This window comes from Nyctibius grandis, chromosome 7 (assembly GCF_013368605.1).
Source record: "Nyctibius grandis isolate bNycGra1 chromosome 7, bNycGra1.pri, whole genome shotgun sequence".
In the NCBI taxonomy this organism is placed as follows: Eukaryota; Metazoa; Chordata; class Aves; order Nyctibiiformes; family Nyctibiidae; genus Nyctibius; species Nyctibius grandis.
The window spans coordinates 38806498-38877272 of NC_090664.1; the positions used below are offsets into that span (position 1 = coordinate 38806498).

Here is a 70775-nt window from a genome sequence, read left to right on the forward strand (position 1 = left end):
TCTTTTTTCTCTGTAGCACATGTCTAGAAGACTGTAAACTGGATAAAGAGAGAATAGAACAATTTTGCACCGAATATCAGGTTTTTAATCCGATTTTAACATGTTTATGTTTTCTTTCTCTCCTAGGAATTTATTGAACCTAGCAAATTTTATTTTTTTTTTTTTTCCCCCCTCCAGAAAAACAAGGATGCATTGGAAATCCTGTTGGGAAGGTAGGTCTGTCAGTCAGCACAGATACATACAGCTGCTTTGAAACTGTCCTGGAAAATACCTATGCGTACTTCAGGTGATTAAAGTAAGAAATACTGTTCCATTAAAAAAAAAAAAAATTACATTTTTAACAAACTTTAGAAAACTGCTGTTGAAAATTCCTTCTTTTGGAATTCTCTTCAGAAACTTTTTTAAACTTTTCAAGAGGCCTTATAACAATCATGAAAAAGTTCTTTATTGATGGACAGCTTGAGAAAATGACGTTTTATTTTAGCGTAGGGAACTTGTAACTGTTGTGTCTTTCAGCATAGGCAGATCTCCTCTCCATATAACTGATGTGTCTTGGCGCTTGGAGTATCAGATCAAGGTAATTTTAACATATCAAGGTGTTTCTTTAGTCTGTTTCAGTGCTGAGACCTGACTTTTTTTCTGTGCTCTTTGTTTTTAATTTAGAGCAATCAACTTCATAAAACTTACCAGCCTTCCTACTTGGTGACCTTAAACATAGAGGTACTGTACTCCCAGCACCCTCAGAGGAAAAAATGCAATTTCACTGTATTTTCTTTAATAAAGCAGGCATTGGGTTTTTTTTTCTTCAGAACAGTGATTTGGGATCACACCCAGATGTTAGTTTTAGTTGCACGATGGAGCAATTACAGGTACTTCTTTCCTTCATCATTTTTCTATGCTTGGCTCCAGTTGTGGATGTAAATGTTTTAACAACTTGCCAATCAAAATGAAATCATATATACTATTATGAAAAAAAAAAAATCCAGGACTGGGAGGGTAGGGGAGAATCTTCAATAAAAATTACCCAAGTGTAGTTTTCCTGTCTTCTCAAATAAAGTTGCAAAGTAACTGATTTTAGTTGCATAGGGAGTGTTTTACATACATGCATAAATATTTTGTCTGTTTTCATAACTGTAATATATATATAGGAGGAAATACATCATTTTTCTGAATCTGATTTCCCGTGCTTTAGAGAAATTATTAAGGAAGCTGGTTCAATGATTTAAATGTGTCATGATTAAAAATAGGGAACGAACTGAAGGCTCTTCAGTGGTGTTAATGACATGTAAGAAATATACTGAAACAAACGTTGATCTTTGGTGATTTAAATGTGTAAGTGAACAATAGAGGTATTGTAATGCTTGGAAATGACCAAACTCTGAGAGAGTTGGGAAGAGGGGTTGAGGGGAGAGGAAAAGCAAGATATAAAACTTCAGGTTTACACCCCTGCTTTTTTAATGTGTGTCTCAAAAGTCTCGCTTTTCTTACTAATGAGTGTTTTTAATCGGTTTGCTGACTTAGCTAAATCTGATGTACTTTGGCTGGAGAATGGTCCTAGTACAAAATTACACTCAAAATATTTCAGTGTTTTAGAAGTGTATATAGTACTTCAAAGCCTAGAGCGACTGTCAGCATTAGCCATCGTAAGGATACCGATAAAATCTACATGTTGAGTAGTGATGTATTTTAGTAGATAGTATATGTTAAAAGGTGTTTTCCTTCAGTTCTCACTTTTCCTACTATGTTTAAAATAGGAGATATTTAATTACTTGCTGGCATTGTTCATCAGTTGCAACATTTCTTTGTGGTATAAGGTGCTGCTTTCCCTTGCCTCTCTGTATAAAAAAATATTATGTTCCTCTAGCTCACCTTTTAAAAAATATATTTATTCTAAGACAGTATTTCATCTCTTAGGATTTAGTTGGAAAACTAAAAGATGCTGCAAAAAGTCTAGAAAGAGCGTCTCAGATGTGATTGAAGGAAGGTGTCAGCCTGCTGAGCTGGAGTGCTCTCATTCCTAAGAGTGTCTTCTAAATGACAAATGTCTTTCATCTCTTGATGCAAACTGTTTTCTTTTTTTTTTTTGAAGTCCTTGGATGCGAATTAAGTGATATAACTGTTTTTTTTTATGTCCGCACTTGGTATTCCTTGCTTGTGTCATTTTTTTTTTAATTAACTCTTGTTAAATATTTGCTTAACTGTCATGTCTGCAAAGCATTCCTTCTATTTTATTTTGTATATTTTTAGAATGGTCACAGATTATTTTTCTCTGGGATCTAATAAAGTTTATTCGCTCCTGGTCTGCAGTTTTCTATGGGTGAATTAGCTGTACCTAAAAGTGAGATGCTAAGCGTTAGATCGCTCCGTGAGGCGAAATCCCTGCCTGCCGTGCCGCGGCTGCGGCGCGTTTGCTCGGTTGCCCGCCGGGCTTTGTTATTTCACTCCAACTGATCTTACAGCTTCTATAGAGACCGCTCGGTCCGGGGCGGGGGCACGAAGGACTTCGGTTTCATTTCATGGAGCCGGGCCGCCTCACGGAACTCCGGGAGTCCGCAGGGCTGCGCGGAGCCGGGTGCCGCCTCCGGCTCGACGCCGTCTCCCCCCTCGCCGTGCCGCTCCGCGCCCGCCGGCGGGCCGCTGCTCTCCTCTCTCCGCTCGCCCTGCGCCGCCCTGGCTCTGGTGGCCGCCGCGGAGCCGGCCCGCACCTGCCGGCGGGGGAGAGCGGCCCCCCGGAGGCAGCGCGGCGGCGGACGGGCCCTCACCGCGGTGCCCAGCGCGGAGCCGGGCTCTTCCCTTCCCGCTCCTCCGCGGCGTCTTGTCCTCCGCTGCGGCGGGCGCCCGCGAGGGTTTCCCCGCTTCCCTCCCGCCCGCTCGGGCGGCGGGCAGCAGCGCCCGGCGCTCCATGTCCTCCCCTCCGCGGGGCGGGGGACACGGCGGGTGTCCGCGACACCCGCTCCCGCCGCCGCTCGGGGGGCGCCGGGGCGGGCCGGGGCCGCGGACAGCCGCTCTGGGCGGGGAAAGCGTCGGCGCGGCCCCCGAGGGGACGGGTGGCCCCGACGGCGGCAGCTCCACACAGCCCCGGGCGGGCGCGACGGGGCGAGAGGCGCGTCCCGCGGCCGCGTGCGGACACGAGGCGGCGGAGGCGCGAGACCGCGGCGCGGGGCTGGCTGCGTGGCGAGACAGGGCGTGCGGATGTCGGGGGCCGCGGGTAGGAGCGCGCAACAAGTGCGCGGAGGGAGGCGAGGGCGGCGGGGGAAGGGGGACGGCGGCGTGGGGGGGCCGGCGGGTGTGCGCGCAGCGGGGCTGCGGCGTGGGGAGGATGGAGAGGGCAGCGCCGGGCGGGGCGGGGGACGCACGTCGGGGGGTGTCGGGCGGGGGGCGCGGAGCCCGGGCGGCAGCTCGGAGACGAGCGGGGCAAGGGCAGAAAAGTGGGGAACGGAGGGTCTGAGTGGGAGCGGCGTCGCGGGCGGGAGGGAGGGAGCGAGGGGAAAGAGGGATTGGGCTCTGGCGGGCGGGGGGAGGCGCGGAGCGGGAGCGGGGCCGGGGGTCGGGGCGGGCGGGCGGCGGGGAAAAGGAGGCATCGGCGGCGCGCGGGCGAGCGCGTGCAGTGCTGGGGGGAGGGGAAGCGGGGGGGCGGCGGTCAGGAGGTGGGGGGGGAGGCGGAGGGGGAGGAGGCGGCCGGGTTGCGGGATTGGGTCACGGGGAGGCTGCCGGGCCCGGCGGCAGCGCCGCTAATTCCCAGGCCGCCCTTAAGGAATGAGGCGCCCCACGTGACGCTGGCGGGGCGGGCGAACTCCGAGCCATTTTGGGGACGGTGTCAGTTTCCACTGTGTGCCTTCAGCGTTGCATTCTTCCCTCCTCCGCCCTCCTCCTCCCGCCCGCCCGCCCTCCTTCCCTCCCCGGGTCCCCGCCACCAACTATGAAATAACAACAACAATAATACTCGTAATAATAATCATCGTAATAAAAAAAAAAAAAAAAAGGAACGCGAGCGAGGCCGCGAGGCGGAGCGGGGGGCAGAGGGAGAGACAATGGGCTGGTGGAGAGAGGACCCATCCGGACCGGGGAGACTTTGCGCCCCCAGCGCCTGAGCCGGCCCGGGGCGGCGAACTCGGCGGGAGAGCGAGGGAGCGAGAAGGGCCGGTGGACGAGAGGAGAAAAACCCGGGTGTTTTGTAACTAACATGAGCGGAGCGCAGCGGCGGCGGCGGCAATAAGCTTATTGCAATTGACAGCGTCTGCAGTTCATTTCAAGATGGCCGCTTGGCTCACATTCATTTTCTGCTGAACGACTTTTAACTTTCATTGTCTTTTTTGGCCGCTCCGATCATCACCCACCGGCTCCGTTTTCCGGGTACGTATGAAGCGAGGTGTCGCCTTACCAAGGGCGGGGGGCGATGGGGGCTCGGCGGCGGTTTTCGGCCGGTTTGGGGGCTGCAAAGGGGAGCCTAGGTGTCCCCGAGCTCTCCGTATGGGAAAAGCGCTGACAGGCTGCTCCAGCCACACACACACACATACAGACACGCAGCAGCCGCAGCAGCCTGTGCACTCGCTCGCGTTACGCACCCACATTTGCAAATTTTAGTTCCTTTCTTTCTCCAGACGCCCCCTAAAACCTTTCTGTGCACATGGCCCCCGAGGAGAATATTTATATTTCCAGACCCTGCTGCCAGCCCGGCCTGAGCGCCCTTTGTTTAAAGGCAGATTTTGATTTAAACAGGGACGTTCGTGAAATCTGGAGCTGCCTGGGTCAAGTGATTTCAGTCCTCCCCGAAAGAAATGTGTCTGGGGGAGGTTAAAATGTTCAGATAACGCACCCATTTTATAGAGATAGAGCCAGCGGGGGGTGGCGATCCTCCTGGAGGGGTTGTTAGGCGTCGGAGCACCCAGCAGAAAATGTTATTAACTTAAGTTGGACAAGTACTTGTGTGAAATTGGATGGGTTGTAAGATGGCGGTTCCCAGTTGTTTCCAATGTCTCCTCTTACATTTCTGCTCTAAATGCTGAAGTTTGGGGGTTTCTGCCTGCTGGGAGAGGAAAGGGGTGGCCAGCAACGTGAAGTGACTTTTTGCGGGGTCAGGGTGGCAGTTTGGCTGCGATCTTGGGGAGCTGGGGCGTGCGGTTTGCTGGAGCCTTTGGAGCAAAGGTGATGTGTCTGTGGGACGTGGGGGTCTTTTTTTGCATTTCTTTTCTCTGATTGGTATTTTTTTTTTTCCTCCTGAGCCCGGGAAGGGTAAATTTGCATTAAATCCTTTGTCAAATCTTAAAGATGTCACGAGTGGGCTCCTCGTGCTGCTTATGGGCAGCACTGGAAGTTGCTGGTGTATGTTTTTGTAATCGTATGGCCTTGGCAGTATATAAACTCGGGATATTTCTCTGTGTTTTACTGCAAATATTTGCAAATAATCAGGTAAAAATAAGCAGAAAATCGCATTTCTGTAAAAGTGAGAGAGTCACTTTTCAGCCTCTAGAAACTTTTGATTCACTCCTCCACTCTCCAGAAAAGTCGAGGAAAACCTGGGCGTGTGTGCCCATTTGCAAGCTTGGCCATTAAAAGGATTTTTTGCGTGGTCTGAAGTAGTCAGAGCAACTTATTTTATGGGACTGTCCCAAAGACGAGGGAGATTCTGGAAATTACAGTCCAGTGAAACTACTTTGAGTGTGCAGTGCGTCCTGGAAACTGAGACAGGCTTGTGTTGCAGTTTGCCAGAGACACGAAGGCTGGACCTACCTCATCGCTTAGATGGTACAAAATTAGCATTTTAGTGTATCTTTTTAAGTAGACAGATCGTGTTCCTTCACCTAGTCCCAGGGAGGCGATTTAAGGGGTTGGGGTCCTTTTGCACTCTGTTGCCAATATTCAGGTCTTTCCTCGCTGCAGCGAGCTGGGCAGAGATATTTGAGCTCCGTGTGCCTTCTCTGAAAGAGGCACTGTCCCTCCTTTAAAAAACATATGTGGCCGTTCTTAAGCGAAAGAGTAATAACAGGCTCTGACTGATAATGGGTGAAGATGTAGAATGACGGCTGCTTTATTCCTGATGAGAGAGTTTTCCGAGAGGAGTTGGGTGCAAAGTACACAAACCTACCCGAGCGATGCTTCTGGTTTTGTATGTATGTATTTTCTGTTAGAGACCTGTCGAGCAAGGTTTGATAGCTTATTGCCTTTATAGATTTTTAATAACGTAGCTGATTCTTAGCAGGAGAATGCAGTTCTGTTTTTCTTCATTTGACATAACCCGTTTAAGGCCTCTAAATAATCGGTTGGCTGGCAGTGTTTACTTCTAGCGAGTATTATCTCCGTATATTTTACGTTTGGTTGTTCCGTGTGTCAATGTGTAAATATATATATTGTCCTGGCTAAGAGGCTGTTTGTATTGACTGTGTGAAGTGTTGGTATTCGCCGTGCTATCAGCACGAGCAGAAAAAAATCTGAAAGTCGTACCAAAATATTGGCTGGTGTAGTAAAATGTCCTGCGTCCGTGTTACATACCCGCAGGCACAGTCACTCGTGTGTGTGTGCCTGTCAGGGTGGCTTTTGGGGAGAAGTTGGGCGCCTGGTTCAGCTCGCTGGAGAACATCACTGATTTCAAAGATAGCTCATGAAAACGTGCTAACTTTGGGCAATAAATAATCTGCGTTGAGGGGTTGCTTCGACAAAACAGGTTTCACGGTTGAATTTAATCCCCCTCCATTTAGGAAGGGGCTATGCCTGCGTGAAATAAACGCGTTAATGTCTTGAAAGGTTTGTCCCAGTCTGTCAGCGCTAGGAAGGAATTCTCGGTCAGCCGACTTGCGTGACCCCGGCCACTGCTGGTTTTTTTTGGTTCAGATTTTTATGAATTATAAGGTAGTGGCTTGAACAAATAAAACACAGAACCGTGAAAGCAGCCTGTCTATGTTTAAGTACCTAAAGGGACCTCAGAGTCGCCAGCTTCAGGGCGCTGGACTCTGCAGAGAGGAGAGCAGAAGCCTGGACTCTGCTTTTTCTGGGAAAAGCAAACCCTCGGTATCAGTTTAAAAGTGAGAGAAGCGGAGGGTCAGGGACCCTGGAAGCGACATTTAAACTGCAGTACAATGCAGCGGGCGTCTTGCTTTCCTGTACGGGGCTTAGGAACAGATTTGGGGACCTGGTCCGGCTTGGTGCTTCTTGCACTTTGCTTTTTCTGTGTGCTGGCCGGCTGTGGTTTGATGCTGGGGAGTTTTATCCTGCCGCTCACTCGAGTGTTCTTCTGCAGCAGCAAGCGAAGTTTCCTGGCTAGGGTCGCTCGTTGGCGCTGTGCACACTGAGGAATATTGTACCCCTGTCCTGGGCAGTTGGCCGAAATTCAGGGCTTTAGAAATCTTGGTGTGTTGTCTATTTTTTTTTTTTTTTTTTTTCGCTGCCTAACATCGAAGTTTGCGAGTGGCGGGGGAGAAACTCGCGTCTTGAGACTTCTCCAGCTCGCACGGTGCTGCAGTGAGAGGTGGCTTGCAAGCTCTGCCTCGGGAAGAGGGGGGACCAGGGGTAGGAGCTGGCGTTCTGGGAGCACTGACACGGGGAAATGAAGAGCTTGCGTTGGAGCAACATTGTTACATTACATTTTTCAGGATCTGGTTGACAGAAAATAATTTACTCGGCAACTGACGTGGCTGACAGGGTTTTTTTCCCCCGGTGTGTACTTTCCCCTTTACGTCTTATTCCCCTCTTATTTTAAATAGTATGTGTGCATCTAACGTTGGTGCCAGCGCATCCCGATGGGGGTTTATGGGTTTCAGACTGTGAAAATGACATTTGTTTTTCACTCTTGTCGCTGCATTGTGTTGACAAGGTGTTGATTTAGCTTTAGGAATGATCTGGTCACATGGTCCTTCGCATGTTGTCACTAATGTACCGTTTAAAGTCGGTTTGGGCTCTCCCCCCCGCCGGCCCCCCCAGCCCTCGGTGTGCTTTATTGCTGAAAAGGGGGTTTGCTTTAAGGATCTGGAGACTTGCTTTCTCCCGTCCAAACACCTTACCCTGGTGCTGCAGGATCTCTTTCCACCTCTTGCAAAACTTTGCATCGTGCTCGCTTCGTCCGCGGGAGGCTTTTCAAAACGAGAGTCAAAGAGGGGGGGAAGGAAAGAAAGAGAGAGAGAGAGAGAGAGAGGAAAGAGTTGGGGGGAGGAGGAAGGAAGGAGAGAAAGGAGGAGAGGGGAGTAAGGGGGAGAGAGGATGCCGGCGGCGCGGAGCGGGAGCCGGGGCTCGGCACCCCGCCGGCGGTGCGAGGGGCTCGGTCCCCGGGAGCGCGGCGCGGCGGAGAGAGGGAGGGAGGGAGCGGAGGGGGAGAGGAGAGATCTCAGACCAGCTCCTCGCACCGAGTCGACGTGGAGAGAGGCCCCTGAGAGGATCCGAAATGGCCGAGGCTCGGGAGGAGCCTCTGGCGCTCGCCTCCGTCGGGCTGAGACCCCAAAGCCCGGCTCAGCTCCGCGCCCGGAGCCGCCCCCGTCGCCCGGGCTGCCCCGCACCGCGCCCCGGCACCCTCCGGGCTGCAGCACCCCGACCCCGCCTGGGCCGCCCCCCCACTAACCCTCCCCCCTCCCCGCCCCTCCCCTCGCAACCGGGCTCCCAGACCCCCTCGGGCTCCCTCGGCTCCTCCACCCCCTCCGCCAGCCCCCGGGCCCCGCGTCCCCACCCCCTGGCCCGGCTCGGCTCGGCCCGGCCCGCCCCCCCCCCACGCCGGCCGCCCCCCCGCCCGGCTCTCGTGTGTTCCCAGCGGTGGCAGGATGCCAAGTGTAAGTGTAAGTTGCTATAGCAACCCCCGCGGAGAGCGGAGCCGATCCGGATCGGCACCGAGCGGCAGCGGCAGCCGCCCGAACCGCCCCCCGGCGGGCCGGCCCCGCCGTCCCGGTGCCCGGCCCCGCTCCGAGGTGCGTGTCGCCCCCCCCCGTCCCTCCCCCCCGCCGCCCCTCCCCGCTCTCCGGAAATGCCAGGGCAGCCGCACCGGGAGGCGCTGGTTCCCCTTTGTGCTGCTCGCCGGCAACCCGGTGCCCGGCCGTCCCCTCCCGCAGCCCCCCGCCGCACCGCCGCCGAGCCGCCCGGGGAGCCCGAACCGGCCGGTGCCCCGTCACGCCGCGGGGAGAGCCCGTGCCCGCCGGGGAGCGGCGCGGTGGGTGCCGCGGAGCGACCGCGCCTCCGCGGGGCTGCGCGCAGGCCGGCCCGGTGCGGTGCGGGGACGCCCCGCCGGCCTCGGGACCGGCCTCCGCCCGGCCCCACGCCGCCGGCCCGCCGCCTTCCGCGCTTTATCTTCCCCCGCGCCGGGGGATGCGACTGCACGGGGGAAGGGGACGCGCCGGATCTCGGCACTGGGACGCCGCCGCGCTCGTCCCCGCTGATCGGTCCTGTGTGTCTCTGTGTGTCTTTCAGAGCCACCTCTCGCCACGCCAAAATGCCACCGAACAACCAGAATCAAAATAACCGAGCTAAACCCCCCATCTCATGTGCGTGCTTTGCGGCGGGTACTTCATTGATGCAACAACCATCATAGAGTGTCTCCACTCCTGTAAGTACGATCGGGCGCTCCGCGTTGTTCCCCCGCCGCTTTCCACCTTTCCCGGCATCCCGGGAACATACACACAAAAAACCCCTCCAAGCCCAAACCCCCCGAGGTGCTCGGGACCGCCGCCCCTCCGCCTCCCCGACGGGCTGGGAAACCGGTGGCCCGGCCGCGGTATAGTTTTTCTGGGGACGGCCCTACGGTCTTTGTTAAAGTAATAATATATGTACTCTAAGTGTCTCCTTTTCATGGTAATTGCAGCTTATTTGGGTATTTGTTTAGCTTAAGCAGCGCGCTGCTGGCAATGGATTTGCTCTAGCTTGCATAGTTTAGAAAATCGCCCCTCGATCTATGCATATCTGAGCGTCACCTACGACCATCACTAAAAGCCTTTCGTGTTTGACTTCCAGTCTGTAAGACCTGTATCGTGCGTTACTTGGAGACCAGCAAGTATTGTCCTATCTGTGATGTCCAAGTTCACAAAACTCGACCGCTTTTGAATATAAGGTAGGAGAAAGACGCAATGCGCGCCCTGCATCTCTTATTTTACTTTCTATGGGGAGACCAGCAGTAGTCGTGGCAATGTTATCTCTTCGTCTGCGATTTAAATCTGAAAGGACTTGTCAATTTACAAGCTGACTCCTGTGTATGCTCTCTCCTCGGAGTTTTGTCATTGATTGAAATTGAAGATTTCTCTGGATGCGAGACCGAAAGTTTTTGTTGGTCTTTTTTTTTTTTTTTTGCATACGCTAGCCCCTGATGCAATGCCTCTTCCCTCTCTCCCATTCTTGTGTCTACTATCCCGACAGTTTTTACCTCCACTTTCTGTTTCTCCCAGACATGCTTCACTCCTGCCATAGCTCCTAGACATGAAAACTCCTGCTGAAACTTTCCAAGCTAAGAGGCAAAAGCCAGTAAAGCATGCCTCTCCTTTCAGAAATATTTTTCTTGTCAGTGTTACTTTTTGCTCTCTTTATTTTCTAGGGAGAACATGTAGTTTTTAAGGCCTTCCTTCAGTCCAAGAGAATTATTTTTCAGCTGTGGCAGCACAGATGAGTTTTATTTTATAGCGGTATTTAGAGCAGTGTTAGTTTGATCACAAGGTCTTGTAAGTTAACTTTTTTATGACTAGCCTCACACTTTGATGCCTCATTGTTGTGAAAGAGCATAAACGAGGAGCTGCCGCTTGGGATTAAAATATCACTTCATATGCTTAATTTTATGTTTTGGGGTTGTTCTTTTTTCAGGTCAGATAAAACTCTCCAAGATATTGTATACAAGCTAGTACCAGGCCTTTTCAAAAGTAAGTAGTTATGTCGGGTTTTTTTCTTAAGAGCAGAAAAACAAACCCAGAGCTGCTATCCTAGATCAATACCAGGGGTTACAGGGTAAATACTAAAAGAAAAATATGTGCTTTTCCATCTAGATGAAATGAAAAGAAGAAGGGATTTTTATGCTGCTCATCCGTCGGCTGATGGTAAAAGCTTCTCGTTCGCAACTTTAATAAGTGTAGCATTGACCTAGATGCTTTGCTGTTCCTTTTAACTTACAAATTATGTATTACCGTGACAGAATTTTAAGAAGTAATTCAGCATAGTAAAAGTTTATTGTTTGAACAGTTAGGTAGCTTTAATTCATAATCTTACTATGGAGATTTTTTTTTCTTGTTACTGAGAATTGCCATTCTTCCTGATTTGAATTTCAAAATGTAAATTATTGTGGAAATTTCTGCGCAGCTGCCAATGGCTCTAATGAAGGACAGGGGAGAAGTGGCTGACGAAGACAAAAGAATTATAAACAGACGACGAGATAATAAGCTTATCCATTGAATTCTTTGACCAGAATAGGCAAGTTCCAGAATGGCAATATTTATGTTTACCTGTCCAATAGCAGCTGTATTTATTATTTGTTGTAACTGTTTCCTTTCTTCTCACAGACTGGAACGAAAAGGAAATAAGGAGAAAGAAAAATCAAAGGAAGAGGTAAATAACTTTTCCTTACTCTAGAGGAAGCGTAACGCACACAAACGTCTTTGGGGCAGGTTTGTAGCTGAAAGAAATACATAGACGTGTATGTAGAATGAAAGAAACACGCCTCCTGTTATGGTGCTAGGTACAGAAGAGGTAAAACATCTTCATACACCTGTATATGTAAGCAGCATTTTAAAATAAAAAATACATGCAGGGTTACTTTTAAAGTAGAATCTGATCTTCTGTTAGACTTGGCACTAAATTATTTAGTAATTAATTTTAAAAATCAATATGTAATACATATATATTCTAAAAAGATATTTACTGTGAGATAAAAATCTTTATGTATAAAATTAGGTGCATGTTTTATTACTCTCTCTGGAACTGTAATTTACCACTTATTTCTGTTGTTCCTTCTAAGGCAGCAAAAATTGTTACTTTATAGTTCATAATGTAATAAAGTGCATTTTTTTTAATGACATAAAGTGTTAGAATACAGCTTTGGTGGGAGTAATTGCTTGTTCTCAGTAGACTGATTCTCTTTACTATGCCATCAGGTGAATGACAAAAGATATTTACGCTGCCCAGCAGCAATGACAGTGATGCATCTAAGAAAGTTTCCTGCGGAGTAAAATGGATATACCCAACACTTTCCAGGTACCGACAGGGAAAGAGTGATTTTTTAACATCAGTCTTGCTATTCTAAGCCTGCTAATGCTGGTTAGCACTCATTTTTGTCATTACAAGCCAGTCCCAGCAAGTGCTAACTACCAAGTATTTCTGGTGCATGCAATACCTTGATGTGGTTATGAACATTATTTTAAAAATATCTATCTGGAAAGTTTGGTGACACTCTGTAATTTTTTTAATGCTATAAATATGGAGGTATCACGAAATTGCTCCTTAGTGTATTTAAAACATATCTAATAGATATGAAAATCCCCTAATCCCTGCTGTGTTCGGTGTAGCATTTTTTCAGTTTTCTGACCTATATGGCAGTGGGACTCCTTCCACCTCAGAGCAAATGTAGGTTAGGGGTAAATGCCTGGATGCTCCTTAATGCAAGGATTCCTATCTTGAACAGATCGATGTGATGTATGAAGAGGAACCTCTGAAGGACTACTACACCCTCATGGACATTGCCTATATCTATACTTGGAGGCGGGTGAGTACCTCCAGCATGCCTCCTCCTGGGGGGGTGCGGGTCGTGGCTCGGGGAGGGCGCTTACCAGGGTCTCCCCTTTGCCTTGCAGAACGGGCCTCTCCCCCTGAAATACCGGGTCCGACCTACTTGCAAGAGGATGAGATCAGTCACCAGAGGGAAGGCTTGAATAATAGTGGGGAGCTGGAAAGTGACTCTGGGAGGCGACAAGGCGAGCAGCCCGGCGGGGGGCATCCCCTCCACCTCCTCCTGTTTGCCCAGCCCCAGCACGCCGGTCCAATCTCCTCACCCCCAGTTCCCCCACATCTCCAGCACCATGAACGGCACCAGCAGCAGCCCCAGCAGTAACCACCAGTCCTCCTTTACCAACAGAGCACGGAAAACGTCGATAAATGGCTCCTCGGCCACTTCATCTGGTTGATGCGCCAAGCAGGCTACCGCCCCCCAACCCCGCCCCTCCTTTATATAGATATCTTCATGCCATTACAGCTTTATAGATGCTAATCCATGTGGACTATCGTCCAAATTGCTTTCTTTTGTAGTGACACTGAACTTGGCTATAAAAGGCTGACTAGGTGACATTCAGGATGGACGTTAATGGAAACGCAAGATTGAAATGTAAATTGTTTTCAGAGGACTGGGAAGCAAACAAAGTTACACCTTCACCTGTTCTGAGTGATGCAGAGTTGTTTCCGTCCTGTCATCTGCACTCGGGGAGTCTCCAGAAGGAGAAGATACAAATCCCGGGAAGTAGTTTGTTAATCCAGACTAACTCCTCCATTGCGTTCTCTTCGATTGTTATTGTTCTTATGCTGTTTTGTGAACCTGTAGAAAGCAAGTGCTTTTTCATCTTGAAATTCAACAAACGGAAAGAATATGCATAGAATAATGCATATATGTAGCCATGTCACTGTGAATAACAATTTTTGCGTATTAGCCATTTTGATTCTTATGTTGCATCTTTTACTTCTCTGTTGCTGCGCAGAACCGATCAAAAGAAAAGTAAACTTCAGTTTTACAATCTGTATGCCTAAAAGCGGGGTATTACCATTTTATTTACTGACTTGTTTAAATGATCGCCTTTTGTAAGAATCAGATGGCATTATGCTTATTGTACAATGCCATATTGGTATATGACATAACAGGAAACAGTATTGTATGATATATTTATAAATACTATAAAGAAAATATTGTGTTTCATGCACTCATGATATGGTTGTTAAATTTCTAAACTGGTTCGACCCTTGCAGATGCCGCCTGTTTGAGCTTTGTTCATACTGCAAGAAACACTTTGCGTGTGAGAGCTACAGTATTGGGAAAGCACATTCAAGTCTCTGATAACCTGGAGGCAATTGGCAATCTTAAAAGGATTTTACTGGCTTTGTCTTTTTTTTTCAAGTGATATATTTTTACTTTACAAAATGTTGAAGTGGTGCAGTGAAGAAAAAAAAAGAAAAAAAAGTTAAGGGACATGGAAGTCTTTGACCTGTTTGATTATCTTTTTATTATTTGGTGTGGTGGGACTGTGTTTTTAAAAGCACATGGAATCATTACAGAAGCCATAAACTATTTGGTAGAAATTTTAAGGAACCAGCAAGTCGCTGGATGAAGGCATTTTATCTAAATTTGTTTTAATATATATGTATATGGTACAGTACTAACTTCATGAAAATTTAACAGGTACTTTAATATTTCCAATAAATTGTGGAGAATGCCTCCTCTTTAATGGCCTGCAAATAGGTGCATTTTATTAGAGGCTTCTAAGGGTATTATTTTTTTCAGTAGAAGGAACTTTTTCACCATAAAATATGAACAGCCCAGAACAGTTTTCAGTTTGTGCTTTGCTTTGGTCGAACTTTGTGTGTGTTCATCACCCATCAGTTATACATTTGTGAGGGTGTTTATTCTATATGGATATTGTTTCATGTTTGTACGGGAAAATTGTAGTTAAACATTTCATTGTCTCCAGTCTGCAAAAGAAGCACAATTCTATTGCTTTGTCTTGCTTATAGTCATTAAATCATTACTTTTGCATATAAATTGCTGTTATTTGTCCTGCTTGTTTTTATAGACCAGGTGATTGCAAATCCTCCACAAGGTTATTGCTTATTGATGTATAATGTCTTGTTAAACAAGAGTTGATATTTTTTCCTGTAGTAAACATGTACAGTTCAATTTCAACAGTAAAAACTTCAATTTTATATACACGAATAACTTTCATTTATAGCTGATCAAAGAAATAAATAAATAAAAGGGATAATTAATTGAAAAATAGCAAATGACCTGTGTTGGTAATGTGGTGTTAAAGGACAGATACCTTGCTCTCATTGGAAGTTTTTCTGGGTGTATGAAAGATTTTAGTGAACAGAACAGTATAGTACTAAAATAACAACAACAAAAAAAGCCTAGAAATCGCCATGATTTGGTTTGGTTGCCTGCCTCGAAAACATTTCCTGTTCTTTATTTGACTCCGAATTATTCTTGAAAAGAAGGAAAAGGGGTATTCTCACATCCCAGGCAGCCACAGGTTTTACCTCCTCTCTGTTCAAACTCAGCCCCTGTTAAGCTTCACGGGCTGGGAAGGGAAGAGCAGGAGTTTTGTGATGGCAAGTGCCAGGTTCCGCCTGTGCTGCTCTCGATTGCTTTCTAAAGCCTCAGTGGAACTAAAGACGTTTTAATGTAAAGATCTCCCTCCATGCGACCGAGTGTCTACCTTAGCATGATTCCCTCAACTATATGAGTTAATCACACTGTACTGGCTGAATTAATTCACCCAAAGACCAGCACTGAACCTGCAGCAGAGGGCTGTACGTTAGCACACTGATCAAATTGCGCTTATTTATACTGGAAGTAGCTGATAATGACAACTTTTAGCATCAAAACGGAACTACTTTCGGTCTTTGTAGAGTGTCCGTGAAGCATAAAGCAATGAAACATGAGTCGGGTAATTCCCTTCGAGGTTTATTAAGCTCTTACAGCATTTTCAACATCTCCCAAATTGTCCTCTCCCGTCTGAAAAAGACCAAACGTTTTCAGTAGCTCTCTTGCCGAGCTGCAGAAGCCGCCGAGGATGTTTGTGCTGCCACCTGAAACTTTTGTTTTGCTGCTGGCCCTAGGCAGATGGCACTGCGATGCGTACATATTGCTAAGCACAATTGGGAGGACGATCAAAGATAGCATCTTGATGTTCTACTTGCGAAGCTGCTGTGTCAGCCTCCACGGTTTCACAATATTTTTCTTTGCAGCTACCTAGCGAACGGGTTTCCTTACAAATATACGGAAATCCTCCCTATTTGGAAAGAAATCTCAGCTCGGTGTGTGTAAGAACAATCTTTTCATTATCCGACGTTGCATTTATATGGATCGAGGGATAAAGCCGAAGTCTGCTGTTTTTTTTCTGAGCTTGTTCAATAAGCAATCCGATCAAAGGCAGAGGCAGGGACGGTCTGTGCCCGCTGGAAAATGATGTTTTTCTGTCTTGGTCCGACAAATTTTCCGCCCTTGTTTCAGCTGCCTGCAGCTCCAAGCAGCGCTGTTGTGCCCGGCCGGAATGGGAGACAGGAGCTAACGATTCGGCCCCAGGGAAAGCGAGGGAGAGGGAGCACAAAGAGCTCCACAGGCTTCTGGAGAAGACAGGCAGAAATAGGGGGAAGAAATGCAGAAACAGGGAGAAAGAGAAAGCGAAGGAGCATGACGAGCTTGCTGAGCCGAGCTGTTTGTCCCCCAGCACCGAGCATTGCTCGGAACAACTTGCGCCGCCGCCTTCCAGCAGGCCGATGCCGGCGGGCGGGCACCGCCGCGGAACTCCCGACAATCGGTAGCGTCCCGTGGGCAGGAGCGGGGAGCGCAGGGCGGCTGCCGCCGCGGCGCCGGGGGCCCGAGCAGCTCCGGAGGGAGCTACGGGGAACTCCACTCGAACACGACGTTCTCCGATTTTCGGATAATGAAGGGGGGCACCGAAACCCGAAGGCGGAGGAAAAGCAAGAGGCAGGCATCCCTCCAGCTGAAGCGATGCTTTCGGTCCTTTTCCCCCCACGGCTGCCGAGGAGGTACCGCTCTTCACCCCCTCCGCCGTCCCTCTGCCCAAGGATTGCCTCGTATCGCTGAAGATTTTCAAAACACCGCCAAAGCAAGTCTTCCCGGGGACGGTACGGGGGCGAATCCTCCTCCCTTCCACCTCCGCCATCCTTCGCCGTCGCGGCCGCGGACCGCCCGTCCCTTCGCCCCCGCTGGCAGGGAGCTGTGCTCCTGCTTTCCAAACATCACTTCTGGACTGTTCATCTCTCACCACGCAGGAACTCCTGCAGTTCCGATCTTTGCCACCAAACCGGTTCACGAGGATCGGGTTGTCTCGCCGTGCCTGGCTTCGGTTTCCAGCCCCGGCGCGGGGCGGGCGGCGGCAGCAGCGGACCCCGCCGCCAGGTACGGCAGCGGGAGGCGGGTGGCTGCGGCCCCGGCGAGCACCTTGCGCCCTCCCAATTTTAATATGGTGAAATTCTGAGACAATGTTTACTCAGAGAAGTGTTTCCTGTTTCCGCTGTTAATTTTTAACGTTCTTGCTTCTACTCTGGGTACTTGAAACGGATTTCCTTTATTTTACTACAAACAGTTTCTTTTTCATATTTTCTGCCTATCTCCTGCCAAGAGGACGCCTTGAGAAGAACCTGCTCTCCCGTCCGAAGGGCTGCGGATCTCCGTTTTCCTGACTTCAAAGTCGTTGCCCCGCTCCGAGAGCTCCAAGCCACGGTTGCTTTGTACTTTATTAATTCAAGAATTGCAAGAGGATTCTGGCAGCAAGGATTTTTTTTTTTCCAGCTCCGCTCCTTCGACTCCCGTTCCCCTGGACTCACAGAAGAGTCCCACAGGACAACCGAAAAAACTGCTAAAGCCCGGTGGGGACCGGGGCAACTTCGGTCTCGCCGTCTTTGGGAATGGGATGTTTATATTTATTTAACAGTGATGATGATGCGGGCTAAAGAAAAAAAAAAAGAAGTCGGTAACGGGTAAAGCACGAAGGACACGTATTTCCCATGGCAAACGGAGGTTTTCCCTGCCGGGGGCGGGCAGGGAGAGGGACCTCCATCTCCAATCGCTGCCGCGGAGCCGCGGGCGCGCCGGGCAGGACAGCGGCGGCGGCGAGCATCGCCTCGGGACTGCGAGGTGCCCGCGGGCCTCCCGGCCGCCTCGCCGCCGGGGCGTGCGGCCACCGCCTCCCCCGGGCCGTGGAAGGCCGGCGGGGAGCGGCGGAACGGCCGCGCTTCTCTCCGCGCCGTCTCCGCCGGCGGGTACGCGGCTCCCCGGGCTGGCGCGGAGACGCGGCGCACAACCCCGCCGGTCCCACGGAGAAGGCCTGGCCCCCGCAGGCTGCCCCCGCCGGCTGCCCCGCCACCGGCCGGGCCGGGCCGGCTCCGCGCCCCCCGCCGCCGCCCGGGCAGAGGCCATCTTGCGCCTGCGCAGCTCTTCCGCCTCGCGCCCGCGGAACTTCGCCCGCGCGCCGCCAGATTCGAACGGGGCGCGCGGGGGGCGGTGCGCGGGGACCCCCCTGGGCGCTCCGCGCTTCACCGCGCAGCGCCGCACCGCCCGGCGCCCCCGCGGAGCACGGCTCGATGGGCCTCCGCCGTCGCGGGCGGCCGCCTGCGGAATGCGGTGTCCCGCTTGGCCGCCGGGTCGGGCCGGGCCGGGCCCGGGGAAGGCGGGCAGGCCCCACAGGGCAGCACACCGGGATGCCGCCCTCCGCCGGGGCGTGGCGATGCAGCCGCAGCCTCCGCACGGCCCCGCGCCCCCGCCTGCCCTTCCGCTCCGTCCTGCCCTTAGGGTGCTCCAGCAAGCCCGGGTATTTGGGGATGTGCGCGCCGGGAAGAGGGCATCGGGACGTGACTTTTTGACATCCCCGGGCCAGCTGCGGGGCGCCGCGGTCCCGTACTCCCGTCCACCCTGCAGCAGGGACCCGGCCTCCCTCCGAGGGCGGCCGGCCCCAGCCCTCCCTAGGGCACGGCGGGGTCCCGGGGCGCCCCGGCCTCCCCCAGAGAGGGGAGGGGGCCGTGGCAGCCATTTGGCGCCTGTATTTTCATGGCACGCAGCTGAATATCGCACCTAGTCTAGAGAGACAAAGGGCTGTATGTTCCCCATCGCCAGGGAAAGGCAGATGCTTTCCCCGCTCCCCGCACCGATGCTCTCAGCGGTGCGGCGGGGGGATATTCCCCAGGGACGGGCCGGGTGAGATCTCCGCGGTGCCAGGGAGGCACTTTTCCAATAACAGAGGCACCCAGCAGCCCTTCCCCCTCCGCGCCCGCCGCCGGGCTCCGCGCCGCCCGTGTCTCTCGCACGCCGCATCCCCGATGGAGGAGACCGAGGCCGGGAGACGTCGCCCTGCATCCCGGGGCGTCCGCGGAGCGCAGAGCTCCCGGGCACCTCTGCCAGCATTGGCATTTCTCACTCCTCCCTCCACTTGTGCCGGGGATGCTCGAGACGTGACTCCTCGATGAGGCACTTTCTGATCTGTGAGACATCTTGCCAAAGATCCTGCGGCTGGTGGAGGCCTCCGAAATGGGCTGATCCTAAAAAAAGGGAAAGAAACATAAAAAATAAAAAAAAAAACACTTCACCCCAAAACAACCCCGCATACACAACCCAAAAAACTTTAATTGGGAAATGCGGGGGAAAAAAACCCAAACAAAACCAGAACAAAAAAATCCAACCCAAACCAAAAAAAAACCCCCAAAGCAAGGTGAAAACGGTGCTGGAAGTGAAGGTGTTGGCATGGCCAACGTGCAGGGGTGCTGTGTGAGTGATGCCCCTGCGAGACAGCTCTCCCTGCGCGGGGTGCGGAGCCTGCGCGCAACCTCCGCAGGTTCCCGGCGCCGGCAGCCCGTGAGCGGGAGCTGGGCTGCGCGGGGCGCGGAGCCGCGGCTCCGCCCGGCCACCGGGCGCTGCGGTGCAGACGGTCGGGACGTGTCCCATGCGGAGGGATGGGAGTTTAATTTCCAGGCTGGGTGGGCTGGTTGCGGAGGGCGAAGGGCTGCGGCTGGAGCCCCCGGGGACGCCGCGCTGCTGCTCCCCGGGCTGAGGCGCTGCCCCCCGGGCAAGCGGGCGCGCAAGGAGAGTCCTCGGGCACCGCGGAGCTGGCAGCAGGGGGGACCGGCGGCGGCAAGGCAGGCGCTCAGAGCCGAGAGGGATGCCTACAAGACACGAGCTGCCATTTTGTCCCTTTTAAATGGGTTGCCTTTCTCCTCTCCTGGAGCGCAGTGCGCGGCGGTGGCAGCAGTGTCTCCCCTCGCCCTGCCCCTCCCTCGGCCGCCTCCGGGAAGGCAGCCCGGAGCTGCACGGGAGGTCCCCTCGGGAAAGCTCCCACCAGCCCCAGCCTCCCCGGCCCTGGCGTTTTCCTTGCCACCTCCGCCCTAGGTGCTCAGGGTTTGCAGGCTGTTCAGCTGATTTGTTGCTAATAGCAACCACACGACAGCGATTTGCAGCCTTTTCTGCTGCTGGTGCCTCTCGTTACACCTTCTCCTGCAAACCGGGATATCGTCGTCTGGCTGCTGCGTGTCCCCACCCTCTAACTACAGCAGCAAGGGACAATGGTGGGGCAGGAGGACGGGGCGGCCGCGGGGGCGAGCGACGGGCTCCGCCGGGCATCGGGCAGATTTGGTTCTTCCAGATCAAGAGCGAAATACTGATCAGCCCCCACCGCAGCCGCGCAGGCTCCGCGTATTTCGCATTGTCTGGCAGCATTGTTGTGAGCTGCCAGCGCCCGCAATCCTACCGGCATGGGGGGGATGAAGCGCTGCTGGGTTTACATATGTAGATGCGGGCAGCGTTCAGCGCCAAGCCGACACACACCCTCCCCCGGAGCAACAGACACAAAGGAAGACCTCGTTCCTTTCAAGTCCCCAGAATAAATTAAGCTCCGGCTTTCAGTTTTGGAACGTCCCAAAAATTTATTTTTCTTTTTTTAATGGCACTGCACAAGCGCGGACGGTTCCGCAGGAAACCAGAGGTGTAACCATATGCACGTGGTAAAAAGAGCTCAGCCCTGCCAGCTAATATTTCCTGGTCCCATCCTGCAAGTCAATCTGAGGTGTTTTGCCTTTTTGCAGTTTATTATTCCTTATAATTTTTGTTCTCTCTTTGCCTAGTGCAATGGCGACGCACCAATCTCCATTAGCCAAATCCATACCGTTTAAATGTTTACAGTTACAAATGTCTGCTCAGAAGCCAGCGTCGTCCTCTTAGGTGAAGAAAAAGTAGTCTTCTTTCTAGCGCGTTTGAAGTGCCTCGACGTTTCTGTCTTCGCCTCACAGAACTAATTTACTCCATAGGAAATTCTCACAAATTAAACCCACTACCAAAAACCCTCGGAGGGGACCCCAGAATATTGTGAGTTGCTGGAGCCCAGAGCCAAAGCTCAGGGAAAAAGAGAGGGGACTCTCCACTGCTATGGTCCCTCTGACAGAGTTTTTGCTAAAGTCAGGTAGTGGCAAAGCCCAACTTAAATTTGAAAATTAAATTATTCAAGGATTCATATATTATATTTTAGTAGAGGCTATACATGGAGTTGCAGATCCCTCACTCAGTACGCTCTCTTCGAGAGAGCACTTCAGTTCCCTACATCCCATTCACTTCTACTAACTTTCCACGCTCAACCTCCCGGCTTTCAAAAACCCAGCTCTTTCAACTCCGATCCGCGGGAGCGAGCGAGGAGTTTGCGCGTTGCTCTGCCCACAAAACGCGTTCAGTCATGCAAGCACGGGATTAAAAAAAACAATTTCTGTAACCCTGTGAATACTTGCTCAAAGCCTTGAACAAATTGCCAGGTGCGTGGCAAGCGGAGGAGACCCCCCGGAGGCAAATCGGGCGACCCAGAGAGGGGCGAGGGGGGTGGCCGGGGAGCGACCCCGGCTCCAGCCCGGCTGTCCCGCAGCCCCGACGGGCTGTCCCGGGGGGCAGCCGGGGGGCATCCTGCAGCCGGCGGGGAAGCCGCCACACCAAGACGCGGGAAGACGTCACCTTTTAATGAGCGTCGCGCAGTTTCAAGCCGCAGAGGAGCAGCCACGAGTTGGCCAGCCGCGGTATCGCGGAGCATCAGCCGTCGAGGGGCAGCGAGCCCGGCCCTGGAGCTGCCGCCAGGCGCCCTTCCAGCCGGCGGGGACCTGCTCCGGTGCGGGGGCTGGGCCACATGTTGCCTCGCACACGCAGGGACGGGACTAAAGCGGGAAAGCCCGTGGGAAGCCCCCCGGCACCCCTCACCCCAAAAAAACCTCCAGGAGCAACTTTGCCCTTCACCGGCTTGCGGAAAATGATGCTTCCCCGCCCCGCTACGGGCGTATTTCCGAGTGAATCAAAGGCTGAGATTAAAGAACACCCACCAGAAAGCGAATGCACGTTATTAATTTGGGTAATTGTTGCCTATGCCCCGGCCTCTGGTTTATTTTTTAAGCTGATGTGTGCAGTAACGCAGTCGTTACTAATACCACCCGCCTAAGGATACAGGTTTCCTACTAATGAGCACCGGAGCATCAGGCAATGAGGTCTCACAACTACGTCATTTCCATAAATGATTTTCCGTCTTCAGTACTTCTGCGAGAACCGGTGACATTTCCGTAGACCGCATTTGCATGGTGTTTATTCCTCATTATTATTATTAAGCATGTGAACAGACTCTCAGTAACAAGCAACGAAATGTAACACCAGGTTTTGGAGGTACTCAGGATGCGTTTTGTTGTTCCATTTATCCGAACATTAGACTTAATTATATAGATAAATCAATTTATCTGTAATCGACACATCTGCTTTAAAAAAAAACCTCTGGAAGTAATTCATTACCATTTGTTTATTTTTTTAATTTAACTTAAGAACAGAAATAAGTATAAAGAAATCTGTTTAACAGCTGTTCCCTTCTCAAGTACACATGGTGATAATTTCCCAAAATATTTTCTGTGGCAAACGACCTTCTCACCAATCTGATCTAATTTGTCGCATTTATTTGTAAAGAACAGCACATTGCCTGTTTTATTTGTTTGCTTAAAGAGAGATTTTTTTCTGCATTAAATACTCCTGGAAACACGTGGCTCATTTTAGACCATGATATAGTTTACGTTAGCCCACCTTTTTTCAGTTGAACAAACCCAGAGATGATTTATTAAAATTAGGCGTCTTTCTTACACTTTTTCAAACTTTTAAAATGCGGCTGAAGTTCAGCCTTTCAACTTTAATGTATGAGACAAAACTTTATACTACCTATCAAATAATACGTTTGTATAGTAGTGTCAGTCATCTGATTTTGTACATTTAGAGTTTTGCAGAACAAAACACCAGCCTATGAAATCCCGAAGCCACTGTGCGTTAGAGGGTGGCTACAGAAAGGGGCATTTTTTTATGGAATAGTAACTCTGGTTTTCTGCTGCGGATCACAATTTCACTGGGAGCAGCCTGATCGATAGCAGAGCTGACTAGTAACTTCGTTCACAAATACCCCGCGTCTTGGGAATCGCCCTCAAAACATACTGGAGGAGATGTAGAGTCTATTTCCATTCAAATCCCGATAACCCTGATTTCATTTTGTAGTCCCACCGTTTGCATTAGTTGCTGTAAAGACCTCCAAGGCTGTGGTTACTCATAGATGCAACCATGCCTTGGCCGACAGGTTATGAAGAGAATTATCCGTAAATGGTCCTTTACAGCCGGAGGCACCAGGATGGGAAAAGTGCAAGGCAGTTATCAAGCCTTCTACCAGAATGATACGCTGTTGAAAAAAAAAAATTAAAAAAATACTGTTATGGTGCACAGGAATAACTAGTACCTGTGGTTGGCGAAGTCAGGGAGGAGCTGCCGGAGGGTCCCCCCCCAGTGCCCCTCCCTGCGCTGCTCCCCTCTGCGCGGAGAGAGACCAGCCGCTCCCCAGCCGCCTGCCTCGGAGCGGTGCAGGCAGCCCCGGCACTGCGCGGATGGCTGCGCTCGGGTTATCATTAACTCTGCGTGGGTGCGTGGGGCGAGCAAAGCCTTTCCCGCCGGCGGGGACAGCCCTCCTCCCGCGGCGCTTCCCCCGTGGCTCCCGGCAGAGGCGGTGGCTGTAGTCCACGGGCTCCCCGCTACGCGCCCGCGCTGCTGAGGCTCCGCAGCGCTCCGCGGCTGCGGGTGGGCAGGGGCTCCGCAGCCCTGCGCGGGGCGAGTCTATGCCCCGTGCGCCGCGAAAAACCCCGGCGTGGGCCGGCGCGGCGGTGTAAGGCACTAGCGGAGATCCCCGAGGAGGAACCGCAGCGGTGGTAAGAAAGAAAAAAAAAAGAAAAAATTAAAATCCAAGGACCCCCCTCTCCGAAGAATAAAGACGCAGCGGGGTGCGGTGGGGGCAGCGCCGGCAGCGCTGCGGCTGCCCTTATTTTTCTTTTTTCTTCCTTTTTATTTCTCTCCCCAGCCAGGGAGTGGAGGGGGAGTGGGAGCCGGGCAGGGGGATCTCCGCGGGAGGCTCCGGGCGGTGCGTGGGGCTCAGCCGGAGCAGCGTGTTCCGCCGGGGCGCACCGGCCGGGCGGCCGCGGCGCCTCTCCCCAATGTCAGTGGGGGCGAGCGGGGGCGGGCAGGGCCCGGCCCGGTCGCCCGCGACCCCAGCGCCAGCCCCCGCGCCCCTGCCCGCCTGCGCCGCCCTGCGCTGGACGCGGAGGGACGGCAGCGGCGGCCCGCGGGGGACCAGCCACCGCTGCGGCCCGGGCAAGTCCCTGCGCTGAGCCCGGCACCGTCCCGCGGGCGCTGCCCGTCCCCAGCGCTCCCGAGGACAAGAGCTCCCTGCACAGAGCCGAGCATATACATCTGCCTATTTTAAGTTCTTGAGTAACTTCGTGTTCATGTCCACCCATAGATACATCTCCACGCCCCTGTGTACGTCTTTGTGGCATCGATGCGGTATAGAGGCGTGAACTCCTCTATCCACAGACCTATAGGCCCGTACGCCCCCGCGCATCTCCATAGGTGCCCATACCCACACCTGTACCTATACCTATACAGTTAGCACACGTGTGCAACTTGCCGCCGTCCGTGCGCTGCCCGCCTGGGCTGTGTCTCCTCCCCGCCCGCGCACAGTCCCTCACTGGCCCAACCGCCCGTCCCCGCGGGGGGTGCGGGGCCGGGGACCGCGGAGCGGCGCGGAGGGGTGCCCGGGGCTGCGCGGGACGGCGCGCGGCGGGCGGGCGCGCGCGCTGACGTCACGGGCGGTGTTGCCGCGGCCCCGCCCCCCCGCGGCGCGGCTTCCGCCCGGTTGCCAGGGCGACGGGTACACAGTGCGGCCCTGCGCGGGCGCGCAGCCTGCCGCGCCGCCGCCATGAGCCAGCGGCAGGTTCTGCAAGGTAGGCCGGGCCGGCGGGTCGGGGCCCGGGGCCGGCGGGTCGGGGCCCGGGGCCGGCGGGTCGGCCGCTAACCCGGGGCCCCGGCGCTGCCGCCCGCAGTTTTCGAGCAGTACCAGCGCGCCCGGACGCAGTTCGTGCAGGCTGTGGCCGAGCTCGCCGCCCGGCCTCAGAACATCGAGACCCTCCAAAACGCAGGTACGCGCCACGCGAGAACCGGCGGGCCCGGGCGGTGCGCGGCCGCGGGGGCTTCCGCGCCCCGGCGCCGCTGCGCTTGACGCCTGGCGGCCGGGCCGGGGGGGCGCTGGGCCGGGCCAGACCCGCGGGGGGCTGCCAGGGCGCCGCCCTGTTTCTCTGTTCCCCCGAGCTGGCCGCTTGGTTTCCGAGGTTTTTTTTCCCCCTTAGGCTTTGGCCCGGTCCGCGGCTCCGCGGTGCGAGGACGGGCCCGCCGAGCGCTCTGCGGCGCGGTGGGGGAGTTAACGAGGCTCGTCAGCTGCAGGCGCGGGTTGCCCGGCTTGTCCGCAGGGTTATTTCTGTGTTTGTTTTGAGGTAGATGTCTCTGGCTGTGATCTCATAACTTATTTTTATTTCAGGGAAAATTTCTCAGTATAACCCACTTCTTCATTTACTTCCTCATGCTACCGACAGCTTTATGTAAAGTACAAAAACCGGAATTCCCACTGCAGCCAGCGCTGACTTGCCAAGGAAAACCTTGTTTAGAAGTAACTTTTTATACTAGCTTTACGACTAGTTCCTAAACTCTTCAATGCTTTTCACCAGCAGATTTGCTCAGTTTAGGAGGGATTGATTCGCTTTTGTTATATTGCTGTCGTGGGATGTCGTGAACCAAACTGAGCATTTTTAGAAACAGGAGCTGTGGGAGCACTTCTACCAGCTGTTGTGCTGCTGGCATCTGGCAGACCCGCTCCCCTTGGCCAGAGTTCCTGAGCTTAAAAGAGGAAAAAGAAGTGCTCAGTAACTGATTACCTGAAAGACAGTTTGAAAAAGTGCTCTAAATCGGTAGTTGGTTTACCATATGGTATTCATGAATTGATTATGTTTTGGTTGTCTTGATTTTGTTTGCAATCTAGTAAAGCTGTCAGTCTTTTCTAAGATACAATGGGAACAAACAAACAAAAAAGAAAGCCAATCATGTAAATACTTTCTGTTGTTGTATTTACAACTGTTTATTAAAATGGTTTTATTGAAAAATCTATAGCTTAAATTCTTGTTAAAGAAACGCTTTGCTTATGGGAGTGACATGTTGACACCGGGCCTTTTGTATTGCCTTGCTGTGCCTTTTGATTCCCTGCCCCCCCCACCCCCCCCCACCCCCTACCCCTTTCAGTGAGTTAATGCCACTACTTTAGTTTATACAAATTACCTCTATTTACCAAAGGGATATCTTGGTCATAGGAAAGACATAAGTCTTTCTTATTTCTAAGAAGAGGTCCCTCTGTGTCCATTTACAGTTCTGGTTTTAGCTGCTCACAGAGAGAGATCCCATTTATGCAGGCTTCTTACAGTTCAGTGTTTTTAAAAATGCAGAAAGTTTCTGTTTTAAGAAAGCGAACAAAGTGCCAAGCTAACTTTAATTACATTGTATTTCTTCTTAAAATAATTATTTGTTGTAATCTGGTTGGTAGCTTTACCTCAGAACTGATTTGTTGCTTCTGCAGAGAAATAATCAGTTCAGAGGCCTGAAACTTTCTTCTGTGCACAGCTGGCATTGGTCTGAAGGTTAATTTTACAAGGATCAGGCTCTGGGGTAGTAGCGTGGAGATGTGCATCTGTGTAGGTTATCAGCTTTCTTGGCTCATTCTGGTACTGAGCTGGTTTTCCGTAGGCTTTAGTTTTTCAGTTGCTAGAAAAGAGGGAAATGTCTGCAAATGTAGTGTTTCCTATTACAATTTGTTTGAATGGCTGAGGCCCACAAATATTTTACTGTCTTCCCCAACCTGTGCCTTTAGAAGTAATTCATATTATATAATTAAAATGATAGCTTTCAGTTTTACCTTTTCTGGATGTGCTAGATACGGGATTTAAAACCTCCTCCTAAATGGAATGTGGTTAAGTGGTTTTTAAAACCTCCCACCAAATAAAATGTGATTTGGTCCTTTTTTAAAGCAGTTAAATATTTTAAGACATAGCTCTCTAGCAGATAACTGACATACCTTTTATGGTCTTGATCTAGTGAGCTCTGGAGCAATGATTTGAGAAAGATGTCTGTCTATACATGTATCTCTGTATAAATCCATACATAAAAGGGCTGGAGGCTCGTTTCTTATTCTGGTGAAGAAAGTTAGCTATCCTTTAAGGAGATCACTGTTTTAAGAAGATGCGGAAAGTCTTTGCCTGCTGTCATTTTCCGTTAGCTTTGGGAGTTGGGGCACCTTGCAGGGTTCTTTGGTTGGACCTCCAAGTTTGTCAGGGTTTAGTCTTTTTCTGGCTGAAGCAGAAGGCAAGATTAGAGGACTTGAATTTGAACTAAATTGAGCCCTTAAAATGTACTGTAGTGTACTCTATTATTACTGGCCTCCATTTATATTCCTGGAATATCCAGAATTCAGACTGGCAGCAGTGAAAGATCAGTGCTCAGGAAATAACGCATTTGGTCCCATTTTTAGAAGTCCTTTTGATAAATACTTAGTATCTTATAAGGAAAATAAATACTAGTTTGAGACCGTGTTCTTTGTGGAGGTGCCTCTGGACACCATGCTAACTTCATGAAAGATGGAAGTGTGTTTAAAAAGTAATTGTTGACTATGCTATAAGCCCTGCTTCTGTGGTATTAAACCACGTACAAGCAGTGGTACTGTTGCAAATTAGGAGATGGCAGACTGCGGTATGGAGGGGAGCAAGCGGCCAGGATCAGAGGTGAGAGTTTCTTATGCTGGCTTGGCTGCTGAGAAACCTTAAGGTACCATTATTGTGGAGACTCCTATGTATGACCTGTAAGGAAAACTGGTGGGAATTAGCAAGATGGAAAGAAGGTTGGAGAGGGCCCAACAGGAAACCCACCTTTTCCCAGGGCATCTCTCTTCTGAGGCTTCTGTCTCTCATCAAACTCTGGAGCTGCCTTTCCCACTGAGCAGAGATCCCAAAGGCGGTTGTAAGCATGGAACTGGAATCTGGCCCTGGACTTTGACACATTTACACAGCACTGGCTCTGTCATGGTCAGGAATGTCCTGGGGGGTTAGTGCTTGGGAGCTCAACAGCTTTCTGGTGGTGAGGAAGTGCAAGGAATGATCAGAGAAATTCCTTTGTCGGAACTCATTTCTGTGTGTTTTCCAACTCTGTGGTTGGCTTTGATAAGGTTGTTCCTTATGATTAAATACTACCATGAATTGCAGGATTTGTCTTTTGAATGTTTAATTAATGGATACTTGGGAAAAAGTCTCCTCCAAAATTCCTAAACTTTTTCAATTTAGTAAATATATACTTGGAACAATGACAGACAATTAATTTATCAAATCTTGTTTCTAGAGAGCTGCTGACTAATGGGAGAAGCTACTTTGATGGTAATGGTTTTAAACATATTCTTTAATAATAAATCTATTCATTTGGCAGCTACAGCTCATGAAGCTTGGTACTGGAATGCGTTATTGAGCCTCACACACCCTCATCCTTCCAAAATTTAAAATGCTAGAAATAGACTTTTTTCAATTATAACAGCAGATGAACTTGAGCTCTCTTTCTTGCACTGAGATTTAGGCAGCTTTCTGTCATTTAGAAAAATTAGGAGAGGATCTGAACTGGTTTTAGTACATTTCTAAGAGTGGTAGTTACTGAGGGCCTAATTCTTCTTTCTTTATCTGCCTTGTGAAGTGCAGTACTCTGTAATAAATAGTCCCTTTGAAATAGTGTTTTGTTTTCATTTTTTTTTTTGTAACAGGCATTTACAATTCAGCATTAATAAATGTATCAGAATAAGACTTGAATTACTTCTAGGTATTCATTTTTATATTGTCTCTTAGTCCAGATTAAATTTTTTTTTATTTATTTATTTTGCATTAGAGCTTGTGGTAGTAGGATTGTTACTTTTAATTTGTAAGTTATTTAAGGATATCATTGGGATTAAGAAACAGTTTAGTCTAGCAACTTAGCCTTTGACTTTAAAGATATTACAAGATCAGCTCTTTAACCCCTTTCTTGCAGCTGATCACATTCTTAAGCAATGATGGCTGTGGAAATCATAGGGAAAACTGAGTCTGGAACATGGGAAAATAAATTTGAAGCTGTGTGGTCTAGCAGCCTGTGTGTTGCCATGGGACTCTGTGTTCTGGGAACCTGCACGCATGGGTTCCCTTCTTATCTCTGCTTGGGTATTTTTATCATCTCGGGCAGATAACTTCAGCTTCTGTTGCTCTGCCTTACCTACTTGCTGGCCAGTCTGCACGGTTCCAGAAGCCAAGTTCCAAAATGCCAGTGTAATAGAAGACCCTTTCCTGTCGTTCCACTCCACCAGCCCACAACCCCACACCCTGAACCCAGGTCCATGCCTTGTGTCTCCTTTCCATTCTGCCTGGTATCAAGCTGCTTCTGAGTTTCTGAGTCCTTGCAATCCAGCATACAAGCTATACTCACTCCAGGACCAAGTTCTCTCCTCCGCTGTTACCTCTGGGCATCTTCTCCTGTATCTGTTCCTTACAATACGTGTTGGCAAGAGGCTGTAGCTTGGGCGCAGGACTTGCCTGCGACTAACTAGGGCTCCATCACAAACCCTTGTTGCATGGTAGATTTTCCCCTACTTCGTGATTTGTTTTTTTTGCAGGTAAAGGATGGTGTCATGAGCATTAGTTCTCTCATGGCTCCAGAGCTATTCCACTGGCCACAGGTTATGAAAGTTGTATTCCCAAATCTTTGGAGTGGTTTTAGGAGTCTTTATTTTTGAGAAAAGGCTTTTCAAATTTGTTTCTCTCATCCCATTGCACTGAGTCTTTTTGCCTGTGCTTTTCTCAACTTCTCTTCCTAGTGTACGTATTTTAAATGTACATATTTTAAATGCAACGTTTGGACACTTGGCCCTGTGTAAGAAGGATCAGACTCTGGGAAGAGAGTTCAGGATGCAGTTCCACACTTTAAAAAATATTAAAGAACGTGCTCAGCTGTCACAGTGCTTTGTAAAAAGCCTGCTGCGAGTGTAGCATGTGTAGGGAGAACAGCTGTCGAGTCAGCTGTGCAGAAAAAGAGCTGCTCCCTTAAAGCATCTATGTTTTTGCTCTGTCTGGATCTTTCATGTGGATATGCACGGACAGATTCCAGTGCCCTCATGTAGCCAGTTTTGACATTTGGGTTTATGCACCCTCTCTCTTTTATTTATTTTTTTTTTAAATTATTTTTATTTTGAGTTAAAAGCTTTGCTGAACTTTAGTCAGAGAAGTGGGAGAGAAGTATGCAATGTGGCATGAAAGGCAGAAGGTTATCTTTGGAGTTGTAGTAGATCAAGTGAGGAGAGTGGCTTTCCATGAGGCTTGACAATGTGGTGGTGCTTGATGAAGGGAAGAAGGAGGCTGTGTATTAAGGAAAGTACCAGAGATGTGACAGAGAAGGAAAAGTAAATGTAGCTGAAGCTAACAGACTGGCTCTTTCTGTAACTCAATCAACTGAAAGCTCAACTGCTCTGGGATTCCTTCTCTTCCCAGCCTCCTGGCCTGTTTGGAGGAGATTTGCAAGTAGAAATTTCAAAGCCAGAATTTGTTGGGAACTTCTGTCTCATCGTAGTGAATGGCCATTAAAAAGAAGCAGCTCCTTGTGACCACCTTGGTTTATGTGTTTTGTGAAGGATTGAGTGGTGGCCACTAACTAGCCCTGTGAGGTGCATTTTCAGAAACTCAGTCCTCTTGGAACAGGATTAGTTCTGCTTCAGTAACGCAGAAACAGGGTCTGGAAAGTGATCAGCCAGATCAGCTTTTAAGGAGGAGAAACTTACTGCTCCTTGATCCTTCAGAAATCTCCAGCCCTGCTGTCAAACTGAATCTGCGTTATGTCCCACACCATCTGGTAATTGCTGTATGAATTGCTGTATGATTACCCAGAGTCTGTGTTACTAAACTATGTTTATGTTCCCTCTGATATTTGAAGGATTGTAGTTGTGTTGTGCATGGAATTGTCACAGTGAGGAGTCCTTTCTTGGGGTGAGTGACACTTGAGCAGTATGTACTTAAGACGTGCGTGCTGCGTTGTCTCTGGAAGAGGCCAAGTAAAGACGAGTGTGAAAGTTCTCTCTCTCACTGTTCTTCTGGGATATTTGTTTTAAGTCTCCTACTTAAAACTCGCTGCTATGCTGCTTCTAGGAAAGCGTAGTTGAAGATAGGGAATCGGGGTAAGGCAGAAATAAATTTCCATTTTATTTCCTTGTTAAATCAACTGAATTTGACATCAGGAGCCCTGAAAAATCAAGGTGATAATGATGAATGTTTGAGTGCTAATGTTAGCTCAGTGAATGTTCTTAGTATAGCATGAAAAAATGAGAAGACAACATTATATTTGACCCAAAACATAAATTAGAAGGACAGCATCTTCAAGATAAGAGTGTGTCCAGAGACAACACTAGTGTACAATGACTTGTTTCCACATTTACATTTTAAAATGGAAATAAATTTTGTTTTTAAGGAAGGAGAATAGGGTAGGAGTGGTCATCTTCAAGTGGAGAAATGGAGAGAATTTGAAATGTAGAGTGATGTTTCTCTGACTTGTGACTGTTCAATTTTGACAAGGGTTTGGTGAGGGTGGGAGGAGAGTAGAGGGATTCTACATGACTTCCAGGTGGTTTTCCCCAAGAAGTCAAAATGACCAAATGAAGACTGCTGTCTTCAGAATAGTGACTGTTTGGCTACAGAAACTTGGAATGAAAAAACTTGGAACCTGCTGAGTGGGTTTTTTTCCAGACAGACAGCAGCCAGCACTTGCTTGCTAAGAGAAAGTGCATCAGGCCTGTGCACAACAGCTCCACTTGAGAAGTGTGTATTAAGGGTGGTTCAGCTTCTAAAGTGTGTCATTCTTTGAAATAAATCTGAGTGTGAAACTGAGGGTAGAAAGGGGAATTGTTCCTTGCCCAAGGTCAGTCAAGGTTCCATGATGCGAGAGAGAATATTTGGCAATAATTCTTTGTTACCCTGTTTCTAAGTTGCTAGTGGGAACTCTTCCAAAACAAATCTAGTCCAATGGTCTAAATGCCTTATTTTGTAGTTTACTTTCTGTGTTGCTGCCTTTGAATTAGAGTTAATGAATTTGCTGCTTCTGTCACAAGAGACTTATTTAGAAGACCACCAAAGAGTTCTCCTAGAGTTTTCGGCAGCAAGACACTGCTACTCCCTGCTCTGTATAGCCCTGTTCGCTTGAGTGAATGGTAGAAGTAAAAGGAAGTTGTTGGAAGGCTCTTACCTATTTTCCTGCGTTAAGATAATGTTAAAGAAATTTGGATGTAATTCCAAATGCTGTTAGGAATCCTGGCTTGGACCTGTTTGGAGAAGAAGAGTAGACTTTGCTCTGGATGGGACAGTCAAAAGAAATGAAGAAATCAAGTAGAGGAACTCAGAAAATACATCTATCTCTGGGAGAAAGAGCTGGATTGGACAGGAAAGACTTCTCCTGTGTTAGGCACATCTGTCCTTTCCAGCACTGTCTTCAAAAGTTGTAAAAGCAAAGGTGGACATCTTGGTTTTCCTATAGATGTTTTAGTGAAGACCATGTAATCTCTGTGTAGCTGTTTTCACATTCTCAGAATTAATTGTTTATTTTTTCTAAGTGCTATAGAGAAGTACTCAGTTTGCTGAAGATGTGAAAATCATGACAATGGTGAAAACTCCTCAAGCAGTTGGTCTTGCAGAGGAGTTAGAGATGATGGATAACATCTCGATGCAGAGAAAGAAACTAATTTTAGAGAAGGTGGGAAGTAGAGGTGGAAGTTTTTAATTGTGTTCAAGGCACAGGCATAATCTAGGTCTATACACTTCTCTCAATTCTCAGTTAATTTGGTGTCAATATAAGGCTTGTACAGCAACAGGAATTGATTTTTCTTTTTCTTGTTCCTCCAAAGCTCGTCACAATAATGATTTGTTCACTGTCTTTTCTCACATTCAGACATCACTTTGGGAAAATATAGTCTCCTTGAGGATCAACAGAGTTTCTATTATTTCTAAACCTTTTCTATCCATTCACTGTTTTTTTTCCAACCCTGTTTTAGCATCTTGTGTCCTTTCTTCAAACAGTAACACCCATTTAACTTTTCATCTCTTTCCTCACCTTAATTTCACTTTTCGTCTCTTTCCTCACCTTAATTTCACTTTTCGTCTCTTTCCTCACCTTAATTTCACTTTTCATCTCTTTCCTCACCTTCAGTTTCATCAGCTAAAACAATTTGCAGTAGAATGTTTTGTGCTGACACTTAAATGTCATCACCAAGTTTTACATGGTTTGTACTACAATGAAATGAATAGTATTGGTCATGAGGAGGTGTGCTGCTTAGAAGCATTTTCAGGCTCAAGGCTTTTTAGCCTATTGTAAAAGTGAAATCTGTATCGGCTAATCTTGAAAACATAAATGATATAAATCTCATATCTGGGACAACTCAAAGCATATGCATAAGTAAACTTTCTTAAATGTGGTTTTACATTTTGTAGTGTCTAGGGACGTCATGCAGGCCAGAAACATGTCGTGTGGTTTGGATCTAGCTCATGGGTTCCTCCTGGGTAAAGTGATTCTAGTCTGTTTAAATTTCACTGGGTTTTGACATTATTACCAGAATTGAACTGTCTGCTACATCCTGCTTGAATGTCTCACCCATCAGGCTCTTGGCTTTTCTAGGGTCAGGACACTACACACTGAGGCATTCCTTTTTTCTCCTCAACCACTTCTAACAGTACCTTTTATATCAATAAAAGTTTTAAAAAAATTATTTTCTTTTTCTTGTTTATCTTTATTTAATAATCTTGTTTTCATATTATCTCAACTTAAGGGCTTCAATGTAATATCTGTATACTAAATACAAGTGTACTACTTCTACCTGTTCCTGCCTTACTGAAATACCTTCAGTGTAAATAAAGTCAGAACTTCATGAGTTCCCCTTAGGAATTTTAGCAGCTGTTTGACCATGCAACTGATGTTGGAGGGAAGGACAAGAAAATGTTCTCCCGTAGAGGGTGCAGGTGACTTGCTAAAAGGATAGCTCACTATAGATGATATATGGTGTTGGCCCCAACTCACATATTTATTTGGTTTTATCTTTTATTTGTCATATAAAGTAGTTAGTGCATTTAAAAATGAAGCATAACTTGCTAATGAGACCATACCTGCTATTTGGCAGAATTTGTAAGAAGATGTCAATTTGATGACCACATTCTGAGGTAGTGATTTCTGCAAAGTGCTAAATGATTTCACATTGATCTTGCAATACTGGAGGATCTAGCTTTTGTTTGTTGGTACACAGGAGGCCTCTTTTGGCTCCCAGTGACTTTGACAGAAGTGCGAGCAGGCCTCAGCTATACTACAGACCTGTTTCCGTAGGTTCTACATGTGCATGTTCAATTAATGCACATTACAAAGCCATTCGTGGTGCTTCTGTAATGCTATTAGACATGACAATTTCATTTCGCTTTTCTCCTTTTACTGCCTGCTCTCCTGAGATCTGTGTTATTTTGACTTGTGAACACTTTGTGAGGCTGTACCTTTCATGGCAGTGTAGCTTCTGTCTGGAGTATTGACATACCCAGAACAAATTCATTAGTGGTCAGCATGGCCTCCATGGTTAGTTGTACCCCCCCGCCCCCTCCTTTCAGAGCCATGTATAGATTATTAGGCTATCTTCTTGCTGGGAGCAGTTTGGTTTTGATTTAAATGTTCTCCGTGAGAATTACACTGCTGCTCAACTTACTTTTTTTATTTTCAGAGTACCTTTCTATACAGAAGCATGCTATGGATGTAACTTGTTACAGCCTCCATCCCTTTGGACTGTTCCTTGCTCTAAGGCCCTCAGCTTTCCCTTGTCATGGTGTGCCTCTTCAACACCTGGGTGTCATCTGCTGTTAGGCAGTGATCCCACTGTGTGGGACTTGCACCAAAAGACCTTTATTTGGTGCTTATTACCACACGAGCCCTAGGGAAGGGAAGTCTTGCTTTCTTCCACAGTCACCCACCTAAATCTTTATCTTTGTTAGCAAAAAAGTGTAGTAGAAAGAACTGAGACAGCTGATATGGAGACTTCTGACTGTAGTTCTGAGTGTTTGGTGTTCTGTTGTAGCACTTCTGCATCTTCAGAGAGCATTGCTTTCTGGCTGAGGTATAAAGCTCAGAAGTATTAATTTATGCAGCTGGCTGGTACAGGGACAGCACTTTCGAAGAATTGCAATACAAGTGATTTTCCCTTCCCAGACCTTAGAGATAATATTTTTTTATGTAACTATGTGGATCTCAGTTATATCCCTATTGAAGACTCTTAGTTTAAATGTAGGAAGAGATGCCACGTACATTGATCATCCTTGTTGCCTTTCAATGAACCTTTTTCATTTCTGCTCTAGGGGAGGGTATTAAATGTAGGATAGATTTATACAATAGCATAGTGATGGTCTCTGCTTTGGCCTGTATTCCTTTCCAAATAATCCTGAGCGCTCTGAATACTTCTGTGGATAAATTTTCTTCTCTGCTACTGAGCAATGAGCTGGTATGTCCATGGCACTGTCTATTGTAACATCGAGATCCTTCTCCTGGGTAGTAGTGATCTGTTTGGGGTCCATCACTGCATATGTGAGGTTGGGACTGGCTTCCCTGTATGTGCTCCATTTCACTTGCCATGTTGTTATCCAGTCATTCAGTCTCTAGTTGCTTATATTCTCCCTCACTGGTACTACTTTCAATAACTTTGAGTAACGAGCAAAGTCTCACCTCACTGTTCATGCTGTTCCAGATCATAGATGAATACTGAATGGCACATGTTCCAGCACGGAGGCCTGCAGAACTGCACTGTGACCTCCTCCCTCCTATTGCAAGAATAGAAAGTTTACTCCTCCCGCTTCCTATTTTTAGCCAGATATTTATCCATGTAAGGACTTTCTTAGGCTGTAACTGCTAGTGGTTCATGTCATGGCTGCTTACCTCACCTATAATTTCAAGCATGTATTGTAAGACCACCTTGGAGAATGGACTTTTCATGTTTAATTGATACACTGTGGACTCATCAGTGAAAACACATCATAAATAATAACACGATAAGAAAATCTTCAGCTCTTTTATCTAGAGTGTAGATCTTGGTCCCCAAATCTGTTATTGCTTATAATAGATGAAATGTAATTTGGTGTAATTCAACATAGAGGTTCTGCTGGCGTGCTGAATGAGTGACATGCCAAAGTCAGCTCACCAGGACCTCCGGATGGAGTTTCCCATGCATACTTTACACATGCATTTTATATATGTTTGAATATATCTCATTTTATTGTGTCTACTTTAAGATAATGTATTTTATAGATGTTTGAATATAGCTTATTTCTCCATGTGACTTTTTTTGTATTTCAGAAGTGTTTTGTACCTATGAAAAATGGGCAGAAACATTGCTATGCATCAGCAGTGCTATCCGAGTGCCGACTTCATTTCAGTGTAACACCTGGATTTTCTTCAAGTTCATATTACCTGGAATAGTAATTTAATAGGTTTCTATGAATAAATGCAAATGTTTAGAAAAATTTCTGCTTACCAAATGGGCTTTTCTCTTCCTGGTGTAACTCAGGTGTAATGTCTTTGCTGAGACCTCTTTTGCTGGATGTCGTCCCAACTATTCGACAGACTGCTGCTTTGGCTCTTGGGAGACTTGCCAATTATAACGATGACCTGGCAGAGGCAGTCGTGAAGGGAAACATTCTTCCACAGCTTGTGTGTTCATTGTCTGAGCAGAATGTAAGGCATCATTGTTTTCTTAAGTAATCATTTTTTAAACTGTTGCACAGGGAAAGGGAAATCTTTCTGTATCAGCTATCTGCTCTTATTCTAATACAGCAATAAATGTGCTGAAGTCAGAAACAGCACGTATGTTTGAACTCCTGAAATCAGTGTGCATTGTGTGCCTAAGTTTGACTTTAAATAAGCTTGACTTTAAATACCATCTTACCTTTTAGTACACTATAAAAAAAATCTATTCATGGCACTGCTATGTTTTTGAAATGTTGAGTGATGCTTTATGAAAGGTCCCTCTTCAAAAATGAGACAATTTGAAAGCTGTAGTGATAATTGACTAGGATATGTCAATAATACCAAACACTTGTAAGATACATGTAGAAAAAAGGACTTTCATAATGAAATATTTAATATCTCCAAACATAGCCGTTTGGAAATCTGTAGCATGAGAAATCAAACCACTGACACAGGAAAATACACTGAAAGGTTTTCATCTTCACGTTTGTCAGAAACAAACAAACAAAAAAGTGTAATCACAATTGCAATGCAAGTAAATCTGATGGTCTCTTTTTCTCCCTTCTTGCCATTTTTCTTCACGTTTTGCCTATGTTCTAGCTTTGATTTTCCAGTGATCCTAACCTAGATTAACAAATACTTTCAAATAAGGTTCCTAATAACTGGAAGAAGAGACAGCTAAGAGTTACGTGCATTGATATCACAGACATACTTAGATTGCAGTTTTGATTTATTAGTTTTAGGAGAAGTAGGATTTCAATGGAAATATAATTTGGAAAACTATAAATTTTCATTTTCAATCTTTTGAGGAAAACAAAAATGTAAGTACTCATTGCATATTTTTTTGCATATAGGTCATTGCCTATACAATTAATCTTAGAAAAAGCTAAAGAAAAAACCTTGATGTCAAGGTACTGATATAGTATGTAAAGAAAGTTAAGGTTTTAGTTAGACAAGTTTATAACCATTTTGGTTATTTTATTTCTATTTTTAAGGTAAGAAAGGGAACAAAACTCTTTATCCTCTCTTTTGGTTTGGAAACTATTCCCTGCTACAACTCAAAACCCTCACTAAATTAGCTTGAGTACCCTGATTTATCTCTTCCATGTTACTGCCCATGCTATCTTACATCGAGATGGCTGTAATTCAGAATCACTTGGGGCAGCAGCAAGATTAGTGTGAGGTCATGGAAAGCCTACTATGCCTTGGTGACTGAGGGCAAGTGAAGGAAACTCATTATCCAGTTCATGCAGAGTTTAGCAATGCATGCAGTTTGTTACTTCCCATAGGCAAAAAAAAAAAAACCCAACCCAGATATGTTTCCATTCTACTGGCTCTTTGTGTATCAACATCTATATTTAAGGAGCAGATTCTCTGAGCACACAGTAAATACTGATTCTGCTGTTTTATGGAGAACAGTAACAGGGTCATGTCCCAGATCAATGTTTTGTCAATTAAACTGGGCAAAATACAATTTTATAGTGTGTTCTGACTGTGCCTGTGAATACGGTTTGTTTATAAATAGATGTGTTTTGAATAATAAAAACAAAGTGTTTTTCTGTGCCAGGAGCATAATTACTTAACAGAAATAACATACCCATATTTCCACAGACACAAGCTGGTGTAAACAACTATAGCTCCATTGAGTTCAGCAAAACTTACGGTAACTTGCATTAGCTAGGGATTTGACCATTTGCCTGTACTGTTCCCCTTAACTTCTGTTCCCCCGAAATGATGTTTAATGTTTTGCTTGTAAATTATGTTTAACATACCTGCTTGTAGGCCTTAACTTAGAAGACTGGATTTTTGGCATTAAAGAATTATATCAGTACTGGTAAATTAAGGAGGGTCAGAGCACGTGTTTGAGCGCTGGAAGATGACCGTGCTCTTTAATAGTTAGCATGCTTTCTGATGTGGTTTTAGCTGATGCCAACCATCAAACTACTTGGCAGTGCCTGGACATGGTTTAAGGGATAGCGCAAGGCAGGGACAGTTTCTAGTAGTATAGATGAGGCCGTTGTGCTTTGAGGGAAGAGCAGTTTAGGTGGATGGATGTGGTATGCTGTGTGACTGCCCTTCAGGGCCAGGGAGTGGGCCGGGGTCCATTTTACTTCCTGTGAAGCCATTGCAGATACTCCTCTGTTGCCATACCTTAGTGCTTTAGATCAGACTTTCAAAGCTGTTTGGGTACCTCACAGGATGCACAAAAGCACTCACGTGGTTCTTTGTTTCTCTGGACTTGATCCAAAAGGGATGTGGGCTTTGTATTGTTTAAGTTTTTAGTACCTTGACAGTAAGAATTGAGCATTGTGAAATGTCCAGGCTCCCTGTGCAGAGCAGGGGGGAATCAAGCATCTTGGAATGAGATTAAAGCCAGTTGGCACACAGAAAGCGAGCCCTCTAGAGCTAGTCTGTCGGGCTGATCTGTCAACTGCCAGGCTGGAGAGCATACTCTGGGCACACGGTCATAGCAGTAGATTATTTGTGTCCCAATGAATCTTGCACTCATTGCTGTGCAGTGGCTTCAAGAGGGAGTTGAACTGTCCTTCTCCCAACACAGCTGTCTGTGGCCAGAGTGCTTTAACTGGGCTCTGGATTTTGAAACTGTAAGGCAGGGGAAGAAATTTAATCTTCAGCTTCCACATCCCAATGATAGCTATGATACTGAAGGAGGAGACTGCAATGTGACTTTCGGGGGGAAGACTTTGTGCTTTCAGAAGAAACCACAACCACCACTGTAGTTTCCATGGAACCCCATGACGTGCACAGCATCATACCTTATGTATATTCTCAAAACACGTACTTGGTCCAGCACTGAGGGAGATGGGTAGAACTGAGAGAAGTGCTTGGATTTTACTTGAACTTATAACAGAAGTGCCAAGCTGCTTAGGGTGTCGAAAGCGAGCTGTTTCAGGACACATGCAGGAGTAGAATTGCAGGCTGCCTGGTCAAAACCGAGGGTCAGCCAGTGCTGAGTGTTTGGTGGGATGGGTTTTCAGGATCTTAGCTGTGGGCTTAGGCAGTATTTAGGCATTTCAGGATTCAGATCCTAAACCCTTTTGTTGGATCTAGTTCTCTGTGCCTCTGTTTCCTATTTGTAAATGTAAACAATGTTTTCTCATAGAGGTATTGTGAGGGTATGTACATTAGAAATTGTGAAACCTTGCAAGCGTCACATGGATAGAATTATTTTAGGAGCTTGCCCTGCATAACCTATGTAATCTGGTTAAATATGTTAAGAGCTATTGTTTTTGCAGCTCTTATCATTCACTGCTCACTTAAACAGACTTATCTAGACTATTATCTTTTCCCCATATCCTCTTAGCCCTCTCATTTTTTCTGTTTATGCACTTACTGCAAATTTTAGATCATGAGCTGTCTCAAAGGAGGACTGTAAGGTTCATTGTGTGATGTCTGGTGGTCCTGATTTGGATCTGTGTGAGATACTGCTTCTACTAAAAAAGTCTAATTTATGCATGTTTGCACTGTATTATGCTTTGAACTACTTAATGTTAGTAAAAGCTTTTTTTTTTTTCTTTCTGATTTGTATAGCGTTTCTACAAGAAAGCAGCTGCATTTGTGCTAAGAGCAGTTGGTAAACATTCTCCACAGCTAGCTCAGGCAATAGTTCAGTGTGGAGCACTGGAAATGCTTGTGATTTGCTTGGAAGATTTTGACCCTGGAGTCAAAGAAGCTGCATCTTGGGCACTTGGGTATATTGCCCGACACAATTCAGGTAACAGGTTTCACATGTGTTATCCTTCAGCTTAATGCTATGCAGACAGTTATAATAAATTGCGTTATTGTAATGTTCATAAATAGAACAAGATGCTTTTTCTTCTCTACTGTTATAACATTTTAAATTTGGAATAAAAACCTACTCTAACTATACCAGTCTAACAGTGCTGTACCTTTGTTGGGGAACTGGCATATCTGATACCAGCAGTGCCCAGTTATGAGAGGTGCTCTAAGAGGAGATGCATTGGGCCTGTGGCCAGGAAAGGACACACTGCTTTATTCTCCTTCGTGAAGAAACTTCGGAGTCTTTATATGTTGTGTAACTGTTACTGTGGAACAAAGTTTCTTTTGCTTGACATTAGTGCTTATTTTATATACATAGTAAAATGGAGAAGCCTAGGCAGAACCAAGTTTCATTCAGCTTGCAGAAGTGCTTGCAGGATAAGCACTTGGGGTGACCTCATTAATGTTTATAAATATGTAAAGGGCAAGTGTCATGAGGATGGAGCCAGGTTCTTCTCAGTGACATCCCTTGACAGGACAAGGGGCAATGGGTGCAAGCTGGAACACAGGAGGTTCCACTTAAATATGAGGAAAAACTTCTTTACGGTGAGGGTGACCGAACACTGGAACAGGCTGCCCAGAGAGGTTGTGGAGTCTCCTTCTCTGGAGACACTCAAAACCCGCCTGGACGCGTTCCTGTGTGATATGATCTAGGTAATCCTGCTCCGGCAGGGGGATTGGACTAGATGATCTTTCGAGGTCCCTTCCAATCCCTAACATTCTGTGATTCTGTGATAAACGTGCCAAATTCATTGCACTGACCACGCTCTTCTCTGAGAGTCAGGAATAGATCCTAGGAATCCGATCTCGAGCAGTTCACTGCTGTCTCACAAGCAGTTGTATAACTCACTGGCAGTGTCATGTTCCTATTTAAAAGCTGATCCGCATGGGTGATAATTCTTTTACCAGCTATTTATATAGTTCAAGTAAAAGTTTAGAGCTATGAATCAAAGAACTGAGGGAAGAAACTGCTGGCTGGAAAGGGTGGGAGAAATGGCTTGTGTTCATACTGTTTAAAGTTAAACTTATTCTAGGATCATAACATTAACTCAGGCATTTATGTTTGTTTTTAGCTCTAAAATGTACATTGAATTTGGAAGTGATTTTCTTCTTTCGTTTTTTTAATTGATATTGAGTGTTGACTGTGGAAGGTATGGGAGGCTTTCCTGTTCCCACTTAGAGAGCGGGTTAACTTACTGGGGCAGACTCCAAAGTTGTCAGCACCTTCCTAACAGACTGCTTTTTCTGGGGAACAAATTAATTCTTGGGGCACCTCTGTGCTAAAGATCTTTTAAGTTTTGTTCACCAGGTCTGAATCCCACCCTTGGTGGAAAATATTTGTTGCTTCCATCTGAAAGATATTTGTTTAAGTGTCATTTGAAAGTGTTCCTTTGTATAAATGCATGTAGTGTAAGTGTGTGTCTGTGTTACTCTTAACATAAACTTTTCTGTAGTTTTGTTATGTCAGTAAATCAATATTGACTCATCTCAATTGCCCTTCATGCTATTCACTGCATGAATGCTGGCTGTTCTTTAGGGTGATGCAGTTCACTCTGATGGCATTGTCTGCAAAGATGGAGGTGATGTGGGGGTATTGAAGACAACAAACTCCTTGTACAAATTTTTGTTCCATGGTTATGAATTATTTATTCACTGACAGTGAATGGGTGCATGTCTCATGTCAATTTATGCCAGCAATAAGAATAGCATTTTCAGAAATTAGGTTGAAATTGCGAGTGCTACCAAGCTGCAAGCATCAGGACATAGACAGATCATTAGATGTGATCAGTTAAAAAAAAAGGCAAAACAAAACAAAAAACTGAAAAAAAATTGTTCTTCTGCTGCCCAGCTATGGCCAGTTTGGGGGATTTACCTTCCTCTGTAACACAGGAAGTCTCTAAAATGGTTACTGAAAGTAGAGGAGTTATACCGAAGAAAGATCACTCTGTGCATGGTATGTTTCTTACACTCCTACAAGCATGCCTTTGCAACAGGATATTGTGGAGATGGGATACAAAGATGGATGGACCTCTTCTTATCAACATCTGGTCTTTCCTGTTCAAGAAACTCTGGATTAGACTCACATGCTTGTGTTGACAAAATTTGGCAGTTCTGATTTTCTGTCATTGACTGTCTGTGGACACATATTGCAGCTTGAACTCTAAAAATAGTTGGGTGTGAAATGGTTTTCCCCACCCACAAAAGGTTTTTCAGTTTTAAAAATTGTTTCAGTTCCAACCTGGGACAACATTAAGATAAGATTTTTTTTTTTTTTTTTCTCTTCTGAAAAGCCTGTGGTGTAGGGAGCCTTATTTGCCCCAGCAAGAAAAATTCAATAATTAGGGCATATGTCTGGGATGTATATGGGAGATAGAATAAAGTCCTGATCTGTCTTAGGCAGGATGTGAACCTCTGTCTCCCTGAGTGCAAGCAAAGGCTCCCAGCATTCGGTGGTAACGGTTTGCAATGGGAGGATCTCTCTGCTTTTAATCAGAAATTCCATCCATAGCCTAGTAAAGCTGCTCTCTAGGAGCTACAGTGTATGTTCCCATGAAAAGACTTCCATTTTGAGAAATCAAGACGAATTTTTTTTTTTTTTTTTTCCTCTGATGAAAGCATTCTCTGGTTAGCAAGTTCCCTACTGTCTTCATACAACAATCTCTTAAAATGCAGTTCTTCTGTGAACAGATGTCTCCAGAAGGCCTGTGAGATTTTAGGTCAAGACAGATGTCTCATGAGATTTCAAGACACTAGAAGTCTTCCCAGGTCAGATTCCAAAATTTAGGAACAGCTTTTGCAGTTCTGCTCTTTCTTGAAGATACCTTTGGGCTGAATTTCAGAGGCTGATCTTACTCCAAAGTATACAGATCAGTGTGCTGTAATTTTGCCATTCGTTATTTCTACTATTTGTGTTTGAAAAGAAGTGTAAAGTGTTTCAAATACCATCAAAATACCATCAGGTCCATGAAAAGTATTTTGTAAATTTTTACTTATATCATATTCAGTTACTTCTAAAATGCAAAATTCTTATATTTCAGATATGCAAATAACTTAGCTTTCAATTTTTTGCCTACATAAAAGATGTAATTTATTAATTGTCTCTTACCTGCTTCAGCATATTGTAAATTGGTAGGAAAACAAAAATAAACACTATTTGTACTCAAGCGTATTACTGAGAGTGGAGTTATGCTCATTTGCTGTCATACAGTGGTACTCTTAGGATCATAGGACAGTTCAGCTTGAAAGGGACCTTGGGAGGTCTCTAGTCCAGCTTCCTGCTCAAAGCAGGGTCAGCTACAAGGTTAGACCAGGTTGCTCAGCTCTTCAGTGATTTGAGTCTAGCAGTAACTTTGTCTTATTCCAGGATCGAAGCTTGCCCTGTAATTAATGACCTCTGCCCTTCTCCTGATGAAAGGTTTTCCCACTGGTTCCAGTGTAATCTTAGCACTGTGGTTGTAGTGGTCTGCATAAACCAGTGATTTTGAAGTGCAGCCTTTGGACTACTTGTGGGGATTACAATCTTCCTATGTGGCCATTACATGATCACACAGTCCTCAGAAAAATACAGTATTGGTGGTTGATTTGGTCAAACCCTGTTATTTCCTGTGGATACACCTGCCACCACAGGAGGGGCTGTTTGAGAACCCTGTTCTGGACTGAAACTTGCATTTGCTTCCAAGGAAAGAAGGTTTTGCTGCTGCTCCCTTATGTGAATATGGCATTTGTTCAGAGCTGATTTTCCTTCTCTGGGGACTACCTGCATATTCAGTTTTTCACCTTCATCTTTTCTCCCTAACCTTTTTTTTTATCCATACTGTTATTGCCAACATGTTAACATTAGTATGGATTTTTTCTGGTAACACCTTAAACCAGTTTGGATGAATCCTGTAAGACCTCCCATTGATTTCAGTGGGTATTTAGTCAGATCTTATTGACTTCTCTTCATTCACTTACCACTCTTCCTGATCTCATAAACTCATGACTAGGCCTCAAACTTACTCTGAATTAATTTTTTAGTCCTTGATGAGTACTTTTGTATTGAGACAAATCAGTAAAACTCTAGTACAACTTCTCGTTGAACTGGTGACATCTTAAACTCCAAAGTCTTTCTTTATCAGTCTTTCTTCTACCTTCATGTCAGTCTGTCTTCATGTCTGCAGTATCTGCATTTGCTAAAATCTTCCTCATATAGTTCTGGACAAAAGCAACTAATATATGGTGGGTTTTGAGCCTTAGTTCTCTTTTCTCTGAGCATATGTAGAATAACATTTCCTACTTTCACTCACGTAGGGAGAAGTCCTTACTTTATGATCATGTAGTTTGGACAGGTTGCTTGAGTTGTATCCCGAACTGAAGTTCCAAGCCCAGGGTTTTTATAACTTTCTGTGGAATTAAATGAGGTTCATAATCAGTTTTTCTCTGCTGTCTTTCTCCTCTTCAGCTAATTGGTCTTGTCTTTGCCCTTATAATGCAGTCTTGGCATAGTGTTTGAAAAGTCTTTCTGTAATTTTTTTCCAGCTCTTTTAATTTCTTTGACTGAATATTTGTTTTAAAAAATTTCTTCTTGACAACTGTGTTTTCTTCTTTAACTCTTTCTCAGCCTTCATTTTTTCACCTCTGTCTGTGTTTTGTAATTGGATAGCAAAGTTTTGTGAATCCTTTGTGTACAGTCTGAATTAAAGATGTTCTACCACGTGGGAAGGTTATTGAGGCTCTTTTTGAGAAAAAAGAATTACAATTATCATAGAATCATTAATACTTAGAATAATAGTTTTGGGCTGAGTTTGCAGGGGAATGCGATGGGAAGATCTATATTTTCTTTTGTCCCTCCCTCAGCTTTCCTGTTTTTTCTGACAGTCCGTTTACTGCTTGTCTGTCTTTGACACATGGTCCAGCCCTCCATGTGGTAAGTTATTAGCCGTGAACCTTATAAACACCACTGCAAGAACAACCGTTTCATTAACCATGACCAACAGTAACCATCAGTATTTAAATGATATCAGACTTCTAACAGCAAGAGCTGATCTAAATTGAATCAGATTTAGTTTGCTCTTTTAAAATAACTTTTATGATTACTTTTGCTTGCCTGGGCATAGCTGTGACCTTAAAGTATTGCTCTTTCTCTCCCTACTTGAACTTCATGATTTCAGCTCATAAGGCATCAAAGAAACCGATTCTTCTAGTAGTATCCTGTCCCTCTTGACGTGATTTTCCGGATATTAGCATCTCCTAGCAGACTGTAGGCACTTGAGTTGGTTGTTCTGAAGGTGCTTCTGAGGCACAGTCGGATAGATTAATCTGGACTGTTGGTCAGTAGTTCATGATGTATTCCACTTGGTCAGTGTATAGCATCAAAATACAATTTGAATAAATCAAGTATGGCTTTTTCCATTAAAAGCTGAATGTAGCTTATATCACTTACATTGATTAGGTAGTTTTCAGGTTTGTTTTTCGACAAGTTTCAGGTACATTTCATTTCACATTTGTAAAACTGAAGATATAGCATTTGGGTTTTGTTGAAATCTTACGATTTGTGTGTATGTGGAGGATGCACACTCTACGTTTTCAGTCAAATAGTTATTTGAAAAGGAAACCTTGAAGGGTTATTTTTTTTTTTACTTTAAAAATTACTGCATTATTTATTATAATTTTGTGAGCTAATATTTATAATTTCTTTAAAATATTGTATAATAAAATAACATACAGTGTAAATATTAGACTTATCACATGTATTGGAGTGTGTGGCTATAACTCACTAATTGAAAAGAAATCTGGTCGGGGACATTGTTTGGATATTAACAACGTAATGATGACATGACTTACAGATTTCATGAAAAACTGTATTAGTCTATGTATATTTAATGAAGTATGCTATATTTTTCTTAGTATGAAAATCTCTTTATGGATGGACTATAAATCAAAAGCTAACTTAGAGTCTTGAAATACAACAGCCATATGTTGCCATGGTACTGTAAGTCAAGATAAATGTTAAAGATAATAATGGATATGCATAATAAGGTGTAGCAAAACTGAACTAAGAACCTAATAGATTGTTGAATCCCCCATGATTTTTACCACTTTTTCAACACTATTTTAAAATAGCACAGCTTGGTTATAGTATAAATTTTGCTTCTGATATCCAGTAATTCTTATTTTAGGACTGTGATTAATGCTGCATACGTGGAGAGAGCTAATGAATTTCTAATAATGTAATTTTTGTCCATGTCAGCTAATCATATGCTCAGATTTTTTTTCTTTTTTATTTAAGGTGCAGTTAGTTAAGGATGTTGTACTAATCTCAGACACACAATATCCCACTGATGATATTTCTCAGTTGTCTAATTGTGTATGATAACATTTTCATGTCATTAAAGTATAAATTCTGTCTTGTCCCATGTATGGTAGCAAAGCCTAGTTTTGATCGGCAAGTTCCATTTTTCCAGTCTTTTATGTAAGATAAATCTTTTCTGTATGTTTTTTGTATTTCTGTTTTTGGCATTTGATCTATGCTAATATCTGCTTATCATTTAAAGAGGGTAAAATGCTCTCTAATTAGGTGGTTGGTAAAATTTTGGTACTTTGGCTTTCTGTGTTGTTGTTAGCCATGCATAAAATGCTTTCCTATTGATCAGTGTAGAATAGCCAGGGTTTAAACAGCTGACATCTGCTTACTTTAAAAAAAGAAAAAGAAAACAGAATAACAAACCATTTCGGCCTAATCTACCTCAAATGTGTGCATGTAAATGGGGGTCCATCTATTGACCTGCATTCTTTCAGTTGTGGATTGGTCCACACGGTTTATGAAACCAGGAGGGCTGATTTGAAATGCAGATGTCGAGACAGTGAACTACACCCTCCCCTTTTTTCTTTGCTGTATCTGTCAGGGTGAAAAATGGTTTGCACAAGGGTCAGTCACCCATACTCACTTAATTACTTTCCTTGGACCTACAGAACTGTCACAAGCTGTGGTGGATGCAGGCGCTGTTCCTCTTTTAGTGCTCTGTATCCAGGAACCAGAAATTGCTTTGAAAAGGATTGCTGCTTCAACTCTCAGTGATATTTCAAAGCATTCTCCAGAGTTAGCACAGACAGTAGTGGATGCAGGAGCTATCGCTCACTTAGCTCAGATGATCCTGAACCCTGATGCTAAACTGAAGGTACATTTAAAAATTATTTTTTTTAGTCTCCATTATATCAGTCATTACTTGATATTGAATCAAAGACACTGATGTGCATATTTATTTAGGAAGCTCTTGTTTTGGGTGTTAACAAAATGTAACTACATAGTTAGTGACAAAGAGTTCTGAACATGTTCACAGATTTAGCTACTGGATAAAAACTGCTGCTCTGTGAGGAACAGCTAAGTAATCTTTAAAGTGATTAGTATGAATTTCTTTTAGAATTATATAGTATGTGAGAATGCAACAGATATTTTTAATAGATAAAATATTCACAATTTGGTTACAAAAAAGGTTTTGCATACTTAAGATTATACTATAAACCAGTTAATATTAAATGTATTATCATATTTTAGACTGTACTATCTGATTTGAATAGCTGTTGTTGAAGGTTTAATCACTAGAGTTTCATTGACAAAAAATTGTTTCTTAATATAATTTTTCTGTCTTACTCTAACAGAAATAGAAGAAAACATAAAAATGCCACTTCAAACAAATAGATAGAAATTCTTTAATATAAGGTCTGACAGACCAAACTTATGCAAATAAAGATACTTTCTGTAGATTTCAGTAAATTTTAATTTACAGTTCTAAATGGTATATATATATTTCCTTTTTAATACATAGCAAGCTTGAATGGGATGAAACAAAGGAGAAACTTTTATTCAAGAACAAGCGAATGTTCTGTGCCATTATATTCATGCATGAATTGACTCAGTGAATTGTAAAATAGCTGTAATTGTTTTTCCCTATCCTGCTTTGTTTTCTTGATGCAATAGATTTTTGTGTGCAGGAGGAGTGTGTGTTGTAGGATGTTTGTATACTATTGATTTTATAACAATTTTTATTTACTAGCGTCAGGTGCTGTCAGCTCTAAGCCAAATAGCAAAGCATTCAGTGGATCTTGCAGAGTTGGTGGTTGAAGCAGAAATTTTCCCAGTTGTGCTCACATGTCTGAAGGACTCAGATGAATATGTCAAGAAAAATGGCGCAACTTTAATTAGAGAGATAGCAAAGCATACGCCTGAGGTAAAACCTTGAAAATGCAAATACAAGGTCATATCATTAGGTTTTTATAAACTTTAAATAAAATACAGGATTATTCTGTCATTTGCTTTTTGAAAGGGAGGGCAAATAGCTGTTTGGCACGTTCATTGGAAAAATATGGAAATGCTTGCTGACATTATGAGATGTGTATTGAATATGAATTGGGTTAGGAAACTGGGAATCATATCATGTATACCTAGCTACTTCCTTTCAGAAGATATCTGCGCAGAGAGGGAGTTTTAGGCTGACAGTATTGTCAGTCCTAGATATTAAAAATAACATGAGAAAAGCCTCACAGAAGTCATGATACCAGCTAATAAATGACAAGATCATCTATAACAATAATAGATGGTGTGTGTCTTTTTAAAAAAATCTTCTGGGGTGCTGGGATCACATTTTAATTATTTTTCCAATGACAATGAAGGTTGAAAGTTCTCTTAGTTATTAAACTGATGGTAGTTTCTTTATTAGCTTGAGTTTGTAATTTGAGACACAGCATTAGCTGTATTTTTGCCAATAATTGATGCAGGAAAGTGGGGATGTTTGGCAAAAGTCAACAGAAAATAAATAGGAAAAAACAAATAATTATAACTATGTTAATCTGTCAGACCATAGAGATAATTAAAAGGCTCTAAATATGACTCTGGAATGAAATACAAGCAATGTATTTGTGGAACACACTAATGCTGATTGCAGCCATTCCAAAATCATGATACTGGCTTAACAAATGAGAAGTGTTTAACATAAATACTGTGCTGTTTCTTCAGCCTTCTAGTCTTTAAGTTGCTGGTGATTAAAGGTTGCAGTCTTGTCACATTTCCTGCTTTCTCTGTGCACCTCATGAGCAATGCAACTTCACTTTTTCAAAAAACTGAAGAAATTACCATTATCAAAGGGGGGCACTGGAGTCGGAAGCCAGAGGCCAAACTCACAAGACTGCAGGTAAAGCCAGAAATGCTGCTAGCACAGGATCCTCCACACAAGGGGAATTGGCCATTCTAGCAGCTCTCCAAGGGAGCTGTAGGAAGTCTCTTGGTGACTCCCAGTGGGAAGCCACAATCCATGTTCGACCATAGAGTGACAGTGATCTCTATCCATCTCTGAGCAACTCTGTTCAAGCAACACATGTTGCAGCAGAGACAGATGGGCAAACGATATTTCTACAGGAGTTGGCTGTGTCAGTCATGTGAGCATTGTGGCTTTTGGATCTTGGCTCTCTATCTGCATATGCAGTAAAATTCATGTGAAGGTCAGCATCTGGAGGACTTGCAGTGGGGCCTGAGGGTTACAGCATGAGGGAGTGGGTTTGTGCAGGAGCTCTGTGTACGTGGCTGTGCCCAGACGTATGACTTGGGTCATCACTGGCTGCAGTTCACAATCATGTGAACAGTTTTTCCTAGCGAAGAACTTTAAATTTCATGTAGCTGTTTCATGAAAAAAAAAAAATCCTTTTTAAAGGCTCTAAGGCAAAGTGGATTTTTTTATGTAAATCAACTGGATTGGAAATCCACATGCCTCAGTTTTGTTCGTTTGATTTTGACTTTTAATAACGTGTTTCTTTTGCTTTGGAATCTTTGGGAAAAATGTGATAGATACCTAACAAGACAGAAGAAAAGAATTATCATATGAAATTATTTTAATTTCTGTGCATTGTTGATATCATACATACCCTACTGCTTGTCCCTCAAGTGATGTGAGAAGTGATACCTTTTGGAAAGAACATGTGGCATAGCTTGATACACAGAGCAAGCATCCTAGGCTGTGGAATAATTATCATTTGTAAGCAAGGCTATGTAATTTGGCGTTCTGGGGCAAACTCCATTGCCCATCCAGTGTGTTTCCTGGACACCTCCCTCAGAATACCCTAACAGGGCAGAACGGTGTAGTCCAAGTCGGTTTTGCTCATCCATGACAGTTGTCTTTGGCTTCATGCCTCAGTAGGGGGGTCCACAAAGGCTTTTATGCTGCAGAGGTTATCTAGAATGCAGGTGAGAGGAGGAGTGGGTCTTTCCCTCTGTCCCTGCACAGAACATATGATGTTGGCTTGGGAATGAGTGGGCACTAGTCTGAAAGAATATCTGGCTCAGTAGGTGCGTCTTCAAGGGCCTTTCTGTATTAGGCTGTCATTTGCATGATTCTCTGGTGTATACTAATGGAGTTGAGAATATGTCATTCCATGCAATACAGCATCCAGAATTCAGAGTCCTGATTTCCTTGCGGCAAAGTCAATCAAAAACAGAGTAGCAAACCAGCGTAATTCATGCTGCACTTAGTGCCCAACAGTCTGTATGATAAATCACTCTTATTCCAGCTTCATTTTGTAAATCAGGAGCAATACATTTAAAGAATTTTCTAAGGTAGTGTTTTATGTCTGTTTATACTTCACAGTATCTAATCTCTTCCGTTTGTCTTTTCAGCTTTCACAGCTTATAGTAAATGCAGGTGGAGTTGCTGCTGTGATTGATTGTATTGGCAGCTGCGGAGGGACTGTCAGACTGCCTGGCATCATGGTGCTTGGTTACATAGCGGCTCATTCGGAGAACCTGTCAATGGCAGTGATTGTCTCCAAGGTTAGCTATTGCTTTGTTGTCTTCCTATTATTCTTCAGTGATATCCTGAGAAAGAGATACAAATTAACATAGGCAGAGAATGTATTTTGTGACAGAATTATATAATCGCTGCTGACAAATGCACTTTCTCCTAATATTGCTGCTTGCTGTGGCTGAAATTATGTGGTAACCTGATCAAAGTGTGTCTTTACGAAGCTGAACCTTTTATAAAATGACCTGGATTAGTTTGTGAACATCCATTTGCATTAACAGTACATGATTTTTCTGTGTTGCAATTGCACGGGTACAGAAGAAAAGTCAGTGAATTTCTATGGTCTGTTTCCTCTTAAAATGAATATTTGTGGTTACACCAAAACCCTTTTTGAAACAAGAGTGTTTAATGGCACGTTCTTCATTGCACTAGCATGACTCTGCCAGTACCGCTAGAGTAGTCTTGCAACAGAAATCTTCAGACTTGGAAAGACCTCAGTTTCTAATGTAGTATAGTTTGATTCAGTTGTGCAAGTGACATTTCAAATGAGATCAGCTATACATTTTCATGTTTAAATAAATTCTGCTGGGCAATGACATAATATTCTGATGTGAATAATGCTAGCTAATGACAGGAGGAAGGAAGTAATTTCACTGAGCATTAATGGCCCATTTTCACACTATGTCAGTCATTTAAAATGCACTGTATGAGTGGAAACAACAACAATAAAAATAGGAACAGAAATGTCTTCTAGTAGCAATGCAAGTTAAAAAATGGAAATTGCTACAACATAACATCAATAAGTATGCAGGAGAGGTAGGAATGATCAAAAAAATGCTCTTCTGCATTTGATAACTAAAGAAATAGACACTTTTTCCTTGCCCTCTCTGTGAGTCCTTCTCTGGATGTGTCTCTGTCTTTCCGCTTTCAGGGATGCCTAAAGCAAATATGCTCCTGCTGTTGAGTGCTTGACATTAAGTGGGATGTATCCAGGATTAAGTTCATGAGGAAGCACCTAAGTGATAAATTTTTGAAGAGTATTAATAGTTGCTACCATAACTGAATGGGAGCGCAGTGAGAGATTTTGTAGGGGTCTGTGCAAGCTGATGAAATTAAATATTTTAATGAATGATCCACAAAAGAAATCCAAATAATCCCAAAAACCCATTTAAAAAAAAAAATTGCTTTAGGGGAAACTAAGCTTGTGGAATGGTACATAGTACTCAGGACATGGCTTGGTAAACTGAATGATTTGAAACAAATGCGCTGTGGCATGACCACATGCAGTTAAACATCTACGATGTTATGATGTAAAGTGGTAGCTCCCTTCCGCGGTACTGTATCCTGGAAAGGATGAATTTTGAAAACTGATTTTGGGGTCATACTGGACAAACACTTCATTGTGGTCTTCTGCTGCAGTGCAGTGGCAAAAAAAAAGACAATTCAGGTCCTTTGCGGTGTTAAAGAGTGGAAGATAAAGCATTGTTGGAAAAGAGAAGTTAATCTATCTGTAGTACTAGTACGTATAGTTTCTGTTGTCTGTATTTGAAAAGGATCTTGAAACACAACCCGAAGAGTGTGCAGAAAAGACTAAAAAATGATCCATGGGATGGAGAAAAAGGTTTTCTAGTTTGAGGTTTAGTAGCCTTGCCTTACCTAAAGTAGCATGAAATGATTCCTATTGTAGTATCTTGGCATAAAATACCAGCTACTAAGTAGCTCCATAATCCTGTGGAAAGCGTGAAGACTGTGACGCTGAATGAGAACTTCAGTACAGCTGGATGTTGAGTGAGGTATTCCCCATCTCTTGATGTCTTCTAAGTCAAGAGTTTGTAACCTTTCTGGAAGTGATTGTATGAGTCAAACATGAACTACTGGACTCAAGAAGAGGTTGATAAGTTGAAATTTAGTGCCGTGGATAAAAAAAAAAAAAAAAGACTCAGTAATTGAGCCCCTTCTGGTCTTAAACTGCTTTCATAGATTCATAAACACTCAATTCTTTTATTTTCAGTCTGACAAAACTGAAGCCTTTATTCTTATTACAGCCTGAATTGTGTCATGTATTCCTTTTATCCCTTAAATTTGTGTGTTAGCTTAAACTGCCTTCTGAGTTTGAACATTGAATCTGTTTCTCTCTTTCTTTAACTAGATTTATTAATATTTATTCAGAATTCTTGCTAGTCGTGATGTTGTAAAAATATGACACCACTAGCATGTGTTCTCTTATAGCTTATCTTAGAAGAAGAGTGTAAAGAGAGAAACATTTTCTAACAATCTGTATCAGTTTCAAGTTGTCCTTCCCTGGTGTAGATTTGTAAAGGTTGTGCTTTTGATTAATGCCACAGGGAATACCACCACTGTGTGCCTGCTTGATAGAAGAACATGAAGATCACATTAAGGCAGCAGCTGCTTGGGCCTTGGGCCAGGTTGGGAGCCATACTCCTGAGCATGCACGTGCTGTTGCAGAAGCAAACGTGCTACCCACACTGCTTGCTATGTATATGGACACACACAGTTCAGAAGATCTTCAAATGAAAGCAAGTATATCTGTAGTATCTGCAGTATGAGCTACTTATTGTAATCAACAGGTATAAGTGCTTAAAAGCTACTAAATGGTATGTGCTTTTATTGTTGTTCATTGAGTCGCAGATTGCCTGGGTGTAGGGTGTCTGAAGGCTGTGTGTCCTTTATTAGGACTGGCTGGTCCTAATGGGTGTGCATATGGTGCATACCAAATCATATGGTACAGCCACAGAAGTCTAGTCCTGCATTTTCTTCCCAGTTTAGATCAGAGTTGCATACATCCATAAATGTTATAATTTATTGTGAGTGACTAATTGCTAATTATCTGTTTGTTTTTTTTCTGAAGTATAAGCTCTTGTACAAAATATTATAGTCCTTGTAGTAGATTTGCTTACATTTTTATTATTATAATAAAACTGTAACAAGTACTCAAAGCTCTGCTCTTGAAAGCATGCGACTGTTCATGTGTAGGGCCTTCCTTGTGTGGGAGCTAGTAGAGTTGCAGTTTGGTAAAGTGTATTTTTGAGCGCCAGTAGGTGAACCAAATGAAGAGTACAATATGACAGGATATGGTCTCCCATGTTGTACTATGCTTCTGTACATTCCACTGAAATATAACGTTCCAGATCTGTAAAATAACTTTTGTATAGTCGTTTTCAGCGGTCACCAAAATAACAAGGCTAAATTAGCTGTACCTATAATCGTGCCCAAGAAGGTCATTACTGCTTGTAGCGGTCAACACCAAGTCTGCTTTCAGAAATTAAGCACTGATGTAGAGCTGTTTCACTCTCTTTTTCCCTCCCTGCCTCGATGATAGTGCACTTTGCTATCCCAGACCAGCAGACTCTCCTAGTAAGCCACTTCTAAAATACAATCTTTTAAAATGTGTTTTGATTTAGCTTTCTTATTATATTGCAGTACTTCAATTTACCTAAAGGGTTTCCTCCTGCTTCCATTGTAGTCAAAGGAAAATTGCCATTACTTTGACCGTAGATAACATAATAAGAATATGATGCACTGTGGGTTTTGAGGTTTAATAAATCTAAGTAGAAAATTGATTCTTCATTAAGTGACCTGATGGATGGATATAACAGTTTTTATTCAGAAAATGCTCTTTGAGAATTCTGATCAATTTGCTGTTTTTGATCAGACTTCAGTGATATATAACATGACTTCTTGTTGTTTTCATTGGTGTCTTACTAGAGAAATTTCATTTTGCATTTCAATAGACTAAAAAAGCCTTAAAGAACATCCTTCAGAAATGCACGTATCTTCCAGCACTTGAACCATTGCTGCATGATGCCCCTCCCAATATTCTGAAACATATTGTTGGACAGTTTAGTAAGGTAAGAAAAGGCTCTACTTGATGAGTAATCTGATTGTTTTCCATTTAGCAAGGAAGCTATCTTTCCAAAGAAGAAGTCTCTCCAAAGGTCTCAGTTGTTTTCTCAGGATCCTCAAGCATCCCCTGCAGAAGCAGTCTGGAGCATCCCGTTCTTTTGTCTGATAAAGCTGGATACCGTTTCCTCTGGAACCTGCAATAATTCATCCTAAGACTGGGAAAACAGTTGCTTATAAGCAAGGCGGTTTTTTCTTCCTTGCCTCTTGAGATTAAGTGGAATATTAACTCACATGAAAATATTTTCACTGAGCCATTGTATCACATAAATCCCAGTCACATCTGTTTTAGATAAAGTACAAGCTGTCTGTACAGGAGTGACTTAAGTCAGGTATTTTACAATAATCTAGAGTATAAAGGCTTCACTGCTTTTATCCTCATTAATTTTCAGTCTCAGTTAAGTAAGCGTAAAAATCCCAAATCTTTTCTCATCCCTCTCAAAATTTGAAACTGTTTGTTGTTAATTACATTGTTGATTTCAGCGCAGCGTGTAAAAAGTGATACAGTTTAATCAAAATATTTCAAATTTTTTAAGTAATTGTTAAATAATCAGGAGATTTCCAGTGTCTGCAGTGTTCACCAGCTGTTGGGAATTGTGCTCAACTATAGATTATCTTTTGTGCAATATTCTGCAGTATAATCTGTTAGCAGGGGGTACCATGCTCTCTTGGTGAGATGTGCTTTCTGGAAATTGCCAAGTAAAACACTCTTGATAATCAGTTCTGATTATCACAGACCTGAAAACACTACTGTTTGTAGTGCAGATTCCTGATTACATTGCCACACTTAGGCTTGTCACAGAATCACAGAATCAACCAGGTTGGAAGAGACCTCAGGGATCATCGAGTCCAACCGTTGCCCTGACACCACCCTGTCAACTAGACCATGGCACGAAGTGCCATGTCCAGTCTTTTCTTAAACACATCCAGAGATGGTGACTCCACCACCTCCTGGGCAGCCCATTCCAATGTCTAATAACCCTTTCTGAAAATAAATTCTCCTAATGTCCAACCTGAACCTCCCCTGGCGAAGCTTGCGGCTGTGTCCTCTTGTCCTAATCGCTAGTTACCCGGGAGAAGAGGCCAACTCCCACTTCACTACAAACCTCCCTTCAGGTAGTTGTAGACTGCAATAAGGTCACCTCTGAGCCTCCTCTTCTCCACGCTAAACAACCCCAGCTCCCTCAGCCGTTCCTCGTAGGTCAGACCCTCCAGACCCTTCACCAGCTTGGTTGCCCTCCTCTGGACTCGCTCCAACACCTCAACATCTTTCTTGAAGTGCAGGGCCCAGAACTGGACACACTATTCAAGGTGCGGCCTCACCAGTGCCGAGTAGAGAGGGACGATCACTTCCCTAGACCGGCTGGCTACACTATTCCTAATAGAGGCCAGGATGCCATTGGCCTTCTTGGCCACCTGGGCACACTGCTGGCTCATGTTTAGCCGGCTGTCGATCAGCACCCCCAGGTCTCTTTCCGCCGAGCCGCTTTCTAACCACTCTTCCCCCAGCCTGTAGCACTGCATGGGGTTGTTGTGGCCAAGTGTAAGACCCGGGCACTTGTTCTTGTTGAACCTCATGCCGTTTGTCTCGGCCCATCTATCTAACCTGTCCAGATCCCTCTGTAGGGCCTTCCTACCTCCAGCAGATCGACACTCCCACACAGCTTGTGTCATCTGCAAATTTACTGAGGGTGCACTCAATCCCTACGTCTAGATCATCTATAAAGATATTGAACAGCACCGGCCCCAGAACTGAGCCCTGGGGAACACCGCTAGTGACCGGCCGCCAGTTGGACTTTGCCCCATTCACAACCACTCTCTGGGCTTGGTCATCCAGCCAGTTTTTAACCCATTGAAGAGTCCACCCATCGAAGCCCTGGGCAGCCAGTTTGTCTAGGAGGATGCTGTGGAAGACAGTGTTGAATGCCTTACTGAAGTCTAGACAGACTACATCCACAGCCCTGCCCTCATCTACTAAGCGGGTCACTTTGTCATAGAAGGAGACCAGGTTGGTCAAGCAGGACCTGCCTTTCATGAATCCATGTTGGCTGGCCCCGATGCCCCGATTGTCCTGCATGTGCCGTGTATTGGCACTCAGGATGATCTGTTCCATCACCAGAACAGATGTCCTATCTTCTTGCTAAGTCTGTCCTGTCTTCTTGCTAAGTCTCCAGTCTCTGATTGGAGATTTGCACAGAATGCAGTGCCTGTCGCTTCTGTGTGCTGACTGGAGCTATTAATGAGCTGAATGCATAGTAATTGGTTACCCCGTGTATAGATTTGAATGTTGTTTGCTGTTGAAGTGGTTTTGTACCCTTCATATCAGCTTATGTTTTGTTTTGTTTCATTTTTCTTCTCCTACGTGTATTAAACAAACTATTAAAATTAATTTCTCTGCAGTAAAACCATTTTTTTCTCCTATACCATAGCTTGGAATTTCCTGTTCTTAGAGCTGTGGTATATTACTTCTGTAGGCTTACTTACAGCACAGTTAAAAGCCTTATTTCTGAGCTGTGCTTCAGAGTGGGATGCTACCTGTTCTTGGTGCTGGACTGTGTCATTTTAGACATTATCGTTGTCAGGGTCTGTGCAGTTCTGTGCTGTCTCAGGTTGCTGCTGGGGGGAAGGGGACTGTGTCTCATAGGTGCTGGCTGTCTTTAGAGCCTCTTCCAAGAGTTTTCTGCTGTCTTATCCAGCCTGAGAGTCACAGTGTGGAGGAGGAAGGCAGGGAAAGGGCCATATCCTGTCTCCTTGCTAGTTCCTCCTTGGCAGTTCTTGTTGTGGGGGATACGTGTATACAGCTGTCTTTTCAGTTCCCACAATGAGTGTCAGTTGTTCCTGACACTTCTGTGGAGTATATAATAGGGAGAAGTCTCTATACGCCTTTGTTTTTTCTTTACCTGTCTGTTAATTTTGTACAGCCTAGAAGGACCAGAGAAATGAAGGCTGTTTGCCTGTACACGTGGCAGAAATCTCATCTGTCTTTTCCTTCATCCTTTTAGGCAATCCCTTCCTCCTTCGAGGCTCTTGTTTTGCACTGAGATACAGTCAAATTCATGGCTTGATTTGTCTGACCAGTGTGAAAGCTTACAAAATGCTTTTGCCTCCATAGTATGTAACTCTCGGAGTTCGTTTCAAACACGTCTGGTTTTATTGTAGATGCAGCTGACGTCTTGCATTATCTCTCTCTCTTCCCCCACTGCCCCCCCCCTTTTTTTTTTAATATTATTGCAGCCCTGTGGGCCTATGGACTACATGCTGTCATTCTCCCTCGCCTGGCCCAGCCCCCATCTCCCTCCCTCCCATCCTCTGGACAGAGCTGCATATTGGCATCACTCAGGCAGCGCAGAATGTATTGTCTGATCATTTCTGCTTCTCATCCCCTTTGGCTGCAGAAACTTAACATTTTTGCTTTGTGTCTGTGTGTGTTTGTAAAAGGCTTCCATGGCTACACAGTGTGTTGTAGGATTTTAAATATCTAGGAATTTAATAGTAGCATGTAATGCTTCAAGGCTGCATTGTTCACCTTGCAACAATTCTCAGTATTGTTTTCATGCACTAATCTATACTAGATCATTATAATGATATAAAATGCTGCTCTACAATTAAACTGTGGAATTGACATAAAAGACCTGAATAACTTGGTTTAATTGGAACAGATGCTGCTGTTATTCCATGTTAGTGTTATGTTTTTATTATCTATTTAATCTCCACAATCTTATTGTCTCTGTAGGAATAATTCAGAAATAATTATTTACGTAAGAATAAATATTCAATTCATTATTTTTATATGTTATGTATTAAAGTACATGTTTAAATTTATGTTACAACCGTTAAGGGCTGGTTTATGTTTTTTTTTTCCTGTACAACCTGGGTGTTAAAATACAGTAGTCCATTACAGGATGTGTACCTCTGATTTTCCGTTTTATCTGTCCTCTGAATAAAAAAACAGATAAGCAATATTTGAGCCCAGTAGCATAGAGATTCCTTTAAAAGAAAATATTCTTTTTTTTTTTAATGTACTTTTCTGTGTGTAGGGGCGTTACCACATGACAGTAAGCACGTCGTCTCTTTGTAACAACTGGTGGACTTAAAAAGGTTCAAGAATAAAAGCAGAACTGGGTCACTCTTCAGGAATATATCACATTATTAACAATTGCTATCCAGAGGAAATAGTAAGGTAGGGAAAATGAATAAAAAAAAATGCATACTTATAACATTGTTAGATGTTTTTTCACAGGAACCACACAAAGCAAGGATTTAAAATATTATGTAACTTTTACATGAATTTTATTTTTTAATAAAACGCATAACTTTTGTTTAACTGCCCCAGTGGTAACACAACTGCTAGACACGATACTGTTTGAACACGTTTTCTTTTCTGATTGTTTTTTGGAATCAAATTTCTTTGTCTGTAAACAAAGCCCAAATAATCAGGCTCTTGCGGAAACTGGAAGAAAAGTCAGTCCTGCATTACTCAGGCAGACTCTGAGGCTTCAATACAACTGCTCTCAATATTAATGAATATACTGTGGGACGTTTAGTTTCTCTTGGTAACTTATTTATGGATTACTCAGGCTCCAAAATTACAGTTGTTGGTGAATCTTGGGTTGCATCCTTGACTTCCCTAAGAGCCAGTCTGAACTAGAGTATTCAGAGGCTCCTTTGAAACTTCTCTGATGTACAGAGGGCCAGAGGCTCTCCTGCACCATTGCTCTGCCCACAGCTGCCCTTCCTCCCCCAGCCTCATCATGAGGCTTAAGTGTTATATAAAAGGACCATACACCAGCTGTCTGCACCAAGTTGAACTTTGCCCTTAATGAATACAGAAACACTATTAATAGCTTACAGTCAAATGTCACCTACCTATAATTGTAATAATGAGAGAAATGCCCTCCTAGATTCTAGATATACATTACAGTCCTTCATTCCATAAACACATCAAAAGGATGTTGTACTCGTGCACTCCCTCTACAGGCTCTGAAAATCTGCATCATCAATTTTAATTACAGCGACAGAGTTCTTCAGCTAATAGTAGCTGCAAACTAAGTCATGCAATAATGAAGTCACCTGTTTGTCTCCACAAGGAAAAGCCAGTGACTGTCAAATGGGTAAAAGCAAAATCATAAAGAAACTTTACTCTGCAGCTATACTTCAGAGGGAAAGAGGACATTTGCTTATGCTTTTCTGGATATAATTAATGTTCCTTTGTTACAGCTATTTTTTTTTCCTGTAAATGAAAACAAGGTTACTCATGTAGGCTGGGATGTAACAAGGAAAAGGGCCCTTCTTGCCTCTTTGTGCTACTGCCGTGATGTTGGGTTGTGCTGCCTGAGGCACAGCTGCTATAATAGACTCCAGCTCTGGGTTTGTCCTGGAGACCTGTTATTTTAGGCTCTTTGCAGACTGAATATAATAATGCATTGAAAAAGGTGGCTTTACAATCAGAGAACTAATTGAGTTTCAAAAATAGTTACATTATGCAGAAATTATCCAGAAAATGAAAATCAACAAGGTACATGGATCTTCCTTCCGTGTGGAAAACATTGGGGATTTCTACTTGAATACATTTTAGGCATGCATTACATGGAAATGTGTTTCCTCTCTCTTTCTAGTTAAAGCTTCCAGGTCTCAGAGATTACAATTTACATGCCATGCAAAACCAGAAGTGTACTGAGATTTATGTTTTTAGAACAACATAGTAATAAATTTCAGATATTCTTAACCTGCAAAACAAGAACTAAATGCAGCTTTGGTGATGCTTGCATATTGGAAAGCATGTAGTTGGTCCATTGTGGAAGACCCAACTGAATGACAGCAGGATAATAATGGCACCACAGAGTCTTACTCTAATGAAAACCTATTGGATAATCTCTGTCCTTGAGTTGGCATTAGAGACAGGTCATTGTGATAAATTTTTTTGTTCCAGAATCAATGTCTCTCACATTGGTGTAGACTTCACATTAGCTCTGGGGTGTGTGCTTATGTTTGACAAACAGCAGTAGACTATTGTCATCTGGAAGCCTATGGTTCTGTGTAAACTCATGCTTTTTTGTTAAAGGGCCATAATTTCAAAAGAAGTTAACATCTACATTCCTCAGTAAAGACAATGCTTACGGCTGCTGACCTATCTAAAAACTAGCTACTTACCTACATGCCCTAAAAGAAGCTAAACATATTTTTGAAAACCTGACTTGCAAGTATAAATGGATATGTAGTGAAAAGCAGCCTCTTAAAACATTGTAGAGGGAATAACTGTAAAATTCCTTGACCAGTGTTTAATGCTAGGATTTTTCCTGATCCTGAGAAATATGATAGTGTTTCATTACTTAGCACAGAACATGCCTTGTAGCCTAATGCACAAACAAAATGTTTCTCTTTCAGGTATTTTCCCCTGGATATTCTGAGATACTTCTGGAAAGGGTTGGAAAATTACATCCAGTTTTATAAACGTCAGTTTTTTATTAGAGCTGTATTTCACATTTTGCCTTATGGACTGTAATACAAATACAGCTGTTGAAACTCTTGTTTGATTCTGCCAATCTCCTTTTACTGTTTGAACTAATGAAAAAACTCAGCAATTCCAGCAAGCTTGTATTTTGTTCTTTATAAAGTTGTTTGTTGTGAAGTTTTTGTTCCTTTTTGTTTTTCTTTAACATTACTACCAGATATTGCAGCATATATGAATGGAATTTCATGCAAGGGTGATGATTTATCACAGAAGCTTTTTTAGAATCAGTCATTCCTTTTCCTTCCACAAGAAAGGTTGTTATTATCTCATTCAAATTTTAGCCTTCTCAGTACTGTAACCATTTTCCCCCTTTTGCCTTTGCATATTGTTTACAGCTTCCCAAGCTTGATAAGGGGGAAAAAGGTGGCCCCTGGGCTTTTTCTAATTATGGAATCCATTCTGCACTGAGATATCTCCTACTGCTACCTTTCAGAAAGTAAAGTGATATGATTTTGCATCTCCAAACATGTTAGTAGCTGCTAAATAAAGAAATAATCAAATATGATAATGATAAAAAGGCTGAATTCTGCATGATATGATAGTGTTGTGGTCCTGGCATTGTAGATAATACATCTTCTCAAAAGTCCCTCCTAATTAAGGCAGAATTCACTGTGGAGGGGAAGGAGCAATACCCTGTTTGGTGTATGCATCGTTGTTCCTCTTGGAAAGGACAGAGTGAACTTAGAACGTCCACAGGCACAAAGGGAAGGACACTGTGGGAAGTTTGGCTCCATTTGGGTCAGCAGCAAATTTGTGCGGCTCAGAAGAGAAAGAGAAATTGCTTGGCTGCAGGAACACTGTTAGCAAAGTTCTGAGCACATTCAGAGGAAACCTGAGGATACTTGAGTCACACTGATTTGAGTGAAGGGACTAAGGCTGCTCAATACTTATTCATCAAGAGCTGAAATTGCTGCAGAGTTGAGTTGAAACACACTTGGAACTTAGTCTTGAAGTTGCAGATGCACATCGCCGTGGAGTTTATTTGAGGTATGAGCTCTTGCCTGTCTGTAGAACATCCTGGAAATATTTTGCCTTCTTACGTAGAGTGAAAAGATTTTTATATTCTGCTTACTCCTCTGGTGTTCTGTAGCAGCAGGGAGGCAGCATACAACCCCCTTTAGTATTCCTTAATATGTAACTGTCATTTACCATTTTTTGTTTGTTTCTAACCATTTTTCTTTTCCTTTGTATGCAGCAGTTTTTTTGTGGGGGTTTTTTTGTTTGTTTGTTTTGTGTTTTTTTTTTCTTCCCAAAGAGTAATAAACAGTGTTTCTGGAACAGGATGTTGAAATACTGGCAGCCACAATGAAAGACAATATTTGAAAACCCCTGCAGGAGAGAAACTTGTGTACTTCTTAAACATATTAACTGAAATGAGTTTATAAAACAGGGATAGTCTCTTCTATTACTCGTAAAACAGGAGCAAAGACTTATTGCAGTTGGAAATGATTTAGAGTGGCCTTTTCTCTGCCAAATTCCAAATTACTATTTTCTTTTATTCTTGTTCAGCTATATTTTTTCAACAGTTCACAAAAACATTGATGGGCTATCTTGTGTTAAGGTTGTAATTCTACCTGCCACTGTGAGGTACTTGTGCTCTCAGACTCTGCTCTTCAGGAGGAGCAGGGGATGCACAGTACCCTTGCTGTATGGAGCCTAACTGAGATGGAAACTGTTGGTGTCATGAATGCTGGTATATAGAAACCACCACCAGCTTGGTTCTTTCTCCTTAGCCCACATCAGAGTGAAAAGTCTTGGAACTAACTAGCTTCTACCAAATGGCTTTTTTGTTTTTGTTTATATTCGGACATTATTAATGCTAGGTACACTAGCAGAAAAAACATTAGGTCTATTAAGAAGATTGTTGGTAATACTCAATAATTTTCTTACGTGCTTATGGATATTAAAAATGATATCTTGTACAATCTCTAAAAGAAAATGGTAATGGAAGGGCTTCCAGATGGTCTTGAAGGATCTGAAGCCTTTATTTTCCCTAACGGAACAGAAATGGTGTGGAGGGCTGAATGCAGTTGCAGTGCAGATGGGAGGCAGTGTAGGCATGGAGCTGCGTAACCGTAGCTGCATCATGTGCTGGGAGCACACCCACACCACACATATGCTAATGTATATGTTTTGTGCAGAGAGAGCAAAGAGGCTTCAGTCCCCTGACAAATATGCTCCTGCTGTGTCACACTGTGCTACACTGTAGGATTCCACAGGGTTAAATTCAATGGCTAAAACAATTTGTTCACAGTCCTTTTCACAGTCTTTTCTGATTCCTGACAAGGAAATGATTGCACAAGGCAAACCTTCAAAGTGATCTGATTGTGCAGAGCACAATCTAAATCAGGACCTAGCATAAATACATTTTTACACCAGCCAGGCAGTTCTGTCCTAGGCCGGTGGCTGTTGGCCTCTTGTCACAGGACTTTCCTGGACGATGCCACATCCCATTAGGCTGTGGCAGTGCAAAGTCCTCTCCCACATACTTGGAGACCCCCTCAGCTCTCCTTTGCTGGCAGGCTGCTTCCCTGCATTGTACGTACACCTTGTGACTGGAGGCTTCCCTGGAGGTACGTGTCAGCACAAGGCAGATCTAGCCCTTTACAGCAGAATTATCGCTGATTTGTATTTTAGGCTTACATTACTAGGGCAAGAGTTGCTTTCCTGTAGTGTTTCATAAGCTCTGATATACAGTGTTTCTATTCCATCCTCTCATTTGGCTTAAGTCATCATCTAAAACTATATTAATGTTTGTAACTGCTACTCTGGCAGGCTTTGACTGTGTATCATTTGTCTTGATTTCATAGAATAAAATGTAGATTTGCATTTTAATTCATTGTGTAAATTCTGTTTTCGCGCTAGTTTGACTGTGATGCTAGAGAAGATGAAGAACAGGCTCATTTTGCAGCTTGAGCCTGACACCACCTTTGGATGTTTGTCTCGGCTTACCACTCAACAGTGAGTGCTTCTGAGCTTAGGACATACAAGCATTTCAAGTAAGAGTCCCTCTCACAGAGGTGGCTTATTAGGAAGACACACAAAGAAATTAAGCCAGTGCTTTGGCAGAAATAAATGTAAGCAGAGACAGCCTTTAAATCATTTTGCCAGTTCCTTTGACTGCAGCACTGGGACTTTTCAACACCAAGTCTTAAAGATCTTCTCTGGGGGCCTGAGCCATGATTTTTGTTCTACATTACTACAGCTATTATTACATCTACAGATGTAAAACCAGGGCCTTGAAAGAACATGTGGATGTTTAAAACTTTACCATATTTTCATTCAGTGGATGGATTAACTGGCCTACAAAAGCTCCATTCTTTATGTGAATGACTGGAAACCAACAGGATCTGAAAAGTGGAAATTCAAGGAGTTCAACTCTTGTGCATGTAATATGTTCTGCATTTCCAGAGGGATTTACCAAGGGATTGCTTTGTCTCATCTGAAGTGATCAATCTGCTGGATATCTGCATCTTAAAAACCAAATGAACAAAATGTTGAAGAGGCTGAACGGAACTGGTGAAGGAAGAAATGAATTTCACTTTGTGAAGTAAAGCATAAAGTCACTGTAATTAGGAAGAGGATGGAGTGTGGGTAGATCCTCAGTGTTTTTGATTTGATCTGAGGGGTTGTGAATTAGCTTGGCCAAAAGGGAGTTGTAGGCATGGAGGATGCTGTGGGATAGCCTTCAGCTTCTGGTATAAATTTGAGTTCTCTGATTTCTGGGCACATAGGGGTGGCTGACTATTGTCCCTTCAGGTGAGGAAGCTGTGAAAGCATGCTTGCCTCAGAACCTTCCTTAATGGCTGTGTGGTGTCCAGTAACTTGGTTGTTAGAGTTTTAGATCTCACTCTGTGACCAGGGTAGAAAGGAAATATGGAGTAGCACTAGATTGCAAAGCCAGTGGTTCCCCTTCTTGCACTGACATAGGACTACTTTTATGGTCTTGGGTAATTATTACAAATCCCTAAGTATCATCATCTTCAGCTGTGAAGTATCTGTTATATTCCTTTGTTAACTTGCAGAAGTGCTGGGAAAATTAAATTCATATGAGAGGCTGATGCAGCAGAACTTAAGTTCTTTATAACTAATACCATATTCAGAAAGGAATATCATTCAAGAACTTAACAAAAATTTATCTAAGAGAAATCTTTGAGATGCTGATGTTTTAGAATTTGAGTTGAAACTAAAAGGCCAGTGTATTCTGTGAGTTTCCTCATCTGACACAAATTTGAAGAGATCTTGGAGAAAGAGGAAATTACAATGTCTCTCATGACTATACTAAAACTATTGGTGTCATTTTTGTATAATACTTAACTGTTAATGTTGATGTTACTATGCTGTATTCTGCAGTCAGCTCTATAATTTAGCTAGTGAAAATACTAATTACATTATTACTGCTGTACTGCATTTCTAGATACTGCACAAAAGATTGAATTAGAAAATACATGTAAGCAATACTAAAGCATATTTTGATCATGAGAACTGCCTTTTAAACCAGGAAATGGTATTGTGCTGCCTTTCCACAAGAAGTTACTCTTACTTGGGTTAAACACTTTTCTTAGTTGTTTGTGTTCCCTCCCACCCAGAGGTCCGATCACAGGGCTCGCTGATGTGCCTCAGCGAAGTGCTGAGGACCATCAGATCTACTGTCTGTAGCAGAAACCGGTTGTGTTCGCTATGACGCTTTGGCAAGCTGGGGAGAGGAACAATGCTGCAATGTACTAATGTAATCATCTTAACACATTTCCACAGAGATTCTGAAGGCTTGCTTTTTCTTCATAAAAAGATGCTTGTTCCTACTACTTCCTACCTTCAAATTGAGTTAAAGAATAGGTACCCAGATTAACTTTAGCTATTCTGTATTTTGTTCCTTTTAGAACAAAAATCAAATTTGAGAGGGAGGAAAGTATGTTAATGTCTTTCTTTAAAACAAACTTCTTGATTGTTTTTTTGCACCAAAATCAGCAACAAAACTCTGCGTAATCATGTGACAAGATCTGTGCCCTTTGTCCTATTTATAATTAGGTCTGATGTCCTCTGTACGTGTTCACCTTTCAACATTAGGTCAGTGTTAAAGCCATTATCAACCTATAAGGTTGGATTACTACCAAGATTCAGCCTTTGTTGCCCCACAGTGCTATAAATTATATTAGTCTATTGTTAAAAAATAATGATATGCAACATAGAGGTCTGATGGAATCATGTTAATGAGAAACACAAGCTTCCTTGACTTGCAATATCATTAGAGCTCTGAGACAGGTTTATAGCCTTGTGCAAAGTATATTTGTGTTGGTTTAGACACAGCATTTATTTGGTCACACCCAGCCAAATGGTTCCTTACTAAATTAAAATAAATGCTGGTTAGTTCAATGAGCTACAAAGATATATAGCATAATTTCAGGTTCTCAAGTCACAGAAAATAAGCCCCAACAATGGAAATCAGTAGAGGATCAAAAAATGATGGATATACTAGAGTGAATATGAAACAAAGAGGGAAGGGGAGTTTACAGAGTTGGGCAAAGTTAATTTTTTTGTGACTCAAGCAATGCATAAAATTTGGAAAGAACATCTCCCATTTGTAGTCTGCTCTGATCTTTATGTAACCCCACCCTGTATACACGTACATACACACTTGCAAGCATGGTCAACCAAAATGTAATCGTAATGATTTCTGTCTTTACTTTCACAAGACTTGCCTCTGTAAAGCATCTTTAGTGGCTGGAGGAGAGCAGCTCATCGGCAGGTCCTCTGCTCACTGATGCCAGCGTTATGGAACTAATTTCCATTAAGGTCAGCTGTACCCACCAGATTTCCATTGCAGTGAGAATCAGGCACTGGATCTGTATCTCCTGTACTCCTTTGTCCTCTGAACAGCTCTGCTTCTTGCTGAAAACAAAGCAGAAGTGATAAAATTACTTTCTTTTTTTTCTTCCCCAACAGTGCTTCAAATGAGGGAATGGTAGGGAAATCTTTCTAGAGCTTTTGGGGAATGGCTAGACTGTGTGTTGGAGATTGAATCCCCAGCTGTGCAGGGCATGAGATAGAAAGGGAAATTAGAAGAATCAGTAACATACTGGTGTTGCAGCTATTACCTGCTTTGGGAAATGAATATGTAAGGAAGCTTCAGTTTTTCCATCTCCTTTCATGAGTAATACCTCCTTGCTGTAGCCATCTCTGAGTTTGGCCGTGGGGTTTGTTGTCTCTGCCTCTTGCTTTGGGGCCAGGTGGTTGCATCAGTTGGGGACACAGTGGCGGTGCTGCTCATGCCAGCCTAGTGTTGGCTCATGATTCCTACAGACATTTTTGTTTTATGGGAATGGAAAGGAGGATAACTCCAGCGATTCTATAAGCAGTTTAACAATATAAAACTTTCTTGCTTCCAGTCACTCCAAAGCAAATCCTACGCCAGCTTATCTGTGAAGACCACAAGGGATTGGAGCACACCAGAGACAGGGAAATTCGGTAGTGGGAGGCTGGGCAGGTTCAAGGAGAACAGGCCTTGTGCCTGTGCTGCTTGTGTGCCATCGCAGGCAGAGAGATGGAGCTGAAATCAGTCTGTCCTTAATTCATAGAATCGTGGAATCATTTTGGTTGGAAAGAAATTGCACGGGTTAAGACCCCACTGTGCCCTGGAAAAGGCAGAGTACAGCATATACCCATAGGGCTGAGAAGAATTATAGACGCCTCCTTCATCCCATGTCTGTTCGGCAGCAGTGCACCAATCTTACCTGGTTGGGTCTGGCACAGGGAGGACTTCCACCTCCCCAGGATGTCCCAGGGGTGTTGTTCATTAGTGCTTTGAAGTTGAAAACTGCTATGAGTGCTAAGAGTTATTACCATTTACCGATGTGATCAACGTGTAGCTGACCGTAATTCATTTTCTTGTGGTAATTCCCTTGGTTAAAGTGGAGAAAATGAACCATTTTGATGACAGTGTTTTAAGAAGCTGCCATTTCAGAAGCTCTAGCTATGCCTGTGATACATCGCCCTGTCCGACAGCAAGGGTGTGAAATGTGGCTTTCTCTCTGAGGTGTAGAGCTGCAGTTCGGACCATCTCCCCGTATCAGACATGACCTACTAGTAACAAAATCCGTTAAAATTTTTGCCATTGACTTGAAGTATCATGAGGTCATGAATCATTACTTTAGGCCTACCCCTTTCCCCTCCAAGTGTTTTTTAAAATCATGATTTTGTGTTTATGCTAGTGTAGTCCTGCAATGGGAATGTTTGGTAAAATTGCTGTTTAATTTACAATAGAAGAATGCTTTAGCAGCTGTTTTATAGCAGTTTAACTACTCTGACCTCAATGACTGTTCTTAAGAGATTAAAAACTAATTGAAAAGGTGAAAAAGTCCAGGACTGTCCTTTTTTTTGTGTTTTATGTGTTTCTTTTTTAAAACATCTTTGAAACTGCTTTATAAACAATTTGAGTTCCTCTGCATAATATAGATGAGAGAGGAAAGAATACCAGTTTACTGGGACTTTTCTCTGACCACCTGAGAAAAAACGAGTTTTTCATCCTCTTGAACATCATCTGTAGTTATAATAAAAATGTGCTCTCAGATGGATTCCTTCCATGTGAAAATAGAGCTACATCATTGCACACCTAAAGGAAGAACACAAAACTACAAAAGCAATCTGAAATCTGCATTTTTTCCTGCTCCTCGGAGACCACAAGTAATTTTCCTGTAATCTTAATGAAAATATTTGGATCTTGAAGAGGGATATACCTGAGTAGTCCAAAGGACCAGAGCTAGAGATCCTTTTATACACAGCTCAGTCACCTGTCAGGATCGCAGTGTGAAAACCCCTAGCAATAGCTATGGAAGGAACTGAAAAAATCCACAAAACTGAAAGGTAGTTTGGGAAATTCACTAGTAAGCTAACACAACTTCATCTGAGTGTTCATTCTGATGTGTTGCAGATGAATGAAATGTGGTGCTAATGTGTGGGAATCCCAGGGTGGTGGACACATGAAGAATACATAAAAGATGGATGTTAGTTGACTAGTGCTGCAGACAGGCCATCCTGCTTGTCTGGGGAGCTGGTCCTGCAAACCCTCAGCCAGGCAAAGCTTTTAATTTGAGGGTGACTGTGCACTGAAGGAAGGTTCCCAGGCATGTGGCAGTCAGATGACAGCAGGGCAGCTCCCGTGATGTGTTCTGGACTGGTGGAGCGGTTAGCTGACAAAACTGCAACTTCACACAAGTGTGGCTGTAATTCGAAGGCCGTTCTGCAGGGAAACCGTAGGCACAGCAAGTACAATTTCTAAGCCTGATATAAATTCCATCCTGTTTAACTGCCATCAGTTCTACTGCTGCAGATCAGCAAACCAAGTGAAAGAACAAAGCAACAGAGAGATTTGATCTTGCTTCATAATGCAATTGAAAAACTCATTAGAAGAGCATTTTCCATAGCTCCAAAAGCACAGTACTGAGGACTTTGCTGTCTTCTGTTGCCATGTTGTGCCCTGAGCAGGCAGCTGGTCCATTTTGCTTCCTTCCCTTTCTTCTGCTGAACAAAACAGTGGTTCAGTCACTTTCCTTCTGTGTTTCCTTCACCTTGTTTCTCTTTTCTGGTATTTCAATTAGTTCATTTGCTTTAACTCAATTAATTGATGCACATATCTCCTACATGACTTTATCTGTGGGAGAGATGCAAGAATCTCTCCTTTAGCTCCTTCTGATGCTTTTCCAGACCTCAGGTACTCCCTCTGCTCCGTGATTCCAGGTTGTGATGCACTTAAATAATCTGTCCTGTATTTTTTTTATTTGGCTAATTACTCTTCACGTCTCCTTCAGCCCTTCTAAATTACTAGTCCACACATTGCTTGTCATAGTTCACACTCCTTCTGTTTGACTTTGCTTTTTCCAAGGCTAGTTACTGAGTCTTGGCAGAATTGTTA

General features: G+C 44.2%; 3 protein-coding genes across 7 annotated transcripts in view; all 3 read left to right on the top strand.

Annotated features, from left to right (window-relative positions):
- Positions 1–2249, top strand: part of COMMD3 (COMM domain containing 3) — a 3490-nt gene extending 1241 nt beyond the window's left edge. The window contains exons 3-8 of one of the 2 annotated variants that reach the window (XM_068404985.1): positions 17–80; positions 178–212; positions 517–577; positions 664–720; positions 810–869; positions 1915–2249. In XM_068404985.1, the coding sequence (XP_068261086.1) occupies positions 17–80; positions 178–212; positions 517–577; positions 664–720; positions 810–869; positions 1915–1974 (337 nt within the window). In that variant the 3' untranslated portion in view covers positions 1975–2249. The remainder of the gene's footprint in view (positions 1–16; positions 81–177; positions 213–516; positions 578–663; positions 721–809; positions 870–1914) is intronic. The other variant, XM_068404986.1, reaches the window with a different exon arrangement.
- Positions 2250–8941: 6692 nt separating this feature from the next.
- Positions 8942–14844, top strand: BMI1 (BMI1 proto-oncogene, polycomb ring finger). Its single transcript, XM_068405613.1, is given in 16 exon segments — positions 8942–9182; positions 9382–9443; positions 9445–9517; positions 9922–10018; positions 10759–10814; positions 10938–10988; positions 11248–11267; positions 11269–11307; positions 11309–11358; positions 11448–11493; positions 12039–12098; positions 12100–12138; positions 12566–12646; positions 12735–12783; positions 12786–12841; positions 12843–14844. Coding segments are annotated over 16 exon segments (1242 nt in total). The 3' UTR covers positions 13065–14844.
- A 10044-nt stretch (positions 14845–24888) lies between these two features.
- Positions 24889–59468, top strand: SPAG6 (sperm associated antigen 6). 4 transcript variants are annotated; one of them, XM_068405547.1, is made up of 10 exons: positions 24889–24972; positions 25072–25167; positions 36690–36856; positions 40421–40604; positions 47621–47826; positions 48703–48876; positions 51312–51464; positions 53781–53972; positions 55188–55303; positions 59395–59468. In XM_068405547.1, the coding sequence occupies exons 1-10, from the start codon at positions 24948–24950 to the stop codon at positions 59432–59434; spliced, it is 1353 nt and encodes a 450-aa protein (XP_068261648.1). In that variant the 5' UTR covers positions 24889–24947; the 3' UTR covers positions 59435–59468. The 4 variants fall into 4 exon arrangements, with proteins under 4 accessions (XP_068261648.1, XP_068261649.1, XP_068261651.1 ...); XM_068405548.1 differs by having other exon boundaries at positions 48709–48876; XM_068405550.1 differs by lacking the exon at positions 48703–48876.
- The last annotated feature ends 11307 nt before the right edge of the window (positions 59469–70775 follow it).

Bases quoted from the DNA above. Each gene is read 5' to 3' on its own strand.
- SPAG6 (XM_068405547.1), top strand. From the start codon at position 24,948: ATGAGCCAGCGGCAGGTTCTGCAAG. The intron at 48,877-51,311 runs GTAAAACCTTGA...TTGTCTTTTCAG, and splicing joins TAGCAAAGCATACGCCTGAG to CTTTCACAGCTTATAGTAAA. The intron at 55,304-59,394 runs GGTAAGAAAAGG...TCTGTGTGTAGG, and splicing joins ATTGTTGGACAGTTTAGTAA to GGCGTTACCACATGACAGTA.